Genomic DNA, 72,089 nt, shown 5'->3' on the forward strand with positions numbered 1-72,089 from the left:
TACAATCACGATGTGAGAGGATGCATCCTGAGGCATGTAGCACATCCCTATATAAAACTCCTGAACCATTGATGGGTATATCCTACTCCTCAATGTGTAGATACTGCTCTAGCCACTAGTAGTAAAGACGTCTTTGAGGCTCTTCTGCTCTCATCTGAGATTGTCGAACTCGTTGATCAAGACTTATTGTTTGGCCATAATAGTTCGAGCCCCAATTCAAGCAATGTCGTGGCTGGTTCCTTCCCTTCCATGTTTCCTAGTAATTAGAATATAAGTCATATCCTAAAAGAAAGGAGAAAAAAAACATTAGTACTATAGATGTATATTATGTATTGTAACTAGTTACAAAACAATGAAGTCCAATAGATTTTTAACTGCAAAGAAAAGATCTTGAAATGGAAAGCACCTCTTCAAAGTTATTATAGATTGGATTTTGATGGGATTCTTATTTAGGATTCACTTAAAAGTTGGATCTCATGCTATTTTACACGTTGAAAAATACTAACGTAGTTAAGAAAATTTATAAAAAATTTATTTTTTTACATGTCAGTTGTTGATATGCTAAAAATCATAAAATTTTTAAATTTAAAATCTAAATTTAAAAAAAAAAACTAATAAAATGAGTCTTGTAAGTAAAAAGTATAAGTGCATGTAAAAGTCATTGTTATTATGACTATGAGCAGAAGTGTTTTTTATTAGTTAGTATCCACTTAAAAAACTTACTTCTTCACGTGTAAGTTTTCGTATAAGTTTTTCTTAAGTATATTTAGTATTTTCTGTTTAGGCAATAAGATAGATGAAAAATTATAAAAAATCATTAAATAAAAATAATTTTTAAATTTCAAATTTTTAATAATTTTCTTCTCAAATATCATTTAAATAAAAAATATTTTTCAATTTCAAATCTTCAATTTTTCATCTAATCATTTACCAAATATAAAAAATAATACAACTTTTTAAAGCTTTCAAACAAAACACAAAAATTAATACAATTTTCTTTCAAATTTTAAAACAAAAATAATATTAGAAAATTAGAAAAATGCTAACTATACCTAAGAAAACCTTACAAAAAACGTAATTGCTCACATATCAGTTATTGATATGTTGAAAATCATAAAATTTAAAATCTAAAATTTAAATTTTAAAAGAACAATAACAATATAAACCTTGTAAAAAAAAGTGTAAGGAAAAGTATAAATGCATGTAACACTATTACCGAAAGGCAAAACATACCCAAAAAGAAATCATGCCCGTACCTACACTGGTTTTTTACTACAATAAGTTAGTATTATGGGTCAAATTTAATAGTTACTATAGCGTGACTAAAAGGAATAAAACATATTTTTTTCCTCACTTCCTACCATGATTTGGTTGCAGCAGCTTTTTTAGGATTATAATATTATTACTAATTAACATATAATCGGTAAAATGGTAAAATATAATCAAATTAAATAATTTTAAAATTTTAAAAAAATAAATTAATATTATTTTATTATTATATAAAGAATATATAGATAATCTAATATAATGATTGAATGTGAATGAAATTGGTAAAGACAAATTTATGTCATATTAGATAAAACTTGAATTTGAGTTTAACAATTCTAATGAGAGTGCTCTAAAGGTTACATTTGGGTAGTGAGAATACTTAATAAGTATTTGGTCAATAGGCACTCTTGTTGACATTGTATTTTGTTGTTTCAAATACGTAAACAAAAATCATTTTTTATTGAGTAAAGGATTTTCACCATACACCCTATGTCAGCATATTTATTAATTTTTATATCATTTAAATATTTTTTAAATAAATTTCTAACCATTATTTAAATTTATAATATTCTCATATCTTTTAATATTTCTTATATATTAATATAAACATAATATTTCCCTATTCTCAAAATGACATCAATAGTTCAATAAAAGATATATTATTATTGAAATGGAAAAAAAGTTGAAAATTAAATAAAAATATTATTAGAATATTATTTTTTTAATATTATTATTGTTTTGAGATTTAAAAAATTTTGAATTGTTTATTATATTTTATGTAAAAATTTTAAAAAATTATGATGATGAGATGAGACGAAATACTTATTGCATCCAAATAGATTTGAGATTGCTGAGTTCCATGATGAAACGCACGTAGTGGACAGTTAGGGGTGGCAAATCGTGTTTTTCGTATTGTATTCGTGTCGTGTTGTGTCAAGTCATGAACATTTGACTATATATGTTAACTCGAATTCAACCTGTTAAGTTAAACGTGTCAAATTTCTAAATCCTAACCCAACCTATTTAGATAATAGATCGTGTCGTGTCATCTGTTTTGATCAATTTAATAATTAATTAGAAATATATTAATACAACATGATTTATTTAAATCTATTTATTTTATGTAAATGAGTTGAACTAAAATGCATAACTCATTTGACTTGATTAACATAATTTTTTATAAAAGTTAAAATTTATATTTATTAATAATTATAATATCTTAAAAAATATATATTAATATTTTTTAAATTTGTTAACATATAATAAAATTAATATTACAAACTATACAAAAATAAAGATGAGTATAAGTCTAAAGTTATAATTCTAATAATAAAAACATAAATATTATAACTTAACAATTATAAAATTTAATTTTAAAATAAATTATAAACGGATATTGATTTCGTAACCAGTTATTTATCTATTTATAAATAGCATGTTAACCAATCAATCCGTTTTTATTTTTGCCGCCGCAACAGTGGTTATTATAGTAGTCACTGACTCAGTATAGCGGTTCCAATCTCGAAGGAACTTTCAGTCCAGCTGGAGCTTTGATTCCAACGACTCGAAAGCGAAACGGAGCCAACGGCTCTAAAGCATACTCGCGACTTCCTTCGGGACCGAGTGGAGTCTTTTGGAAGGGAAATCCAATGGCGTCTGCGAACAGAGAAAGGCTGTTGGAAAAGGTTGATCTGAAGAATTGCCCAGGATGTCGTATGGATCGTGCAAAGGAGGAGCAAACTGGGGTGCCTTACAAGAACTTGTCCTATATATGGATTGTCTCCCTTTGTACTGGTGTGTCATCCTCTGCTCTCTTCGCTTTGCTCCTTTTAACTGGGAAACTGAACCATAATTAACTGGGTTCTTTGCATATCGTTGTTGCAATTTTTTATTTATTTTTTGATAATATCGTTGTTGCAATTAAGTTGCAGTACATCGCTTATATTTTCATGTTATGTACGTACGTATTTATTTAGATGATCGTGATTTTTAGGCTGTGTTTAGTAAGTGAATTCACTATTATTTATTACTATTTACAAATTATTCATTATTCTGTTACTAGTATTATATTACCTCAGTATCCAAGCTAGCTTTAGTTTCTAAGAAAACTGGCGTGTTGGAAAAAAATAAATTAAAGAGAGGAAAAAGAAGATAGCGTACATTTGGATAGTAAGATGGAATAAGATGGCTTTAAATAAGTTAAATAAAATATTATTTTTTAATATTATTATTATTTTGAGATTTGAAAAAGTTGAATTGTTTATTATATTTCGTGTAGAAATTTAAAAAATTTAAAAAAATTATAATGATAAAATGAAATGAGATTAAACGGTTTTTGTATCGGAAGAGGAAAAAGAAAAGCTTTAAAACCGTCTCATTTTCCTTAAAAAAAACTCTTAGGGATGACTCAAGTAGTAAAGTCTTTGGTTTTGGTGATATGCTTCATCCAGATCTAAGTTTCAAATCCAAATGTTATTGGGTGCAAACAATTTTTATAGGCTGTCGGATTGGTGGAATTTTTCCTTGAATTAACCGAAATGTATTTGCGGAAAACTCTTTGCAGAATGCCTGTACACCTCAGGATTACTCGGGACTTTGTTCTTAGACACCTAGTACTAATAATTTTTTTTTTCCCTCTTCAAATTTTGCTTTTAAAATCGCATTGTTGTTCTATATCTGACCATAATACGTCTTCCCTTTCAAAAAATCAATTATTAAGGTTTGACCTTGAATTCTTTGTATGTACCTTACTCCTGCACAACCTAACTAAGGTTTACGAGCATAATAGAAAAACGGTGTTTAAATAGTAGATGAAACTAAAGCATGTCGTCTATTTCCCTTGATCTCTGAATTCTCTTAAAAGTACTTCTTTATTTCTTTCTTGGATGAAAACGCGCAGGGATTTTCTTTCAGTTTATGTGTGTGTCAGTTCATGATGCGGTCACATAACAAACCTTATTTCAGTTTTTGTTTTGTTTTTCTCAACTTGGCTTTCTTTTTTTATTGTTCTCTTAACACTTACTTTCTTATACATTTTCAGCTTTGCCAATATCATCTCTATTTCCATTTCTTTACTTCATGGTGAGTTTACAATCAAGTTACAAGCTCATTATCTCTTCCTATCAGTGAAGGTTTGAAAATATTACTTTGCTATATTGGGCATAGTCAGTAGTGCATGGAACTTCTTGAAGTAAAAGGACTAAGGGTGATCAAAGCATGTTCTTATGTAATACTTTGGTGTGGTCTCATGAATATTTGAATCTGAAGGCTCATTGCATTTTGATTTTGTTTTGCGTTCTATTGCTTTATGAATTAGAACTTTTTCACTGTTCTTTCTTTTTTTCTTTTTTTTCTGAATATCAGGGAAGTTGTTGAGTTTATCCAGTATATATATTGGAGCATTTCTTTCCCATATAGGACTTGGACTTGGGTTGTTTAGTTCACTGAAATTATATATATGTGTAACACGTCTCCTTTTTTGTTTCCTTCTATTCCATTTCCATGTCTTGTAACCTTCCTTGTCCTAGCATAACATACTTGATATTCAGCCTCCTCCTGATTTTATTCTCCTTAAGATTGTCCTATATTTTTCCTCTTGTTTTTAACTTTTGCCCTGATCAATGCTTCTGTGCGAACAAGCCATTGTTCTCCAGCAGCAAATGAGCAACAAAACACAACTTGAGATTATGTACTCTAGCTCCTTTTTAGTGTCTTTGTCTCAAACTGGAAACAAGGCCTTTACACGACTAAATAACTTTCCATGTTGTGAATATTTGCTTCAGAGATAATCTTTTTGTTGATTGCAATTTCTTCAAATTGAAATTGAGAGCATCAATATTTTTATCCTCTTATAGCCAATATTTGAAATTCTCTATCAGAAGGTGATGAATGATGTTCTGAGTGTACTTCTGCCCTACATAAGTATCATTAAATTTATTTGATGTTTTTGATAAAAAAAAATTGATTATAATCCCAGTGCTTTATTTTGAATTCCAATCCATTTAAACCAATATGCTATTTTATAGAAGCAGCAAAATAAGAGGACAGAATACTGACATTGTGGTACAGAAAGAAAAATTTAGTGGTTATGGAGAATATGCTAGCAATTTTGTTATTCATATTCACATTTGGAGTTTCTCAGAGTTAATAATCCGTACGTCTGCATATGCTTTGGTATGATTTTTAAAAATGTTATTATGGTAACAATGTTCAAAAGTGCAACTGTCAATCAGTACATTTGACTTCTTGTTTTGCTATTGTAATTATCTCTTATATTCAATATGCAGAAGGTAGTGTGCCTGGTCAGAAATTAAAATACCAGGTGGTCGTTGATAAATTATTCAAAAGTTGGCCAACAGTTTGTTTCTTTTTCCTTTTGGATTCTAGTTATGGCATTAGTGGTACAAACTGTCAAGCATCATGTGGACCCTCCTCTTTAAGTAGTTAATGCTAGCTTTTACAATTGCCCTGCTGTCATGACTTTCACATCCATCATATAGTGGAAATCTGCAGTTTTTATTTTATTTTATTTTTATAATTACCAAGTTCATTGCTTCAGGACTAAGGTTTTCGTATATGAATCCTTGGAATTGATACTTTTCTTGAATGCATGAAATGAAAGAAATTTGTCTTTTGGCGTATTGATTTTCAGATCAGGGACTTCCATATTGCAAAGAGAGAGGAAGATATTGGTTTCTATGCAGGATTTGTGGGTAACTTTATGGTTCTATTTCCGGCCCTAGTTGGTTTGTTTCACTCAGTTTTAACCTAATCGTTAGATTTCAAATAAAATCTAATAGATGCTATTTATATCATCTAGGATCTTCGTTTATGGTTGGAAGAGCTTTGACGTCTGTTTTGTGGGGAGTGGTAGCTGATCGATATGGTCGAAAACCTGTTATATTGATGGGAACATTTTCAGTGTTAGCAAAATTATATATTTTTGTTTTTTTGACTTCATGAAGAATGAAATTAGTTTGATTACATTATAGTTGCACTCTTTAATAATGGGGTGATTAATAATTTTGGTTTTAGGGTTATATTCAACACACTTTTTGGCTTCAGTACAAGCTTCTGGATGGCACTTTCCATGAGGTTTCTTCTAGGATGTTTCAATTCTCTACTTGGTACAATAAGGGTATGTCTCTGTTGTGTGCACAATGCAGACACACACTAGCAAGACTATTAATGTGTACGATGAGAGCTGCTCTTCAGTGATTGATCGATTTCCTGTAAAAGCTGTTATATAGCCATTGCTTTCCTGCTGATTCAAGAGTTTACTTTGTGGCTATACTGTAGGCATATGCTTCAGAGGTTTGTAGAGAAGAGCATCGGGCTCTAGGACTGTCAATTGTATGAAAATAACTTTGGCATTTTTTGGAAATTGTATCCTGTTATTGGCTGTGAAGAATATTCAACTCAAATTTCATTTCAGGTTAGTACATCACGAGGCATAGGACTGATTATTGGACCTGCCATTGGAGGTTTTTTTGCCCAGGTACATCTACATTTCTTTTGAAATGAGATATTTTTGCTACGACCCTTTTCTATTTACCTTTCTCACTTTTGTGTTTTGTGATAACGGATCTGGCTGTCATTGACTAGAACTAGAACGTCTTAGGCACGTGCCTTATGGTTTTATTGTTTCCTGCAGCATGATGCTAACAACTTGAAACTGTTGTTTACTAGATACAAATTACATTAAATATATTGAGAAGTATTAGCATTTAGGTACCTTTACTTATGTTCATCAACGTCATCTTCTATAACACCCCACCCCCTAGGGTTAAGAACAACATCATTTTTAGAAAATAGAGGGACTAGTGTGCTATTAACCTTGACTTTAAAATTTTATTCTAAATGAAGTACCAGTATAAAAGATTCCATAGAATCAAATGCTTATAAAAATACTTACAATATAAAAGAGTCTACAGAAGCACTTATTGAAAATTGTTAGAGGACATGGTTGTAATTAGTGTAACTTGTAAGGATATAATTGTCCTTTGTATGTAGTATATATTGTGATTGTACATCAATGAATGAAGTAAGAGAATTCTCTCCATGTCTGATTATATGGTATCAGAGAGTTGAGTAGTCTATTGGTGTTGGTCGTGGTATAGTCGTTCGGTTAGGGGAGGCCAAAATCAAGCCCACTGTTTTTTGAGCTCCTTGGAGTATTTTTTTTTTTTTTTGGTGTTCAATCTCTCATTCTTGGTTTCTTCTACTGGATCTAAGGCCATTTTCATTTTCTGAGCATTTCGGTGGCTTCTCTCTTTGTCGTTGACGGCCGGTAGGAGGTTCAAGATGTTTCTGTCGGGTTTTCGGCGTCGTCTTCGGTACTTGAAACTAGGGTCGAGCTCTCCGTCGTTGTTTGTGCATACCGGCGTGTTCCCCGTCGTCAGCGGCTGCCGAAAGGGCTATTTGTTGTCGGCAACGTCGAAGTGTCGGTGTGTTTGGTAGGGTTGTAACCGGTCTGGATAAATCTTTTTAAAAACTATCTACATATCAAAATGATATGCAACAAAAAATAAGAAGCATGGAATCACATGTGTGTTTTTTGCTCAATGATCAAGACCCAAAACCCATAAAATTAACAATAAAAATCCACCCAAAGCCAAAACATGGCAAAACAAGTAACAAATGTTATATTAATTTTATGTTATTAGTATTATACATGAATTTTAAGATTTTAAAATTTCATATTATATTAATTAGCAATTAGCATATAATATATAATTTTTTATATATAATATAAAATATATATATATACATGAATCGGTCTAGTGTTAGAAAAAGTGAAACTAGAATCGGATTGGTTTGGAACCGGTTTTGAAAAATCTAAACCGATACAGACCAAACACACCAGTCCAATCTGGTTTACCGGTTTACTTGTTTTTTTTTCAGCCCTAGACTGTTTGGTTGCAGGTATAAGCTATCCAATCCTTAGGTGAAGATAATCCCAACCTGGAGTAAGAACTTGTTTTAATTCAGAATAACATCTATTTGGTAACTAGGATAAGGTTATTCACAGACTAGGATAACCTAATCCTTGTTACCAAATAGACGTTATTCCGGATAAAAACAAGTTCTTATTCCAGGTTGGGGTTATTCTCACCTGAGGATTGGATAGCTTATACCGGCAACCAAACATGCTGACACTTCGACGTTGTCGGTAAGCTGATGACGGGGAACAAGCCGGTATGCACAGACAATGACAGAGAGCTCAACCCTGGTGTCAAGTACCAGAGATGATGCTGGAAACTCGCAGGCAACGTCAAAGTGTCAGCTTGTTTGGTTGCAGGTATAAGCTATCCAATCTTCAGGTGAGGATAACTCCAACCTAGAGTAAGAACTTGTTTTTATCTGGAATGACATCTGTTTGGTAATACTGATAAGGTTAATCCCAGACTCGTTTAATAACCTAATTCGTGTTTAAGGTTAGGTTGAAGTTTGTTTCGGCCGATACCTGATTTAGACTTGACACAACCCGGTTCAGGCCGATATAGGTCGATTCAGACCCTATATAGGCTGGTTACTAGCCGATATGTGCCTGTTTCTGCCAATACAGGGTGTTTTTGACCAATACAGGGCCAAAATTTGGTTACTCAGGTCGTTTTTCGGGTACTTAAGTTGAGTTTCTACATTTCCAGATTATGTTTCTTGTTTGTTTTCAAAGTTGAATTGTGGATTTTCTCATATTCTGTGTGGATTTGTTGATGAGTTGTTTATTTCCTTTTATACTTCTGTGGTTGTGCTGATTTGTCTCTCATTTATGTTGATTAATATCTTCCCTATTTGGGTTGTATCTTTCCTATAATGTATTTGGTCTCTCTATTATAAATAAGAATCTAGAGGAGAAGGAACCTAACAATCCGTGGGGTTTCTCTTCTCCATTCCCTTTGACTCCATTTTTCTCTTCCTACATTACATTTTCAACTGATTTTGTCTCCAAGTTGAATTGTGATATTTTTCTACATCCATGACAACTAAACTTGAGCCACTTATGTTTATGACTTTGGTGAAGTTGAATGGAAAGAATTATATGCTGTGGTCAATGTTTTTGGAAGGCAAGGGTCTTCATAGCCACTTGGTTGATTCAAGACTTGACTCAACTAGTTCTACATTTCCTCAATGGGAACAAGAAGATGCTCAAATCTTGTCCTTGATGTTGACCAGTATTGATTTGAGCCTAATATTGGCTCTAGTTTGATACATTTTGACACTGCTCAAGAGGGGTGGAGGCATCTCAAGTAGATGTATTCTTGTGCTGGGAACACAACTCGTATTTATGAGTTGTGTAAGTAGTTATTTGGGTTGAAATAAACAGGGCATTTTCTTTGTATCGTGTTACTTTGGTGATTTAATAAAGTCTTATTTTACTTATAAAAAAAAAAGTTATTTGGGTTGAAACAAGGTACTTTGGGCCTGGAAGAGAATTATTCTCAAGTGACGATCATATGTGAAGAACTCAAAATTTATCAACTTATCACTTCTGATATTTCATGTATGCAACAACAACGTGAAGAGTTTGATGTTGTTCGGTTCGTTGTTGGCTTAAAACCTGAATATGAGTGTGCGTTCTTAGATTTTGACAAGTCCACAGCTTCCCTCATTTTCTGATGTGTTATCTCGACTTTAACGTACCACGTTATCTGGATAATGATCTCAATTGTCTTCTGATCAAACTAGTGAGAGATCCGCTTTGGTTGCCTCCTATGTTGCTCCAAGTGGGTGTGGATGTTGGGGTGGTAAAAGTGCACGTGGGGGACGTGATGCCAAAGGTAATCGCACTCAAGGTCGAGAATCTCGTAAGTGCATCCATTGTGGTCGCACTAATCACTCGGTGGACTATTGTTGGGATCTACATGGTAAACCATCTGGGTCCACTAATCAGGCCGTTTGACAAGATGCCACAACACAGTCAACGAGATCCAATCGAACTCTAAATATGATTAGCATATCGAAGGATGAGTATGATCAGATTTTGGGTCTCACACGGGCTTCATCTTCCACAACTACTCTTGCCCACTTAGGTATAGCGTCCGCATGTCTTGTCTCATCCACTCAAGATCCATGGATCATTGATTCAGGAGCTTATGAATATCTTACTGGTTTGTCTTTTGCCTTATCTTAGTTAGATATTGTGACATCTCCAAAAAGTGTTACTCTTGCTAATGACTCCCTTGCTAAAGTTACAGGCATTGGATCCACTAAGCTCACTGACTCTATATCCTTGTCATTTGTTCTATATGCTCCTAGTTTTCCCTTTAGTTTGCCGTCAATTAGTACGATTACTAAAAATCGTTAATGTTCAGTGATCTTTTATCCCTCTTCATGTATCTTTTAGGATCTCAAGATGGGGGGAACAAGATTGGGACGGGGCATGAAGCTGGTGCTCTGTATTATCTTGATGTTTAACAGTCACTCACTTGAACCCTTACATCCTTCTCATCATCTGCTCATGAATGGCACTGTCACCTTGGTCACTCTTCCCTTTCCCTTTTGAAGCGTCAAGTTAGAAATCTGGAAAATGTCTCCCTTTCCTTGTGAAGCATGTCAACCTAGTAAACATCATCGTGTGTCTTTTGTATCTCAAGTTGATAAACGAGTATCGAGTCCTTTTGAATTGATAACCTGATAAATGGGGACCAATCATAATTGAATCAAACAAGTTTCAGTATTTTGTTACATTTGTTGATGATTACTCTCGTGTGACATTGTTGTTTCTGATGAAGGCAAGATCTGAACTTCTTTCCATATTCAAAGTGTTTTGAAAAGAAATTAAAACCCAATTCAACAAAAAGGTTCAAATTTTGCGTTCTGATAATGTTAGAGAATATCAATCTAGTGCCTTTGCTACTTAAGTAATAAAGAATTATTTATCAACATGTTCTTGTACACCCCAATAGAATGGGGTGGCTGAATGAAAATATTGTCATTTGTTAGGTATAACCTGAGCACTTTTCCTGCACATGCAATTAACCGCATTCTTTCTTCAGTTCTCGATGGTTCCTCTTCCTTCTCCATCTTGTTCCCTTCATTTCCGTCGTTTTCTCTCCCCCAAAAATCTTTGGAGTTATGGTGTCGAAGGACAAGAAAGCTGAGAGATGATCCCTTTGCTCTGAAGAAAATCTTGAAACTCATTAGACATGTATTCTCCTCCAGAATCAGATCGCAAGACCTTGATGCTGGTAGAGAATTGAGTCTCAAGAAGTGCAAGGAAGCGCTTAAATATTGAAAAAACGTCTGCCTTAGCCCAAAGGAAGTAAATCCAAGTAAAACAACTAAAATCATCTATGAAAGTAATAAAGTACTTATAATACGGATGAGCAACAATAGGAGCAATCCCCCAAACATTGCTATGGATAATATCGAAATAGTGTGAAGCACGAGATGCATGATGAGGAAAATGTAGAATTTTACTTTTGTGAAGTTTGCATGTTGTACAATCAAAAGGAAGATCAAGAGAATGCTTTATTTCCTAATAAACCAGAGTTAAACAAAGTACGAAGTACATGCGAGTTCGGGTGGCCTAGACGTCTATGCCACATCTGATTTCCATCTCTAATAACATTACATGCAAAGGAAAGTAAAGGAAAACTAGGGAGAATTGTAGAAGGAGAAATGTGTAGAGGAAAGAGCTGTCCCATTTTAGGCCCTTTCGCGAATATCTTCCCGGACACTTGATCCTACACAATACAACTAGAACGAGAGAAATAGACATTACAATTATGATCGACTAATTGACCAACAGAAATAAGATTTGTGGACAAGTCAGGAGACAAAAAATTAGGCAAGGAAGAAGAAAGATCACCCACAGTGCTGATAGGCAGAGAACTGCCATTAGAGGTGTGAATTTTCAGGTTTCCGTCATAATTTCTCACATTGGAAAGAGGGATAACAGTATTGGTGATATGGTTAGAGGCTCCGGAGTCAAAATACCAAGGATTAGAGAGCCCAAAAGCAGAAGAACCAGAGATTATCATCTGTTGTACCATTTCAGGGGTGAGGGTGGTCGGGTTTGCTATGGCTGGAGAAGCAAAAAGTAGGAACAACCTGTGAGGTAGCAGGCAACGCAGCTGAATTGGAGGCACTAACCGAGGCATGATAAGCGATTCCCTGCTTCCTTTCAAGTCGAATGGGACAAGCAAAGATGATATGACCTTGTTTCTTGCAATAGTTACAAAACTTCTGAGGACAATCCCGAGCAATATGACCAAAGGCTTTACAGCTACAACACTGGATAGCACGCATGTCTCTACCCTTATTCCTCCCTTGTCCTGCATAAGCCACAGTAACAGGTGTACTAACATTAGCCCAATGTTCCATGGAAGCTTGACTTACTATACGCTGCTCCTCTAGAAGAAGTTCACTCAAACAAGCATCCAGAGAAGGGACAGGATCAAGATTCATCAGATTAGAACGTGCGATTTCAAAATCAGATTGCAGTTTTATCAAAACTTGATCTCTCTTGCTGGTTTCATGCACTGCTTGGACAGCAGAGAGAGTTGCAGGTGGAACATTAGCATAAACAATATCTGAATAGTTGGCCCAAAGATCTTGAAAACCAGAAAAATATTCCTCAATTGAGAGACTTCCCTGTGTGAAATTAGCCATCTCATACTCCAATTGAAATCTCCTAGCCGTGTTGTCTTGATTGTAAACCTTATGGAGATAATGCCACATGTTAGCGGCAGTTTTATAAGGCCTTAGATTGAGAACAAGGTGAGGTTGAACGGAGCTAAGGATCCAGATCATAACCCAAGCATCCTTGATTTCCCATTTAGACAAAGCCTCTACATCGCTAGGTGTGGGATCACTCTCATCAATATAACCCCACAATTCTTTCCCTTTGACAAATAATTGAAACTGAAACTCCCAAGCCGAATAGCTTTTGCCATTAAAACGAGTATGGAATGAGTCTAACTTATTGGATGACATTATGAAACCAAAAATAAAATAGCCCACTAGAAGATCGCGCACCAGAAAATCATAACAGAAATTGCTGAGAAGTGAATCCCAAACCAGGAATCAAAACAGAAAGTACCGAAATATGAAGCTAAACCAGGAATCAAAAACAGAAACTGCCGAGAGTTAAAACCAAACCAGGAACAAAACAGAAACTGCCGAGAAGTCAGAACAGAGGCAAACCACTTGCACAGAGCGCTGAAAGCCACAAAGACACCTCTGAGAGAAAGAAAAAAAATTCGAAACAGGCAAGGATTAGAAACCTGCTCTTGATACCATGTCAATATACTGAGAAACCGAGAATACCAAGATAGCTTTTGGAAAAACTGGCAGCTATGTGCAGCATGATTCTCATTAAGTAATAGGCAATCAGCCCATGCTTTACAAGGAAAGAAACAGCCTATGCTTTACAAGGAAAGTCTAATGAATAAACGAATAAGTCCCTAAGAATTAGGATCTATACATGGTAAGCTTGTATAAATATATATGGTAAGAACAGACAGCTAGTATAAACAGAGAAGTATATAGGGTAACAATTATATGCGGTAACATACCACTGTGTACTTCCTGGCAATGCGATATATCCTTTAACCTTATGGTACTGTCTTCACTATCATAACACAGGCCATTATATATCTTAACAGCATACTTCATCATAATCATGCATGCATACTTTCTTTTCATATCTTGCTTTATCATATCATATATTTCAAATGAAATCGTAACCTTTCATAAAGTGTCATGATACATGTTACCTCACATAGTATCATGAGTTCTCATAAATATTTTGATGCATGACTCCTCACATGAAGTCATAACTTTTCATAAAATATCTTGATGCATGCGTCATATAACTAACATGAAACTTATGTAAAAAATCATGGCATCTAGAAATTTATCATGACTTGGGTACTTAAAAGGGGCTTCAATGAATAGGCTTTACATGTAATATTCCTTAAAAAACCATGACATGAGCAATGAGTTTTTCGTTTATAAAATACGTTCATAATTACTTTTCAAAAATATGTAATTTGAAAGACATGATGATAAATACTAACATAGCTTTATAAAATGTGTATCCAAATAGCATGATCTTATTGCTTACATAACTTAGAAAACACGCGTGACAACAAAGGGCATGATCATATTATTTACATCGCAACTCTGAACATCAATTAGCGCATCGATAATCACCTATCCAATAAATATGTAATCACGTCAATTTATAATCTCGTATATCATCACTTTAAAGACTAAATCTTCTCTAGTTGGTATCATAACTTTAAAGACTAAATCTTCTCTAGTTGGACTACGTGAATACCTATTGAGGTTCTAAACATTCAATTATCCCTTAACTTTTCGTAGATCACTTTAATCATTTTAGTCCATCATCCTTCATCATAATTCATACCTATGTACTCTAAGATCTTCAAGCCTAATCTTGCCTAGCGAACCTAATGACTGTTCTGTTACAGAGATACTTTTATGCTTTCTATATCTAGATAGTATATCAGATAAATAGATAACGTGTACAGTAAATAGACTTAACGTGTAAATAGCAGCTAACGTGTATAGTAAAACCAGCAGCAATTAAGCTCTGGTTTCAATGCTCAGTTGTAACCCTTTTCTATATAAATGAAGGAAAACAGTAGAAAGAGGTATTCAGACCAATCTTGACATGGTATCAGAGCCCCTAGTCTGATATTCATCTCTGTGATCTTAATTCTTGAGTGTTGGCTTGTTGCGACGGGAGGAATTTTTTTTTCTCACTGTTTCCGCAAGTTTCTCTTGCTTTTCTTTTTTTTTGGTATTCTCGGTTGGGAGTCGGAGCTGTCTGTGGTGTTTTCACTTGTGGGCTTGAGTATTTGGTGGCTGTCGGAGTTATTTTGGGTGTTACGAACACTGTTTTGCCTTGCGGGCTCCTTCTTTTGGTGCCTTCTCGTGGTGGTTGGGCAGCTGTGGGGCAGTAGGCCATTTCTGTGGCAAACGGCAGTTTCTGTGGTGGTTGACTCCTTCTGTGGGTGGCTGTGTGGTGGTCAGCTACGTCTGTGGTGGTTTGTTGGTGCTTCTCGGCACTTTCTGGGTAGTTTCTGGTGGTCGGCTACGTCTTGTGGCGGTCTGAAAGTTTCTGGGTGTGGTTGTGTTGCAGTCGGGTCTCTCTCTGCTGGTTTCCGTAATTTTCTAGGCAGGTGTCGAAGTATTTCTACTTCGTCCGTAAGGTATTTCTCTCCAACAACTGATTTTGGGCCCTTGTTTCGTGAAGTGCCTATTATTCTTGTGACTTTGGGCCCTTTATTTTTAGTCTGGGCATTTTATTTTGGGCCCCTCCTTGTTACCGTGACTTTGAGTTTGGCTTATTGTGATCCTAATCTTACCACTTATTTGATTGACTACTTAAGCATATTTCTCTAAGTGCTTTTCATCATGTCTATTGAAAATACTATTGTTCGCTTTACTGGAAAGAATTTTCCTACGTGGGAATTTCAGTTTAAGATGTTTTTAAAAGGAAAAGAATTATCAAATCATATTGATAATTCTACTGAAGTTCCCACTAATGAAAAAGAATTTGCTCAATGGGAGGTCAAGGATGCCAAGGTAATCTCTTGGTTATTGGGGACGATTGAGTCTTACCTTGTGACCAATTTTCGTTGTTTTACTACGGCTCAAGCTATGTGGGATTATCTTCACCGTATTTACCACCAAGATCATAGTGCTCGGAAGTTCCAATTAGAATTGGAAATTAGTACTTATAGTCAAGGCAATTTACCTATCGCACAATTTTATTCTGGTTTTATTAACCTCTGGTGCGAGTATTCTGCCATTGTTCATGCTAAGGTTCCCACTACGGCACTCGCGGCTCTTCAAGCAGTTCATGCTGAGAGTCAACGCGATCAATTTTTAATGAAGCTTCGACCTGAATTTGAGCCCGTTCGAGCTGGTTTGTTGAACCGTAATCTGGTTCCTTCTTTCGATATTTGTTTGGGAGATTTGTTGTGGAAAGAACAACGATTATCCACTCAGATGGGTATGACTTTTGAGAAGGTCTTTCTGAGACTATGAATGTAGCTTATACAGCACAAGGCAGAGGGAAGAACAAGTTGCAATGTTTCAGTTGTAAGGAATTTGGTCATATCGCTCGCAAATGTCCTAAGAAAGTTTGCAACTACTGCAAGAAAGAGGGTCATCTCATCAAAGATTGTCGAGTACGGCCTCAGAATCGCCAATCTCAAGCTTTTCAGGCTGCTGTACAGTCTTCTTCTTCATCTTCTGCGCCACCTACTGTAAGCTCTGATTCATCTGTTCTCACACCAGCAATGGTCCAACAGATGATTGTGTTTGCTTTTACGGCCTTAGGCCTGCAAGGTACGGGTACTAACTCAACTTCTTGGATTGTTGATTCGGGTGCTTCTAATCATATGACTGGTAATACGACGGGTCTCCATGGTGTTCGTAAGTATAGAGGCATGCAAAATATTCAGATCGCTGATGGCAGTACTCTTCCTATTACTGTTGTTGGTAATTTGGGCTCTTCATTTCGCGATGTTTTTGTCTCTCCTGGATTGTCTACCAATTTGATTTCTGTTGGACAATTGGTAGATAATAATTGTGATGTTCACTTTTCTCGTGGTGGTTGTCTTGTGCATGATCAGGTGTCGGGGACGGTGATCGCGAAGGGGCCTAAAATAGGACGTTTATTTTCCTTACAGTTTTCTATTCCTAATGTTATTTCTCTTGCTTGTACGACTACTGCCAATACTAATGAAGTTTGGCATAAGAAATTAGGTCATCCTAATTCTGTTGTCTTGACTCATCTTATGAAACATGGCTTTTTGGGCAATAAAGATTCATTTTCTTCTTCTCTTGTATATTTGGATTGTGCTATTTGTCGTCTTGGTAAAAATAAAACTTTACCTTTTCCTGCACATGGTAGTCGTGTGTCTAACTGTTTTGAGATTGTGCATACTGACGTTTGGGGTGTGAGTCCTATTATTTCTCATGGTCAGTATCGTTATTTTGTGACGTTTATAGATGATTATAGTCGATTCACCTGGATATATTTTCTCCGTTCTAAAGTTGATGTGTTTTCTGTCTTTCAAAAATTTGTTGCGCTTGTTGAGACACAGTTCAGTACTTGTATCAAAACTTTACGCTCCGACTCAGGGGGGGAGTACATGTCTCATTCTTTTCAAAATTTTCTTCAGCAAAAGGGGATCATTTCCTAGCGTTCTTGTCCATATACTCCTCAACAAAATAGTCGCTGAGAGTAAAAATCGTCATCTCTTAGATGTCGTCCGTACTTTATTGATTGATTCTTCTGTACCTTCTAAGTTTTGGGTAGAAGCTTTATCTACTGCTGTCTATTTGATCAATCGTTTGCCTACTGCTACTTTAGATTATGATTCTCCATATTTTCGATTATTTGGCATATCTCCTGAGTATCAATCCTTTCATACCTTTGGGTGTGTTTGTTTTGTTCATCTGCCACCTGTTGAGCGTCACAAGCTTGCTGTACAGTCTGTCATGTGTGCCTTTATGGGATATAGTCCTACTCAGAAAGGATTTATTTGTTATGATGCTCATGCAAATAAATCCCGAATCTCACGGAATGTGATTTTCTTCGAAAATCAATATTTCTTTCAGTCTCAGGTTATTTCTAATCCTCCTATTACTACTCTTTCTTCCCGCTTTTGATGATGTGTCTTCTTGTATTAAGCGATTTCAACTAGGTATGGTGTATCATCGACGTCTTACCCCTTCTTCAACGCCCCTTCCAGACATTGATCCGTCACCTGATTCTACGATTCCTATACCTCGGCAGTCCACTCGGGTTACACATCCACCAATAGGTATGGTTTTCCTCACACCTCGCTTACTGCCACTCTAGACACTATTTCTGTTCCTTACTCTTATACTCAGGCATCCACCCAAGCGTGTTGGTAGCAGGCCATGCAAGAGGAAATCCAAGCTCTTCAAGACAATCACACTTGGGACCTTATAATTTGTCCCTCTGATGTCAAACTTATTGGTTGTAAATGGGTATACTCAGTCAAGTTTCGAGCTGATGGCTCACTAGACAGATATAAGGCACGTCTCGTGGTTCTTGGGAACCGACAAGAGTATGGTATTGATTATGAAGAAACATTTGCACCTGTTGCAAAAATGACTACTGTGCTTACTATTTTGGCACTTGCTGCCTCGCAAGGGTGGTTTCTTCGTCAGATGGATGTAAAGAATGTTTTTCTACATGGAGATTTGAAGGAAGAAATCTATATGTCTCCACCTCCCGGCATGTTTGCCACACCTTCCTCAGAAGTTTGTTGGCTACGCCGATCCTTGTATGGACTGAAACAGGCTCCACGTACATGGTTTGACAAATTTCGCTCTAACCTGCTTGCTTTTCACTTTACTCAGAGTCAGTTTGATTCCTCTCTTTTTCTTCGCAAGACTTCTGCAGGAATCGTATTGCTTCTCTCGTATATGTTGATGACATTGTGATCACTGGCTCCGATACTGAGTTAATTAAGCAATTACAATAGCATCTCAAGGCCTATTTTCACATGAAAGATCTTGGTCCCCTACAATATTTTCTTGGCCTTGAGGTACAACTTACTCCAACTGGTATGTTGTTACACCAGCACAAATACACGCAGGATGTTATTTCATTGGGTGGTCTTCAATCCGGTAACTCTGTTTTTACTCTCTTGGAGGTAAATCTTAAGCTTCGTCAAGAAGAAGGGGAGCTTCTATCAGATCCATCCTTGTATCGGCAGCTTGTTGGGAGTTTGAACTACTTGACGATTACTCGTCCTGACATTTCTTTTGCTATACAGCAAGTTAGTCAATTTATGCAGGCTTCTCGACATCTTCATTTAGCCGCTGTTCGTCGCATTATCCGATATCTGAAGGGCACCTCTACACGCAGATTGTTCTTTCCTAAAGAATCTTCCTTACAGTTGGTGGGATATAGTGATGCTGATTGGGCTGGATGTGCAGATACTCGTCACTCTGTTACTGGCTGGTGCTGTTCTTAGGCAATGCACTCATTTCTTGGAAGAGTAAGAAGCAAGACAGAGTTTCCAAGTCCTCTACTGAGTCTGCGTATCGTGCTATGTCTTCCGCATGCTCTGAGATCACATGGCTTCATGGGTTATTGGGTGAACTTGGTTTTCCTCAGCTACATCCCACTCCTCTTCATGCTGATAATACCAGTGCTATTCAGATCGCCGCTAATCCTGTCTTCCATGAGCGTACGAAACATATCGAAGTCGATTGCCATTCTATACGTGAATCCTTTGACAAACATGTGATTACACTCCCTCACATTTCCACTGAACGTCAAACTGCAGACATATTCACTAAAGCTCTTTCTCGGCATCGGCATCAGTTCTTGGTTGACAAATTGATGCTTCTTGATCCACCAGCATCAATTTGAGGGGGGATGTTACAGAGATACTTTTATGCTTTCTATATCTAGATAGTATATCAGATAAATAGATAACGTGTACAGTAAATAGACTCTTCGTGTACAGTAAATAGACTTAACGTGTAAATAGCAGCTAACGTGTATAGTAAAACCAGCAGCAATTAAGCGCTGGTTTCAATGCTCGGTTGTAACCCTTTTCTATATAAATGAAGGAAAACAGTAGAAAGAGGTATTCAGACCAATCTTGACATGTTCATGCTATTAACACTTAGTCATGTTAGTTCATATCTTAACTTTAATGCATTTGTCCATGTTCAAGCCTATACTACATGTCACCTGAATTGATCTCTCTTTGTAAAATCTGTCCCTATGTTCAAACCATAAAAATTGTGGGTCTAAGTCCTCAAATATGCATGATTTCATTCAAATAATCATCCTATATGTATGCTTGTCCAATCCTGTGAATAAAGATACATTCTAATCCCATAAAACATAACTCTAGAATGTGTATTTTCTTAGCCCTTTATGAAATCCGAATTTCTCTAATTTCATAAGATCTCATGGCATTTGTTTAACATGCCTGTCATAAAAGAGAAAAGGAGGGAGGGAGGGGAGAGAGAGAGAGAGAGAGTTACCTAAAGGAAGAACTTGATCCAAATGTTGGGTTGGAGTACATGGCTGGGCTAAGTGGTTTGGATCTTGATCTTCTTGCTTAGGGTGTGGTGTGAGTATTGTAGCAAGGGTTATGGGGCTTAGGCTTTTTTGGTTTTAGCACAAAATATAAGAGAATTTCGTGGCCTTGGTGGGTGCCTTACTTGAACCTCATCTAATGGTAGGTAGGCTCTCTTGTGGGGTCTATAAATAGAATTTGCAGGGTGTAGAGTCCAAGGGGTGTGGTACTCCTAATGTTGTGGGTTTAGTGTTGTATTTGAATGTGATTTGGAGTCATAGTTGCCCTAGGAGTTGTATGCCTTAGGAGTTGTGTTTGCCTTAGGAGTTGTGTTTGCCTTGAGAGTTGTTATTGCCTTAGGAGTTGTGGTTGGAATAGGAATAGGTGACTTGTAGTTAGAGTAGAACTAGACTTGTGCTTGCGACTAGAAGTGTAGTGCAAATAGCTTTCGGGTATAACCTACATGGGCTCACTTTCAGGGCTTGGCAAGGATAATACTTGGGCTTTCTCATCCTTACATAGGCCTAGTGGGTTTGGGCCTAGTGGGCTTGGGCCCAATGGTCATAGTTCAAAATTTTCATAAATTTAATCCTCCATAATGAGGGTCTAATCCTAGGTGCCCAATAATTAACCTCAAGGAACAAACACGTGCTCGTGCCTAATTTTTTTATTAACCCTTTTTTGTCATTTTTGCTATGTAAGAAACATCCACTTTTTCTGTTTAATGTATCTTCTTTATCTGTCACTTTTTTGGGCATATTTCCTTCATTAGTTGAGGATCAGTTATGCTTGCCACCGGGTGAGCATTACTGGGTTCAATTGCTTGCCACTTGGCGAGCTACATAGGAAGGGATAGTGCTTGCCATTTTGGAAAGGAACATAAAGAGGGATAGAGCTCCGGTAGTAGGTGAGGAATTCTGCAAGCAAAGTGCTCGCCATCAGGCAAGCATCATGGATACAATTGTGGGGAGGAATAATGCTCGCTTTGGGTGAACATATCGGCGAGGAATGTGGAAAGCACCAAAGGAACCAAAATGCTCGTCATTCCAGGCGAGCACTACGGGAGACAAGTGATCGCCTCCAGCCGGGCGAGCACCTTGGTGACTAAATGAAACAAAAAAGAAAAATAATTGAATTTAGGATGGAAAAATGAAATAGGACAGAAAAATGAAGATAGGGCGGAAAATTGAAGATAGGGTAGATATAGTCGAACATAGATAGAATACTTGTTATTCAATGATGTTCAACAATAACATACAATTGACAATTAAACCCTCACAAGTTACACTAATTACAACCATGTCCTCTAACAAAAATAGAATAGGGCGGAAAAATGATGATAGGTCAGAAAACTAAAGATAGGTTGGAAAAATGCAATAGGATGGAAAATGAAGATAGGGCAGAAAACTGAAGATAGGAGGGAAAAATTCAGATTGGGTGGAAAAATGCCATAGGACAGAAAAATGAAAGAAGAAGGATAAGTGATATTATAAAGTTTGAGAAAATATCCCAAGACTATATTATCTATATGGAATATTTTAGGTTACAACTAATATTTGGAGATTTATTTATTTATTTTTTGGTAAGATTTTATGATAGAATATTTTGAGAGAAAGATTAAAATGAATATTCTGGTTTTGGATGGCCATTTATATATAAGAAAATATTTAAAGGTTGTAGAAAGAAGGGGAAAAAAAAAAAAACTGGGCGGTGACAAGCCTAGTGTATTAATAGTTTTTAAACTGCTTAGAATTGGGAATTGGTGAACGTTGGCCCCATGAGTTTTTTCAACAGCTCTAGAGGCGTACGTCAAGGGGAACCCCAATCCCCCTTACTATTTGTTATTGTCATGGAGTCTTTGAGTAGGATGATCTGGCAATGAAGCACATGAGTTTTTTGTCGGGTTTTTCAGTGGGCTCCATAAATGGTGCAGGACTTTGAATCTCTCATTTTCTATTTGCTGATGACACGCAATTATTTTGCAAGGCCATCCGTTAACATCTCTGCTACTTGCAGTGCTTATTCCTATGTTTTGAAGCATTATCAAGGTAAACTTGGCAAAATTGGAATTGCTACTGGTGGGTGAAATTGAGAATGTAACTAACTATCTTGGCAGAAATCTTTGGGTGTAGGATGTCATCCTTTCCCATCACGTATCTCTAGCTTTCCTTGGGAGCTCCCTTCAAAGCTATATGGAATGAGATAGTGAAAAAGCTAGCGAGTTGTCTAAGCTGGATGGAAGCGGATATATTATTGAATGGCAGAAGGAGTACATTGACTAAAGCTGCTTTCCAACTTGCCCACCTATATTATATCTCTTTTCCCACTGCTTGTGGGAGTTTCTAACTGTTTGGAGAAGTTATAATGTGATTTCTTAAGGGAGGGTGAGAAGTTCCATCTTGTGAAATAGGCCAGGTGTGTTCACCAGTCGAAGAAGCTGAGTTAGCTGTGAAAAATTGAATTCTCTTTAATCAGGCCCTTATGGGGAAATGGCTTTGGCGTTATGCCTATGAAAGGTAGAGCTATTGGAGGGCCTTAATAGACACAAATTATGGGAGTGTGGGAAGGAGGTTGGAGTTCACTATAGGTGAATGGTCTTTTAGGTAACGTTAGTCTTTGAAAGAAAATAGAAGAGGGTGGGGTGACTTTTACTGGGTTACTAGATTAACTGTGGGCGACGGGTATATGATTCACTTTTGGCATGACGTGTGGTGTGGTGATCAATCCATGAGAGGTACATTTCCAAATCTATTTAGAATTGCTTGCATGAAGGAAGCTTATGTGGCAGATCACTACTTCCTCAGCACGATTCTATTCAATGGGTTGTTATCTTTGTAAGGGAGGCAAATGATTGAGAGGTGGATCTCTTTTCATCCTTCTTTGATAGGTTGTACTCATGTAGGGTGGGACGAATGGTTTGGATCCCATCCAGGAGAGGTGTGTTTGAAGTGAAGTCATACTACAATTTGTTATGTAATCACGTCAATGCTTCTTTCCTGTGCAAGCTTATTTGCAAGTAAGGCTCCTCCTGGAATGGCTTTCTTGTCATGGACAGCGGTACCAGGGATAGTTCTTACCTTGGACACGTGGAGATGTGGCATTTTGGTGGTTAATCGTTGCTGCATGTGCAGGAAAAGTGAGGTTTTAAACTGGTGGATCACCTTCTTTTACATTGTGAGATTGCTAGCATCCTATGGAGCATCATCCTCAATCTCTTCAGGATTAATTGGGTGAATGTGTTCCTGGGTGGTGGAGCTTCTAACATGCTGGAAAGGGCAGTTTAGCCACCATTAGTGTGTACCTCTGTAAGATGGTCCCATGGTGCGTATTATGGTGTCTATGGAGGGGAAGACGCCAGCATATCTTTGAGAACTGTGAATGATCAATGTCAGAGTGAGTTTTTTGTTCTGAACACCTTGTATCATTGGACAAAGGCCCATTATGGTGCTCTTTTTCAGTTATTTATTTTCAGGGCTTTAGAGCACTTTTCCCCTTGTTTGTTGAGTGAATTCATGTATACTTCCTGTGTAACGGGATAACATCCCTTTCCATCCTTTCTGATGTATATATGTATATATATAAAACTACTCGTACTCAACTATTCATGTACATTGCATAAGTCTACAACTGGTGTATTATTAGTTTTGCAACTACTATTTTTAGTTAAGGACTTGAAAGAATTCTCTGTATCCTTTCCAAGGTTTTGAATGCAAGTACTGTTAGTTGATATCAATAGTTTTTTATTCAACATTTTATCTCCACTAAAGGTTTTGAATTTATGAAGATTACTAACTTTTTCATGCATCTGGGATTGGTAGCCTGCTGAAAAGTATCCAGAAATATTTGCTAAAAGCTCCATATTTGGGAGGTAGTTTTACTGCTATGGTTCTATCAATTTTTTGTTTCCATTATTTCTTCTATATTGATTATTTTTTAAATATGTAATCTGATGGGGTTAGATTTTTTTATTGTCATATTGCAGGTTCCCTTTCTTGCTACCCTGCCTGTTAATTTCGATTTATGCAGCAGGAGTATTCGTTTCTTGTTGGTGGCTTCCAGTATGTTTTAAAGACCCTTCTATCTCAATGCTAACTGGAGAGTAGAGTTGACTTTTTGCATATACTACATTAATATACTTTTCTTAACCATTAAAATTATATTCTTTCTGTAACATTCCCACTCCAGCTATAGCATATATATCAAATAAATCCAAGTTGGAATAATAACAACTATTTACAATCCAAAGACTTTGTTAACATATCTTGCAAGTTGATCTTCAAAATTCACAAATGTTGTAGACATATCTCTAATAAAGATCTTATCTCGAATGAAATTACACTAAACTTAATATGATTGGTTCTTTCATTAAACAAAAGACTAGAGGCAATATGTAAATTATCACGGTATAGTGGACTTGGAGTTGGAAGAAGTGAAACAATCTCTTGAAGAAATGTTGTAAGCATCTAAGCTCAGCAAAAGGATAAGTTATTTACCTCTATTCAACTTCAAGGCAGCCAAATTTTCATTATAGAAAAGTCTAGTATCCCGTAGTCTGTCTTTCTTTTTATTTTTTTATTGGTTTGTAAAAGCGCCTGCTCAATTACAATGCTTTATCATTATAATTTAAGGTGCCATTAAGGCTACACGATAATCCGAGATCAGGAGTCTGCTATCCCAACATGAGACTCTAGGAACTGCCAAAAACTGGTTCATTGTATTGACTGCATGCACAAGATAACTAGTCTACTAATAGTAAGGTAATTTAGCATCACAAATAGTCGATGATATCTGTTGGGTTATTCAAATAATTCTTTCTCCTCCTTTGAGAGTTTGTGATGCTGATCCATAGAATGTCAATGGGTCAAGCACATGACCAGCCTGTTTTCTCTTGCAAATCAAAGGGCATACTCAATGTGAGACGTTGTAATGCTCTTAAGTAGCCTAGCAACTTCAATTCAAAGAAAGATTTATAATTTGTCTAAGCCTTTAGTACGGAGTTGGTGCTGTTGAAATTGTTTTAACTTTGCAATACCTCCAGATTCATTCTCCCTTACAGTATCATCCATATAAAGTATAGAACAATGTATTGAGAACTTGAAAGTTTAAAAGTGCAAAAGATCTTGGCAATCATAGAAAGATACCTGATAATTATCATGCTCACTAAAACCTCTGTTCTCTACTGGAAGTTTGAACTACTGCTTTTTGTTGGATTTTGGACATGTTATTTTTTATTAGCAGACATACTGGTGAGCCATCATGTGGCAAGTATACGAAGTAATACTAAAATTTGAGTTTTTTTTTGGCATTTTTTTTTATGATTTCTATAGGTTTGTTGCTATTCTATTACACAATTTTATATTACTGCTGAGATCATTTGTGACATTTTTCTTTTATGTGGCATTTTACAGTTTGTTTACATTAATGCAGGAAACGTTGCACATGCATAATGAGAGGGTAAGTGAAAGATTCGATCCATGTGATGTTTTGGAAGTTTCATCAAATGAAATTAGTGAGGTGGAAAACATCACAGACGTTGACAGAAGAGTAGCACCTTCTAAAGCCAATCTCCTAAAGAACTGGCCTTTAATGTCTACTATCATTGTATATTGTGTTTTCTCACTTCAAGAGATGGCTTACACTGAAGTAAGTATTTTTCTTACTTGTGATTATCTTGACCTGATATTATTGATTTTTTTTTACTGCATAGGATGTAAGTCCTATTATAGTAACTACACCTATTTTCTTATGTTCCACCTGTGTCTTTAGGTTTTGGGACTTGCATTGTGTTTGAGATGGATTGGAAGTCCATGTTTTCCTTGTTGTAACCCCGAGTTTTGAAGTAGGAAAATTGTTTTGTTCTTTGATGAGGCAAGGTTTACTTCAGGTGCACCATGGCAGTGCCAAAGGCAGAAAATTTTTTTGGGGGAGCAGATGGTTATGTAAAAAATATGCAATTCATAAATTAGTGAAAACGATATTACTCTAACCCTTGTGGTAAGTAATAATTACTACCAATATTCAAGCAATGTTAAGAAAATAATTTATCATACACTTATTAGCAGCAGAGAAAAGGGGGACTGAAGATGTTTAGAAAATTGGGGCCCAAAGTGATATTACATAGTATCAGGGAGGTTGGGGCACCTGTACGGTTTTCAGGCGTAACAACTGTAACGCCCTGTGGAAATCCCGATAAATATGGAGATGGAGTAATTAGTGGTAGATATTGAGATATTGTATTAGTAGAGTAATTAGTGGAGTAATTTATGGTAGATATTGTTTAGGAAGTTTCTATTTAGGAAGTTTCTGTTTTCCTGTCAATTAGTTAGGCAGATTTTCCTGCTCCTATTCTAGGAAATTCTTTCCTTCTTTAATATTTCTCTTGTATCTTAAATAGAGATCACTAGCATGTACAGAAATATATGGAAATATCATTCTGATTTCATGGTATCAGAGCTAGTGTTTTTTTCCTAAACCTGTCTATCAATGATGGAAACTGCCGTCAACAGCAAGGGGTCGATGACCTCTGAAACTCACGATAGTGAATCAGAAGCTATTTCCACCATGGGTTCAACTGGACTTGATAATTCATCCTTTCAACTCATGGTGGAGAAGCTAAATGGGAAGAATTTTCGTGAATGGGCTCAATCGATTAAACTCGTAATCGACGGCAAAGGCAAACTGGGATACCTTACCGGCGAGACAAAAAAGCCAGCCTCAACCTACGCTTCCTCCCTCAAAAAATGGAAGTCAGAAAATTCAATGGTGACTGCTTGGCTTGTAAATTCCATGAAGCCCACCATCGGCAAGACCTATCTATTCTTGCTATCAGCAAAAGATGTGTGGGAAGCTGTCCGTGAAACATATTCTGATGTTGAAAACTCCTTTCACATATTTGAGATTAAGACTCGGCTATGGCAAATGAAGCAAGGGGAGAGGGAGGTCACGGATTATTACATGGAGATGACAACCCTTTGTCAAGAACTCGATCTGAGTTTCGAAGAAGAATGGGAGTGCACTGGTGATAGCGTGCGATACAAGAGGTGACTCGAAAATGAAAGAGTTTTTGAATTTCTTGCAGGTCTTAACCGAGACCTGGATGATGTTCGCGGGAGGATCCTTGGCCGACGTCCCCTACCTTCAACACGCGAAGTGTTCTTGGAGGTGAGGCGAGAAGAAAATAGGCGTAAGGTAATGCTGAAGGAGATTGTCTCTGCTGGACATACTGGACCTGGAATGTTTGCCTTGGTGTCTCGGGGCACTCTTGTTGGATCAGGTTCAAGACAACACACGGGAAACCATCTGATTGGAAACCAAGGCAGAACAACCGAAACCGTGGTTTCCAAGTTGCTGTTGATCATCAAATCGAGCAACCTCAAGGAGAAAAGAGCCAAAATCCCACTCCAAGCAGTGCATTTAACGCTGAACAGTTGGAGCAACTTTATAAAATGATTTCTACCCTTCATGCTTCGGGTCAGTCCTCCACAAGTGTCTCTTCTGGTTCTTTAGCACATAGAGGTAATTTTTTGAAAGCCTTAAGTACCACCTCTCGGCACAAAACTCCTTGGATTATTGATTCTGGTGCCTCTGATCATATGACTGATTCTTATCATCTTTTCTCCTCATACTCACCTTGTGTTGGAAATCTGAAAGTTAAAATTGCAGATGGCTCACTCTCATCTGTTGCAGGCAAAGGGAGTATCCAAATTTCTGACTCTATAACACTAGAATCTGTTCTTCATGTCCCTAAGTTATCATGCAATTTGTTATCCATTAGCCAGTTGACAAAAAAATTCCAATTGCTCAGCTAAATTTCTTCCCTCTCATTGTCTTTCAGGACCTATCACCGGGGAAGACGATTGGTAGTGCTAAGGAGTGTGAGGGGCTCTACTACTTTGAGGAGGCTAATGTGAGTGAGCAAAGTCAAATTGCTATTTGTGATTCTGCATCTATTCCTAAGCATAGTGAACTTTTGTTATGGCATTCTAGAATGGGTCATCCCAATTTTCAGTATTTGAGACTTTTATTTCCTTCCATTTGTTCGAATAAAACGTCTCTTAATTTTCAATGTGAAATTTGTGAACTTGCTAAACATCAGCGTACTTCTTTCCCAAAATCCAAATACAAACCATCCAAACCTTTCACTATGATTCACAGCGATTTATGGGGACCTTCTCGTACTCTTAATCGTTCCCACACAAGATGGTTTGTTACTTTTATTGATGATCATACTCGTATTTGTTGGGTTTACCTATTGAAAGACAAAACTGAAGTTCGTTCTGTGTTTATCAATTTTCATTCCATGATTCAAACACAGTTCCAAACAAAAATTCAAATTCTTCGTACTGATAATGGCACAGAATATTTCAATAGTATCTTGTGGAATTATCTTCAACAGCATGGGATAATTCATCAAAGTTCATGTGTCGACGCCCCCCAACAAAATGGGGTTGCCGAACAAAAAAATAGACATATTCTTAAAGTTGCTCGTACATTGATGTTCACTACAAACATGCCAAAAATATTCTGGGGAGATGCCATCTTAACAGCTACATATCTCATTAATAGAATGCCTAGCCGTGTCCTTTCTTTTACAACACCTCTAAAAAAATTCCAGGAATTTTTTCCTAACTCTCGGCTTAGCTCAAGTCTATCTCTCAAAGTGTTTGGTTGTACAGCCTTTGTCCATGTTCATGATCACCATCGGAATAAACTGGACCCTAGAGCTCTTAAGTGTGTTTTTATTGGCTATTCTCCTACCCAAAAAGGCTACAAATGCTATTGATCCAGCCACACAAAAAATGTTTGTTAGCCTTGATGTTACTTTCTTTGAGACCATTCCTTACTTCCAAAAGCCCTCTCTTCAAGGGGAGAATTTGAGTGAAGCTTGGCCTTGGGATTTTCTGGACTTCGATGTCTCTATTGCTGAATCTATCCCAACCATTTTTGCTGAATCTGTCCCTATTGTTGAATCTGTCCTAACCATTTCTAAGCTGCCTGTTACAGAAGAAAACTTAAACTCAGGGGGAGATACAGAAAAACAAAATGACAAGGAGATACTTGTTTATTCAAGAAAGCCAAAATTAAGGTACAAGGAGAATCTCACACCTAAGGCACCTAAGAGAGTTGGAACCGATGATAGATCCAAACAACCATGAGTCTCTTTCCAATCCCAACCAGGTAATAGCTCAAAATTGTCATGAGTCCTCCTCTAATAAATCTGAGCCTACTGATATTGAGTTACCTATTGCTCTCAGGAAACAAACTCGGTCATGTACTCTCTATCCTATTTCAAAATTCATGTCTTACAATACTTTGTCTACAAGATGTCGGGCCTTTACTTCTAACCTTGATAGTATAAAAATTCCAAAGAATATTCAGGAAGCCTTGGAGATTCCAAAATGGAGAGAGGCAGTTATGGAAGAAATGCAGGCCTTGGAAAAAAATGAAACTTGGGAGGTGATGAATTTGCCAAGAGGGAAGAAACCAGTGGGCTGCAAATGGGTTTTCACTGTGAAATATAAAGCTGATGGGACAGTAGAACGATACAAAGCCCGTCTTGTTGCAAAGGGCTTTACACAAACCTATGGCATTGACTACACCGAGACATTTGCACCTATGGCAAAGTTAAATACAATTCGGGTACTCTTGTCTTTGGCAGTCAACTTGGATTGGCTACTTCAACAACTTGACATTAAGAATGCATTTTTGAATGGCGAATTAGAAGAAGAAGTTTTCATGACAGTACCACTAGGTTTTTGTAAGAAGGATGAAGAAAATAGAGTATGTAAACTCAAGAAATCCTTGTATGGACTCAAACAATCTCCAAGAGCATGGTTTGATAGATTTGCAAAGGTGATAAAGGGTCAAGGATATCGGCAAGGACAATCAAACCATACTATGTTTTTCCAGCAGTCCAAAGATGGAAAGAAAACAATTCTAATTATATATGTTGATGATATAATCCTAACTGGAGATAATCTAGTGGAGATGGAGAGGTTGAAGTAAGTCTTATCCACTGAGTTTGAAGTAAAGGACCTGGGACAAATGAGGTACTTCTTGGGAATGGAAGTTACTAGATCAAAGAAGGGAATTAGTGTTTCGTAGCGCAAGTATGTTCTTGATCTCCTAACTGAAACTAGCATGCTTGATTGTAAACCAAGTGACACAGCCATCGAAGCAGGAAAAGAACAGGAGACTTTGGAAGACCTATTGAAAAAGAGAGATATCAAAGATTAGTTGGCAAACTAATCTATCTATCACATACCAGACCTGACATTACATTCGCAGTAAGTGTGGTGAGTCAACACATGCATTCACCAAAGGAAACACACTCGGAAGTTGTGCACAAGATCCTCAGATATCTCAAGGGTTCTCTGGGCAAAGGACTATTCTTCAAAAAATGTGAAAGCAAGGAAGTAGAAGTCTTCACAGATTCTGATTGGGCAGGTTCAGCAGAGGATAGAAGGTCCACCACAGGGTACTGCACCTTTGTATGGGGAAATTTGGTAACTTGGAGAAGCAAAAAACAGAATGTAGTGGCCAGAAGTAGTGCTGAAGCTGAGTTTAGAGCAATTGCACAAGGGATGTGTGAAGGACTGTGGTTACGGAAACTCTTGGAAGAACTACATATCACAGTGAAATTCCCTATCAAGCTCTACTGTGATAACAAAGCAGCCATAAACATCTCTCTCAATCCAGTTCAGCATGACAGGACCAAGCATGTAGAAGTGGATAGACATTTTATCAAGGAAAAGGTTGAAGAAGGAACCATATGTATGACTTATGTTCCTACAAAAGAGCAAACAACAGACATCTTCACCAAAGGGCTATCTAGACAAAGTTTTGATGATTTTCTCTACAAGTTGGATATGATCAACATTTATGATCCAACTTGAGGGGGAGTGTGGAAATCCCGATAAATATGGAGATGGAGTAATTAGTGGTAGATATTGAGATATTGTATTAGTAGAGTAATTAGTGGAGTAATTTATTGATATGAACCCGTGGGAATGAATTCCCTTGAACCCACAATCAATTTGAAAACTCCCCAAGAAAGCCAAAAATCAAGTCAAGGATGGAGAATCTAGACCCGATGAGAACCCGTTTCAAGAACCTAGATTATATTAAAATCTAGACCCGTTGAAGAACCCGTCTCAAGAACCCAGATTACAAGGGAGGAACGCCACAAAGGTTGTGATTTACCTTTGATAAGTTCAAGAGTTCAATCAAGAACAAGAGGAGAAAACTCAACTCACAAATAAAATTCAATATTGTCTAAATCTCAAATGAGGCTACAAAGAGGTTTTTAAAGCCAAACCTAATCAAAACCCTAGCCAAAATAATGCCCCTTTTACCCAAAATTACCCTTGATGAACAGTAGCAGCTACAGTACGCGCGGCTACAGTAACCCAACAGTAAATTGATGAAACCCTAGTTCCTAAAATGTAATTTTCCAAATAAGCCCTTGGCCAAAATACAAGGCCTTCCCAAAAACATAGTTCAAAAGAAATAAGACATGTGAGTCAAGCATCTTCAAGCCCACTTATTCTAAACTAATAAAATAAATCATTTAACCAAATTGGAAGCCTCCAATAACAATAGGCCGTATCTTTAAGTCATGTCTTCCACAGCTTGAATAAAGTGGATCAAAACTGGTTCTTCTTCTTTCAGACCCATCTTCAATGTTGGGCTCTTGCTGGCTTCATCCCAGGTGGATTGCACCAATCCTTGCATTGCTTCCTTGATCTTCTTGGCCCTTGATCTTGTAATTGGCCCATCTGGAACTTGCAAAGGATTTTTAAGAGTAGGCCCACCTTGGTTCCTATCATTTATGGTAGATATTGTTTAGGAAGTTTCTATTTGGGAAGTTTCTGTTTTCCTGTCAATTAGTTAGGCAGATTTTCTTGCTCCTATTCTAGGAAATTCTTTCCTTCTTTAATATTTCTCTTGTATCTTAAATAGAGATCACTAGCATGTACAGAAATATATGGAAATATCATTCTGATTTCACGCCCCAATGGAAGGCCCAAACTACATGGCCTATATTCCAAAAGGACTAGTCAATGATACAATTGGAGCCCCATTGGAACCTTATAAAGAGCAAGAACTTCTCATTCCCAAGAAATGTGGGATCCCATACACCACATACTCTTATCCATATCATATGGGTTATCACAATCTATCCGCCTTAAATTCTCGACGTCCTCGTCGGGTCTATCCATTGTAGGTGGTATAGCTCAAGTCTCACATTTCTGGTTGGGATCGTCTCTGATACCATTTGTAATGCCCCGATGGAAGGCCCAAACCACATGGCCTATACTCCAAAAGGACTAGTCAATGATACAATTAGAGCCCCATTGGAACCTTATAAAGAGCAAGAACTTCTCCTTCCCAAGTAATGTGGGATCCCATACATCACCTACCCTTATTCATATCATATGGGTATCACAATAACTCATATGAAACAGGGGGAACAAGGGAATCCTGTGGCTTCATGCCATGTCTACTTTATTTCTTTCACATTTTCTGAATGTGTTTATATGATTATGAACCTATATATCATTCGGTATTCTAAAGAACTAAGGAGATTATGTACAAATTACATCATAATGTCAGTTACTCGACTATGAACCAATGTTGACATTTCGTACTTGCTGTCAGCAAGTTCAAGATATTTCTGTCTATCAGATATGTAAGCCTTCAATATTATTACCAAAAGTTCACTCATCTTTAGAAATTAGGTGATGCTAGACTACTGATATGTTTTCCTAATTTAGTGTGTTGGACAACAGAAGTTGAAATCCCTGTCCTTGTTTTTCCTTCTTACTTGTGATCTGTTCTAATATATGCAACCACATTTAAAATTGTAATTTATTTGTCTTGCTGGAAACTCTAGTTTTTTGTGCTCATGAATGCTGGTATAACCAGGGACATATGACATTATTGTGCAGATATTCTCTTTATGGGCAGTTAGTAACAAAAAGTATGGAGGGTTAGGCTTTTCATCTCAAGATGTTGGCATAGTTCTAGCAATCTCAGGTATTCTCACACAGATTGCACTACCAAAATATTGTCTAAAGTGTAATATTGTCTAGCCAAGATGTCGAGATTTTTTTGACGCAATCCTTCTCTTAAGTGTAATAGTGAGGAAACCCGGTTGTGATGCTTATAAAAACTAGATTTATCGTTTTACTCATTTTTTCTGTTTAATTTCAAAAAACTCATGCAGGCTTCAAACCCTACGACCGGACCTTGATTTCATGCCCTGAACCCTGAAAGTCACTGCTAATAAAATGACCTAAGTCATCTACCTTTAGATAGGAACTGGGCTGTAAAATGGGGTACTGTTCATGGTGCTGCACGTATTGGGGTACTGTCATAAATTGGATTTGGTATTGCTGCCCTTTGCAGAGGTTAATAGCAAGGTGTTATTATGCATTGTTAAGTTCGGTGTCACTGTAAAATATTGATGATTCAGCAAAATAGTGAAAGAGAGGTCATACAATGTGGGATCATTAAACAATAGCTGCTGTAATCTCTTTGAATAGGCTTACATTCATTCACCTACTTCAGAAGTTAGTGATTTGTTTGTGTTATTAGGGTTGGGGCTTTTACTGTTTCAACTTTTGTTGTATCCACCAATGGAAAGAGTCCTTGGGCCAGTTATGGTTACGCGCCTCTCAGCGGTAAATTTGAGCACTTTCCTATCTTATTTATTTCTTATTTTGCTTCTTATCTTAGGTAACACTGTTAATATTCTCTATGTAATACTTCTGTTGTGCAGGTGATTTCAATGCCATTGCTGTCACTTTACCCTTATATAGCTATGCTCTCAGGGTTAGCCCTTCATTTGGTAATAAACTGTGCGTCAATGTTGAGGAATGCTCTATCTGTAAGTACATTGGACTTGAAATTTTCAATTGGATTGCTACATTTCCTTCTACGTAGTTAAGATTAGAAAGTAATAATAGCAGTATAAGTATCTTATCTTTCGTATTTTATCCTTGAACTAATAGCATTCACTTACCAGATATTGATGTTTTTGTACAAAACATTGTTCACCCTTTAATGGTTTAAAGAATCAAGCAGAGAAGCCATCCATTAAAATGACCAATACAGTACACGAAAGATTTATAGATAGAGTCGATGCTTTAATATTAACAGTGTGATGGTTGAGAATCATATTGACAGTCAATGCTCCATCTACAATTTTAAAACTCTTTCTCCCGCCCTTCCTCAAAATTTTTGACCATGATAGTTTTACCTCTGTGTTGGGCTTTGGCTTGTTGGATTGGATCTCAGGGTTTGCAAATTTGTAACACCCTGCCTAAAAAGCCCGTTAAGACTTCTTAATCCCAATTAGCATAAGATTGCATTTTTTTTTATTGCTTGAGAATCACACTTTGGGTTTAGTTAGAAGTAGTGGGAGAATTTTAGTATGTTATTTTTAGAATAATTGCCAAGAACCAAGAGGAGAGTGACACTTGGCATCCTTAGTGGGCTAAGCAAAAGGCTAAGTATGGATGGATTTAGAGGTAAGCCCAATAGTGTTTTATCTTGGGTCCTCAATCACTAAGGATGTGGTGGGCTAGGAATAAGGCAATAAGCCTAAAACTATTTGGATCTATAGGCCCCTCTTGAAAAGCCTTAGAGATTAAGCCCAAACATGTAAAAGCCATTAAGCCTTTGGGCCTAACTTGGTAATAGTAGAGGCCCCTGGCCCATTACTAGATAGACATACCATTTTGACACAATTTTAGGAATTCTTCTGCAAGCTACCTACAAAAGGAAGGATTTCTTCTGAAAACAAAATAAAAGTGACACTGCTGGTATGAACGAGGCTGTTATGAAATGAATGAGGCATCTACATTTTGAACTGCATTGTTAACCTTGTTTGTTGCAATAATTTGATCTAACAGGGTCGTTTTTTTTCTAGGTTTCCCTTGTCACTGGAATATTCATATTGCAAAATAATGCCGTGGTTAGTTTACTTGGTGGCAGAATGTTTCTTTTCATGGTTACGAGTAAAATTCTCAAAGTTAGTTATCTTCTGCATAATTTCTGGTATAAATGATAATTCTTCAACCCAATGCTTCTGTTATAGCCTCAAAACCAAAGAGGAGCTGCTAATGGCATTTCCATGACTGCAATGTCGGTTTTCAAAGCATTTGGCCCTGCAGGAGGAGGTGCTCTGTAAGTGGAGTTTTCATCAATTTAGTTACGCTAGCTTTCATCTCGTTCATTGCATTTGGGCATTATTGTACATGATTTATACATAATTGTTAAAAAAATATATTAACAAAAATGAGATGACTGATTAGTTTTTTATGTAATCGAGAATTATCTCTGTTCAAGTCTAGAAAAGACATCAGGAAGTGATGGGAGCTGAGAGACTCGAAACCCTTATGCATATGGGTCATATTCTTGCTTTAAGCCAATGAGAAAGTGAACAATATCAATATCTTGATGTTTTTTTTCCATGCATGAAACATCAGAGGATAGTGGCTGATACATGTTTTGTTCTTCCCACACACTAACTTGCAAACATTATTCCTCTGGAACTCTACTCAAAACCAAAATACTGCTTATACACCATAGATCCAAGTGATATCCCTCAAACCAGATTTCATATGCTGTGGATGTTCCCACATGGTCTTGGTAGTCTAAAGATTGAGTAACATTAGAGCAGGCATTGGGCCCAAGGCTAGTTACCATGAAAGGCATGACTTGAGCATCTTCCAGATCACATAAAATGTCACGTGCATCATTGTCTTAGGATAAAAATTGGGCTTGCAGAAAAGTAGGGGTTAAAAATATCTATTTTTCCTTGCTCTCAACAGTTTATCATGTAACGTGAGAATCGCCAATACAATTGACCTAGCATTTATTCAAGGGTCTTTTCGTTGATACTAATGTATTCCAAGGAAAATGCACCAACCTCCCTCAAACTGTCATTCAATTTGAAATCAACCCTCAAATTACCAAGAAATTGTAATTTACCCTTTTCCCTTGAAAAGATGAAATTATTGCTTCAATTTCTCAAAAAGACAAAGTATGCTATCAAATTCCAAAAAAATTACTTTTCTAAATTATAATTTAAAAAAAAAAAAGTATTTTATTTTTATTTTTCATGATTGTATTTTTTATTTTTTGTTCGAAAAAATTATTAATGTTTTTCTTTTTAGTTTTTTTTAATTTTAGCTAGATAGAGCCACCCGTGCTCCTAATGTAGAGCTAGAACTACTTCTACCGTGGAATCCACGATCACACATGAGGACCTCGCCTTCCAAAAAAAGTGGCTGCTAAGAACAATCATTGGTTTGCTTCATTCTTTGACTGCTTTGCTTCCCCACCCCACCCCCGGCCCCCCACCCCAAAAGGAGAGACTTGTTCTTGCTCTCCTCCTAATTCAGGAAGACGGAAAACACCGGTTAGGTTGGTCCAACCAAGAAAGGCATGGGAGTCTTTAGCCATTGTTTGGGCTGAGTTAAGTAATAACTTTAAATTTTACGTTTTCTAATCTTTTGGTATTTCTTTTTGGTTAAAATTATTATATTTTCATGTTTTCTATTTTTCATCAAGGGTGTTACGCCAATTTTTTATGGAGGGGTTAGATTACAATTTTTGGTACTTTGAGGGTGTGAACGGCCAAATTGATAGTTTGGGGAGTTGATTACAAATTGGGTGGTAGTTTGAGGGAGGTTTGTGTTTTTTCCTCATATATTTTCATCAAGTCAATTATACGTAAGTAGTCTAATAACAGATGTTTACATTATTTATAAAGTTCTCTTTACAAAACTAGCTGTTTCCTCAAATTTTTTTTTTTATTTCACTTTGGATGATAATGAACATTATGTGTTAATAAAACTTCATTCTGAGAACCTCTTCAGCATGATCAAATGGAGTCTCCTTGGTTTATTCTTGAAAAAAACTGTTTGTCGATTTATTTTAGGCATTTATTATGCCAAGCAGATCTGCTTCTTGCATGATTTTATCACGGATATGGAGTTTCTTGGTAATGGTCCCGGCAAGCTGAAGGAGTGAGAACTTGATCGGAGTTCTACCCTTTCAGCTGAAGGTTTGGGGCTTTCTTGGCTGATCTCTATCATCTTGAAGTTACACATGCTTTGTTTTCCTTCTTGCCCTATATAATTCCTACATGCACACTGCATCATTGGAATATAAGTTTCTAGAAGCAATCATTCAATTAATACATTTCTTATCTTTTAAGAGTTTGATTTCTAATCTTAAGTTTTTGAATGCTCTCTAGCTGAAAAATTCCTATTTCTAGGGTTACTTCAATAGAATATGCAGTATATGCAGACTCCTTGATGCTTCAATTTCCAATCTGTGTCCTGTGATAAATTGTTGGGTACAGATTGGTTGGTTTCATGCAGTGAGAGTGGCTTATAGAGGAAATAATAGAAACTGAAGTGGCTCTTAAAATACATGGTCTTGGTTGATACTTCTGGCAATGATTACAGTACTTGAAGCACCAAAACAGTGTTTATACTTGTTTCATGAGTAGCGGAGTAGTCAGGCACATAATGTAATCTTTAAGAACTGATGAGTGCAACCAATTTTTGGACGTTAATGCATCAAATGTATATCTTTATAATCCATATATTAGTCATATAGGTAATGGGGACGATATATGAAGCAACTAAGGGGGCTAGAAAGAGTACTATTATTCTAAGGCTTTTGCACCACACACTGCTTACGTGACATAATTTGATTTGGAAGATAAATTTTAAAATTTGAATCTTACAAGTCAAATCTTACCATTTAAGTAATATGATGGTGTGTTCTACATACTGGCTTGAGAATAGAATAACTCGGCCTAAAAATGCTTTTCAATGTGTTTATTTGTGGGTTGTGGATGAATGTGGTATGTAGGAGTGCAACTTTTCGTGTCATTACTTGATCGTATTTATCTTCACCTGCAGCTTTTCTTGGGCCCAAAAGCGGCAAGTAGCTGCCTTCCTCCCAGGTATATTCACTTGATCACAATGTCCTACTAGTTCATAAAAAGATAAAATAAAATAAAATAAAAAGAAAAGCTTTTCCCCTGTGCTTCTGAAGTGCCGTTGATAGAGTTCTTTCAAAATTTTATGTGTATGTGCGCATGTGCACATGTGCTCTGGGTTGGGTAGATGGGTCTTTTATTGAAGTTTTAAATGAACTTTGAAATACGACTCACGTGGGAAAGAGAGAAGGAAGAGTGTGCATTTATCAATGCTTGTGCTATTGCTTTAAAGCATGTGCTTAGGTGTGTGATTGGGTGTGGACAAGTTTAAGATGCTTCACATTTTACACACACAAACGAGCACACAGGTGCAGGTGCATGTGCCTGCTATGGGGTGTAGGGCTCTAGTGACGCCTTGATGGCACACTTGGCACTTAGCACAAAGTATCAAAGCTCGAAGTGATCTTGACTGTTAATTTAGGAAGACTGATATCCAATATCTAGTGACTAGAGTTGGACATTTGGATGATAATAAACCCAATCCAATGGTTAGATTCAGTTGGCCATTGATAATATGAATTTATGAATTAATTAATTACTATTAAATAGTCAAATTAAATAATTGCTACCAAGAAATTTGATACAATGGTAAGATTAAATGACCATTATTTGTAAGTGCAATCTAATGATCAAGATTAATTACACCACACACCATCCATATGGCATAATTTGATATGTAAGATTCAAATTTTGAAATTTATCATCCTAATTAAATTGTGCCACGTGGATGGTGTGTGGTGTAAAGACCTCCAAATAGAATTATTCTTTAAAGAAACTGGCAAAGTGACTGTTCAAAGAGTCATATTGTAAGGCTCTTTTATTATAAAGTGGATCTAACATATCATATGTAGCCACGTTAGTATGTGAACTTTACTTTTGAGAGATCTCTTTATGAACCTAACACTTCTCATATAATTTGACTGAAAAAGCAACTAATTGGCCATATATGAAATAGAATTAAGTGCAATTATATATCTCATTTCCTTCTAAATTTTAGCACATTTGTATTATCTTATTTTCTTCTAAATTTTGCCTACTTTCAAAGCTTTTTGTTTGATCAGTTCTTATTAAGGTTATAGCTATTGCAATAACAAAACAATTCTAATGTTTTTGCCAAAATTGTTAATCTTTAAGTATTATGGTTTGATTTCGTTTGGTACACTTCTCATATAATTTGACTGAAAAAGCAACTAATTGGCCATATATGAAATAGAATTAAGTGCAATTATATATCTCATTTCCTTCTAAATTTTAGCACATTTGTATTATCTTATTTTCTTCTAAATTTTGCCTACTTTCAAAGCTTTTTGTTTGATCAGTTCTTATTAAGGTTATAGCTATTGCAATAACAAAACAATTCTAATGTTTTTGCCAAAATTGTTAATCTTTAAGTATTATGGTTTGATTTCGTTTGGTGCATAACACAGTCAAAACAACCGAAAAGGTTTCTAGGCTTCATTGTATCTAGTAGACTATTTTGTAGACTACATTTTTGCCCTATGTAATCACACGCTTTGCAGCTTCTCTCAATTCCGTTTCCTTCTTTATCAACAGCAATTTTCCTTTTCCTTAAATCAAGTTATTTAGAGATTTCAAAACCTTTACTAGAAATGCAACTCTAGAAATTGGGGGGACTGTAGCAGCTGTGCGACTTCAATTGCCAAAAGCACGTTGTTTCCTTCTCTCATATTAGCATGTGGGGTTCATCTCTATGATAAGGGGATTATACCATCTTTCAAATTTCCTTCTTGCATTCTTTATATTGGCTTGCAAGGTTTATTCAAAATAGTGTTGGGAACTAATTGCCACAACTGTTTGATTTTCATGTTTCCACCGAGCATATTGAGAACTTCCTTTCTCTTTTCTATTCTTTATCATCTGTTAAGTCGTTGCTGGAGGCTGATCCAGAGTAAGTTAAACTGCATGCAGCAGTCTGGTATGCTCTCAGTATGCTCTCAGTCAAACCAGAGTACAAATCCATACTTTCCTATATTGATAATTAGCACCATACACTCTCTCATATACAGAGTACTCGAACTGATTTCTCATCTTAGCCATCCCCAAAATGTGACAAAAAGGCAAAGGAGCTGTTAGTTTTGATTCTAAAAATTGTATTTTTTCATTATTTCCATCAATTAGTGCTTTAAAGCTGAGTAGTTTGGCATGGACAGCTAACAGATTTTATAGAGAAGTTTCACAAGTTGGGGGATACCCAAAAAGCTTCATTTCAGAATGATTATTTAATAGTAGAGACAGAGCTTTCTGTATCTCTGTCTCAAGAGCTTTATGAAGTAGTTCACCTTTAATGTACTAGAACGATCCTTGAGCAATTTACTGGAATATGCTAGATGATAGGGCTCTAAAAGTTTTGGTTTATTTGACACTCTGACTGTGCTTGACTTATTGAATCACAGGTAATCAGATGGTTTTCTTCATTTTGAACGTGGTCCAGTTTATCGGCTTGCTACTTACTTTCAAGCCATTTCTTGCACTCCCTCCACACAGAAGCAAGGAAAATGTTGCGAGAAAAACATAAGTATTTGTAAGTGGAAGACTTTCTGACCCGTTATGTGGCGACTAAATACTTCCTGAACTTCCTGAAAGTATACGTGCCAATAATTCTGTCACTACATTAAGCATTGTATTTAACAAATTTCAACTTTTACTGTCGTTTCTCTCATTAGAGGTATTGTGGCTGTCACCTGTATTACTACAGATTCAAATTTGTGATTACAGTTTACTTCAGATTTCGAGTACAAAATTAGCTGAGTGGCAAAATTCAAGGATTAGCTAGGCCTTTTTCTTTTTTTTTTTGAGTCGGGGAGGGGGTCGAACCCAAGACCTCAATTTTGAAGGTTTGGGTGTTATGCCATCAAAACATATGCCTTTGGCAAGGATTAGCTAGGCCTTGGAAGAGAGAGATTCCTATTATTTTTTCCTTGTATTCAAGGATTGTAGACACTCGCTGGCTTGTAACAAATAGCCCAACTAACTTGTCCATAATATACATGTGAGAATTAACACATCAGTTCCTCGCTCCTACGCGTTCCAACAACTAAAAGATAGCTCATCACGTCCTAAACTAAATAAAAAATAAAAAATAAATAAATCTCTAAAATCCTCTTTCAACTCATCTCTAGGATCCTCTCCCGTTCAAAACAAATTGGGTGTTGTTTCAAAATTTGGATTGACATTCCTTCCAAGTCCATCATCGGCGGTCTGTCCTTACTAACAAACAAGCAGTTAAAAAATGACTTAGTTGTGACTTTTGCATAAAGCGATTCATGACTTGATGAATTGTAAGAATAACAAAAGGAATGGAAGAAGAAGAAGAAGCACATGAGAGAATCTTCTGAAAGTGTTGCCTCACTTCATTCATTTCATATATGCAAGGTGCAGCTGCCTTTTTGTGCAGAAAAGGAAAATAGCTCTAACTAACTAAAGAATAAAGGAATCTATACAGCTGTGTAACTAACTCTGAAAATACATAAAAGTACATTACATTTCAACTAAAGGAGGGACTTTCTAGTAATCTGATAGCAACATTAACAGCACAGGGTGCTTAAAATGCAATCATCATTCCATTTTGTTGAGTAGCCAGATTTTGATTTTGATAGGGATATGCTTGTGCTGCTGCTCTATCTCCGGCGCAAGATGGAGAATAGATATTCACTATTCATATCTTGGATAAATGAGAATAAAGGGTATAGGATGGGAGGGATTTTGTGAATATGTCAGCTAACTGTGAGTGAGTGGAGACATGAGCAGTTTTGATGCTGCCTCTTAGGATTTTATCTCTTATTAAGTGACAATCCAATTCAATGTGTTTTGTCCTTTCATGAAAAACTGGGTTGGCTGCTATGTGGAGAGTAGCTTGATTATCACAAAACATCTCAGTAGCTTGAGGATGAGGAATAAATAGATCAGAGAGCAGTTGTATGAGCCATGTGAATTCAGTAGAAAGGGTTGCCATGGCACGATATTCTGCTTCAGCAGATGATCGTGACACAACATTTTGTTTCTTTGAACACCAAGAAATGAGGGAATTTCCCAAGAATATGCAATAACCAGTTACTGATTTTCGTGTATCAGGGCAAGAAGCCCAATCTGAGTCATAGTAACCTTGTAAGTGTACTGATGAAGTAGATGACAGAAGGATACCTTGACAAGGAGCATTTTTAAGGTATCTCAGGACTTTATTAGCTGTAGTGAGGTGGGTGGTGGTGGGTTTGTCCATAAATCGGCCGAGGACTTGAATGTGGTAGCTTATATCTAGTCTAGTGAGGGTGAGGTATAAAAGTCGACCTATAAGCTGCTTATAAGAGGTGGGATCAGCTAAGGGAGTGCCAGTGGTCTTGCTTAGCTTGTGATTTTGGTCCATTGGAATTTTCAAGGGCTTAGAAGCTAAGTGACCAGAATCAGCAAGTATATCTAGAGTATATTTTCTTTGGCAAAGATGAATGCCAGTTGGAGATCTAGCAACCTCAATGGCAAGAAAATATCTTAAGGATCCAAGGTCTTTAATTCTGAATTGGTGGTTCAAAAAACTTTTGAGAACAAAAATGAAATCAAGGGAATGGCTTGCAACTATTATGTCATCTACATAAACAAGCAAGGCTGTGAAAGTGGCACCATTGAGGCAGGGTTGCCATGGCACAATATTCTGCTTCAACAGATGATCGTGACACAACATTTTGTTTATTTGAACGCCAAGAAATGAGGGAATTTTCTAAGAAGATGCAATAACCAGTTACTTATTTTCATGTATTAGGGCAAGAAGCCCGATTTGAGTCACAGTAACCTTGTAAGTGTATTGATGAAGTAGATGACAGAAGGATACCTTGACCAGGAGCATTTTTAAGGTATCTCAGGACTTTATTAGCTGCAGTGAGGTGGGTGGTGGTGGGTTTGTCCATAAATCAGCTGAGGACTTGAATGGGATAACTTATATCTGGTCTAGTGAGGGTGAGGTATAAAAGTCGACCTATAAGCTGCCTATAGGAGGTGGGATCAGCTAAGGGAGTGCCAGTGGTCTTGCTTAGCTTGTGATTTTGGTCCATTGAAATTTTCAAGGGCTTAGAAGCTAAGTGACCAGAATCAGCAAGTATATCCAGAGTATATTTTCTTTGGCAAAGATGAATACCAGTTGGAGATCTAGCAACCTCAATGGCAAGAAAATATCTTAAGGATCCAAGGTCTTTAATTCTGAATTGGTGGTTCAAAAAACTTTTGAGAACAAAAATGATATCAAGGGAATTACTTGCAACTATTATGTCATCTACATAAACAAGCAAGGCTGTGAAAGTGGCACCATTGATGCAAGTGAAAAGGCTATAGTCAGCCTTTGACTGTTTAAAACCAAACTGAATTAAGGATGTGGAGAATTTATCATACCATTGCCGTGAGGCTTGCTTAAGTCCATAGAGACTTTTAAGCAATTTGCATACTTGGCTAGGCTTGCCCTTTTGATATCTAGGTGGCCTTTTCATGTAAATTTCCTCCTTAAGTTCACCATAGAGGAATGTATTGTTGACATCGAATTGTTGAAGGTGCCAACCTTTGAGTGCAGCTAAGGCAAGAATGGTTCTGATAGTGACTATCTTGGCCACTGGTGAAAATGTCTCGTGGTAGTCCACCCCTTCTTGTTGGGTGAATCCTTTGGCAACCAATCTTGCCTTCTTTTTCTCGACAGTACCATTAGAATGAAACTTGGTTTTGTAGACATATTTGCAATCAATAGGGACTTTTCTAGGGGGAAGATCAGTGAGGATCCATGTGTTATTGAGCTCTAATGTCTCAAGTTCAGTTTCCATTGCTTTGCACCAGTCAGGGTCTTTGGCAGCTTGTTTATATGAATGTGGATCATGGTGGATGAGATGGTAATAGAAAATGAAGAGAAAATGGGTGATAAATGAGCATATGAGATAGAAGCTGATAAGGAAAATGGTATTCCTGATGAAGAGGATGTCATGTCCACTGATTGAGCATGTGAGATGGAAGTGGCCTGTTGGCAATGAAAGTCTTTAAGATATTCAGGTGCTTTCCTTGTTCTAGTTGACTTCCTAAAAGGTGGATGAGGTACGGAGGGTGAAGGTGATAGTAAGGGAGAGAAGGGTGTAGAAACTATTGGTTCAGGAGACAAAGATGATGGAGAGGAAGGTGCTGAAGATAATGAGATGGTGGGAATGTTTGAAGATGATGGATTTGAGAATGGAGTGGTATGTAAAATGGAAGGAGAAGAGGGAGGAACTAGTTGATGATGGTCAGCTGAGAAATGAGATGAATTATGAAAAGGAAAAATATGTTCATAAAAGGTAACATCTCTAGAAAGGAAAACTGTTTTGGTAGTAAGATCAAGTAATTTGTAACCTTTTACCCCAAAAGGGTAACCAAGAAAAACACACTGCCTGCCTCGAGGATCGAATTTTGTTCTGTTTTGATCAGCCATGGAAGGGAAAAAAATTCTCAACCTGAGGCTCTTGTTACCCTGTAAGAATAACAAAAGGAAGGGAAGAAGAAGAAGAAGAAGAAGAAGAAGAAGAAGAAGAAGAAGCAAATGAGAGAATCTTCTGAAAGTGTTGCCTCACTTCATTAATTCATTTCATATATGCAAGGTGCAGCTGCCTTTTTGTACAAAAAAGGAAAATAGCTCTAACTAACTAAAGAATAAAGGAATCTGTACAGCTATGTAACTAACTCTGAAAATACATAAAAGTACATTACATTTCAACTAAAGGAGGGACTTTCTAGTAATTTGACAGCAACATTTACACAAGTAGTAGATGCATTTGGTGCTAACTGAGGATGCAGATCAGGTCCATTGACATTGTCGAGAGCAACTGAGTCTTGATGATCTTGTGACTTTGTGATAGGGATGCCATCTTGTGCATGCTGCTCTAATATGAATGTGTAACACCCCCTTCCCGTAGGCTAGGTGTGTCACGTATTTTTCATGAAAATAAACCCGGCAAGCGATTCTCTAATTTCATAATTGAAAAATAAACTGAAGTAATTTATTATGAAATAAAAGGTCTAATAAAAATGTCTTCCCAAAAACATTAAAGGAATAAACTGAATAAATTCTTCATAAAAGACACATTTTATTTTAGAAAGTCTGAACAAAACTAAAATGCTCCTTCTACTCCTGGCCTGCCTGCTCGTAATCATCATCTTCACCTGGGTGGTTAAAAACATGAAAATAAACTAAAATGAGTCGATGACTCAGTAAGAAATCTATCATAACGAAAACGTAAAAAAAACATAAGATTTTCATAAGAACTTTCATGCTGAGCTTAAAATTCATGACTAATCATGCTGATGCTTATGCTATGTATGACTGGTTTATCTGAACTAACTGACTGATTTATCTGACTGGCCAACACACTTAACCCTGTGTGTAAGGTTGTGCACCGGCCCCACATCCCGCTGCAGCAAGGGGAACCGCTGATAGTATTCTAGCATACTATGGTGGACCACGACTGAGTTCGTGGCTTGCACACCACCCTGATCTGAACTGAACTGCATTGGTACCATGCATCTGAATGACCATCTTATTAACTGATCTGAATTTATCTTACACTTGAAATTAAGATGGCTTACGTGTCTTATACACATGAGATGCATGACATATTACATACATAAATCATAATTTCTGAATTTAAACATGATGCGGAATGGCATGATCGTATGCTATGCTGGATGATATGCTTGCACATGACATGAGCGGTTCATAAATAATGGCTATCGAAGAACTGGCTTGAATAATACATACATATAAACTAACTGTGATGATCCTAATTTATGATCAAATTTACTTACCTCGCTGTGTTTCTTCTTGAATAATACTTCGTAACTTGAGACCTATATTCAATAAATAATTATCACTAAATTGTTTGGAAATACAATAAATAAATACTAATATCTTACTTAGCTAAATTTGGAATTCTAAAAGATAGTCAAACAAATATTTGTTTAACACTAAAATCGATAATTCATAGTATTTAAATTACTTAAAATACTGATAACATATTAAAACTTAGTAGAATACTTGAACTATTTAAATACGTCATAAAACTTCAATTCTTAAAATAAGTTTCATTTCTTAACACAATGATTAAATCTTATAAGAAATCTAATAAATATTAATATCATTTAAATATTCTTATCATATTTCTCTATTTTCAACCTACAACTTTAATAGTATAATTATAACAACATCTATTAAAGTAGACAGTAGAATCTCATTTAATAAATCGTTCAAAATAAATTAACAACTCTTACTGCTGAAATATGATATCTAATCTTTCAAATATAATTTAACTGTATATATATATATATATATATCTAAAATAATTGGTGGAAACATTCGATTTAATAAATGTAGACTTAATCATAATATTATTCAAAACTCATAACATATTCCTTAATTCTTTTTAAAATATAACAGAATAATTAAAATCCGACTAAATAGATAAAAGAAAACTAACTAAAATAATAGGCTTCATAATGTACTTCAAAACACATTTTAAATTCCTTAAACAATTTCTTAATAAAAAGAGCATTTGACTAATATATTTACTTAAAAAATTAAACTCAACTTGAAATATTAAACTCAACTTTAATTAAAATGACATAACAATATTCATAATTAACATATACTTAAACGTAAGGTTATAAATATAATTATACTTAGAAACACTGCTTCAAGATACTAGATTAGAAAGGGCATACTTGTAATTTCATCTACTAACACTTAGTAAACTGAAACCTAAAGCAAATACGCACATATATTTTGCAGAAAAACAGAGAGCTCGGGAGAGAGAGACGCGCGAAGCAAAGGCTCACCGAGAGAGAGACTGACGTGCGGCGGTTCTGGGTTGCTGGCGGGGGTCGCGGCGTCGCGATTGGGGGCTCGTCTGTGGTGGTGCGACACCGAAGGAAGTGAACCATGCGGCAGTGCAACCGAGAGAGAGGGAGGCGCATGTACAGAGCTGGGTGGCTGAGGGCAGTAGGCTTCCCGGAAGGGAGTAGGTGCGACGGGACTAGGATGGCCGGCAGTTTCTGTGGTGGCTGGTCGGTGGTTCGACGTCCCTCAAGGTGGCTACCGTTGAAGCGAAACAGAGGCTTCGGCCTTCACGTCCGTGGCTGTTGCGGCATGTCCTCGCGGCTGGGGATGGTCCGGTGTCTTCTAAGGTGGCTGGTGGTGGCATCGGCGTGTTCTGAGCAGCATGGAGTCGCCGCGGAGGAACGTGGGAGATGGTGGTGTTGCTGCAAGGGGAGGAGCAGCGCTGATACTACGGCATTGCATGGCTGGGTAGTGCTTTCTCCTGGTCCGAACGTCACAGTGCAGTGGCGGTAAATTCTGGGCTGTTCGGCATAATGTTCCGACGTATTTTATGGTGGCTTCCGGCGAAACAAGTAGCTCGGGGTGGAAGAGAGGTGACTACTCTGGGTTTTGTGTATGCGACGGTGGTGGAAGTATCTTCACAGTGGTTGTTGTCGTCAGTGCTCTGTTGAGGGTGTAAAACAGAGCTGAAACGCGCATGCATGGGAAAGGTTTGTCCATGGTTTGTGGTGTATTTATTAAGAGGTTCCGTGAGCTTTTATAGAGGAAAAACTATGGTAGGGTTTTCTCATACGAGTTCGTCTCCTAATGGGATTTGAATTTATCGATTTAAGGGATAAGGATGAGTGTGAGGTTGTTGCTAACGGGTTGGGATAGGAAGAAATGATATTTAAATTCAAATCCAAAACTCTAATAATAATAAAATATCGGAGAAATTGTCTCTAATGATATAGGATCGGGATGTTACAGAATGCCACCAAAATCAACAAAGAAATCATAGCTATGGAAGTCGTAGACAAATTAAAAAATAAAAAATAAAGATGGTGAGGCACATGAAGCTCTAAGTGTTGCACTTAGGCTTCATTTACTTTCATAAAACTTTTCATCTCATTTTATTTAATCATTACAATTTTTCCTTATTCTCACACAATAAAATAAATAATTCAACTTTTTCAAATCTCAAAACAAAAATAATATTAAAAAAAAATATTCTAACAATATTTTCTTCAACTTTCAACTTTTATCTCATTTCATCTCATCTCATCTGCGAAAACAAACGAGACCTTAGTATTCAAATATATCTTTTCTTGCAACGAAAAATCTGAAATGTCTTTAGTTTATTATTGCAATGACTGACATAAGGAACCGGCTAATCCTATGGTTTCTTTAATCAAATGCAAGATAAATTGAAAAACAAAAAACAAAAAGCAAATTCAAATGAGATTTCATGGGCAAATTTTTAATTTCTCACATGTAGAGAGGTAACTTCATTGAAAAAAAAAAAAAAAAAAGCAAATTCAAATGAGATTTTCAAGGGCAAAATTGAATGTATAGGGGTAACTTTGCAATTTAGCCTAAGTTAGTGAGTCTATATGAATGTATGAGCCTTAGTGAGATTTTCTAACTTTAGAAAAATATCTCATTTCAGTTCACACATTTTTACGTACGTTACGCTACAATCACTATAAGTTAGTCTCTAACTTACTCTCGAGATATTTATGTATGTATGGTGGCAAGGTTCATATAAGTTATGTTCATGTTTCCTTTAAGTTTATTAAATTGAATTATGTTATGCCATGCCATATTGTTATGTATATTAAGCATGAATATCTATCACATGTCATGATCATTATTTCATGAAGCATATAATTATTCGTTAGTAAGCCTCTAACCTACTTTCCAGTGTATTTTTATATATATGGTGGTAAGCCATAAATGTCATATTCTTGTCACTTACGATTATTGTAAATGTTCTATTATGTCATGTCATGTTAATTATTTCAAGTACATGCTTATTTGTCACATGCAATGTTATGGCATACCATATGTTACACATTCATTGTTACTACATGTCACATCATGTCCCATGCATAGTATGTCACAAAAAAATATTTCAAGTTAGTGAAATCTTTTATTTTTTTCACGACCCAAAGTTCTAGAATAAGGTATTATCCTAGTGGAACTTCATTGCCCATGCTGGAGTGCTTAAATTGGTGTGAAATTCTCTGGGTTGACAAAGTACCATTAATAGGCTTCGAATGAGAGTTAAGTAACTAGTTGCTGGAGCAAAGTCAAGTACCTAGCATCAGTGGTGCCAACAACATGTTTATCAGTTTTAATTTAGTTACCATGACGTACTCACAATTGGCACATATATCTGTGATGTGATGCGGTACCGACAGGAGCACATGGCTCAAGGGGACTTGTGTAGCATCCACATGTTCATGTTAAATTAACCACGTATATGTTGAACAATTCCAAGTTCATGTTCAGTTCTTGTCAAGTTCACTTCATATAAGTTTTCAGTTCATGTCATGTTATTTGCCAAGTCATGTCATGCATATTCATGTTCACATCATGACGCATTTATGCTATTTTACTGCCATGCATGCATTTGTATATTACTAGTAAGTTGGTAGTTGACTTGCTAAATTTGTAATCAAATTTCACTTGATAGTCCCTACTACCATTCTCTCCTAAATAGTAGACTATGTGTCAGGATCAGGAGAGCCAGCTGAGGGCAAACTGGACGAGGTTGATTAGGCCCCAACGCGACGATGAGGAGATTATTGCCTCTATTCTCCAATTTATCGATAGGATTTTGGCTATCTTAGTCGAGTTGTGAGAGCAGTTCAGTGAGTTAGTGCAGTAGTTATATTATTTAGTACTGTACTTATGGAGTGCCACCTTCAGTACTTATTTATGTTATATTCATGATTGACATGTTTTGTATTACAATTATTAGTCTATTATGAAGTTATGAAGCATGTTATGTTTTGGGATATAGTTTTTTGTATAGTATTATTTATTGAAGAAAAAAATTATACGCTACATACTTTTATATGCATGCTAGGTACATTGCATCTTTAACTATTATGAATGAGAGAGTAGGTAATCTTATATTACATGTCCCAACGCTTCACAGTCTATTTGATCCCAAGTGGAATCTGAGGGAGTCACACCCTTGGTCGAGCTTCTTGAGCACGGTAGAACTCATCATTTCAATCGCTATCACCTCCTGCACCTGGACAATTAGGAACTCACCTAGCAATGAACCAATCCTTCGACTTCTAACAGAGGACCTGTGACGTTTTCTTTTCCCTTTTTATTCTCCACGTTGACATCTCTTTCTCTCACCTTTTCTTAGAAATCTTAGAGCACTCTTCTCTCTCTACTCTTTCTTGTTCATCCTAGCATCCTTTCTGAAAGAGGACCATACTTCTCTGGAGCTTAAGTTCCCACACACATGTACACTTGAGGTCATCCTTGAACCAATTGGGAAAGCCAACCTGCCATCGACCATGCTCAAGAAGAAGCATTCACGGTTTAAGTAGGTAAATGTATGCTTTGACGATGCCTACAATCCGTACTGATGGTTGTAAAGTATGCATGTTTAGTTCATGTACTTGTTTTACCAGAAGAAGGGTCTACACCATTCATACAAGGTTACTTAAGCAATTTCATGGTTTTACCCTACATTATGTTTCGATATGTTTTCTCGTATATTGTAAGAAAAATCTTGAAATCTGTAAAGCGTCGTACTTTGATTTTGAAGCGAAATTTTTAAAGAGAATGTTGGCCATTTTAATGATAGGTGAGTGTGTGTGTCTTACGATCCCAAGTCGAGATGAAGTATGATCTCAGTGAAGCTTTCCTGGTCACTTAGGAGTGAGTAATCATAGAGTGACATCCCCTGGGTTGACGTTGAGCGATCAACGGACTTGGACAGGACCATAACGTGTAAAAAACACGAAAATACATGCTAGAAAGTAGAATCTGAATGAAACAATACAAAATACGAAAATGATGAAGATGTACCTGCTGTAGCCATGTTTGGAGAATGCAGACAAACAGATCTTCCCTTCCTTTCTCCTCACAAATTATCAGCTATCAATGGGGCAAGCCAATAGACATGTGGAGAGGAGGAGGGACCTAGCATCTTATAAAAGAAAACTTATGGAGTCCTCCCATTAAGGACTCAAAATCCAATGAGTCTATAAAAATTCCAGAATAAAGACTCTTGAGTTTCCAAGTTTATATACGTAATTTTATCACAATATAAATAGGATATGATCCTATATTACTAAGGTGCAATTAATCCAAAATGATCACTCAACTTAATGGGTTAAAAAACAAAGTACCATTGTGAGCTATATATATATATATATATATATATATATATATCTAACCCGTTTTATAAAACATGTAATCAAATGAAGTCCATATTAGAAATTATTCTAACATAACGCTCTTTGATCAAAGTCATTGCCTCTCTACTAGTGGAGGTTAGAGGACTATGTGGTGAAGGATGAGTAAGTGAAGCCAAGTATCACTTGTTACGAAGTCATATGCGCAGTGTGACGAAGAGAACCAAGGTGTATGCACGGTCAGTTTAGGGGAGGCCGCGGTGCATACATAAACTGAAAAGACTGTTTTTAAGATGATTAATGAAAGGGGCCCTCGATAGACTTTGATTTACTAATGACCTTGTGATAATTGGAGAACACGGGGTTCTCAAGTTTTGAGCCTTGTATTTTAATATTTGAGCATTGGATGCCTGGAAACTTCTATCGTGATACTTATGATTACTTAATTTTGACTCATAAAAGATTTTAAAATTATGGAAAGTATTTGCTTGCCCTTCTTGAATTAAATGCATGCATGTGATTATTTATTCTTGTTGCCCAGGGTGGAATATTGTTTGCTCGTTGTCCTCCGCCTCAATAAGCATGTATCATTGCCGTAATTCTTGAGTTTTCTCCTTCGCATTTTCGCTACCATCTCATACATTATAAGCCTTGTCATGGTTCTTACTTGTTGATATTTATTGATATCTCACCATGATAGTCCCATTACAATTTCACTCATTGAAACCGTAGACTTTGTTGTAGATGTAGGCGATGAGGGTGAGTATGAGCAGGGAGACCCAACTCAGCCTGAGGAATGAGATGGGGCCTGTCCTCATGTGGGTTATTATTCTGTTAATGTCTAGTTGTATCCATTTGAGTGATTTTGATGAATAGAGGAATGGATTGTAATAAGTACTTTAGTTACTTCGGAGTTTTGAGATACAGTGACTTATGGATATTTATGATATTGAGTTCGGTATTTTTAATTTCTCTGGTGCTCTTATTTGTAGTTTATGGCATACCCTATATCTCTTCCGCCACGAAATTTTTATAAACCCATGTGCCGATCGAGCATACGAGCTAAAACAGTAGGCAACACGTTATGAACTATGAAATTCTCCCATAAACACTTTGGAAGTTGTAGTATTATATTTATAAGCAAACTATTTTAGTAGTACAAGAATTGTAGACTTATAATAATTGATATTGGAGTCATGATTACAATTGATTACGTAATATTGGAGAGCTTCCTAACTTTAGCTTGAACACTTGAGAATCCAACTTTATCTTGATCACCATAGTGATTGGGTTTATCCTTATTACACCCCTGCTAGTGCAGCAGTGCTGAAACCATGTTGAGCTTGGACCGTATATGCTCAAAGCGAACTGAAACTAATGGTTTAGTCAAAAGATAAAAAATTTGATCTTTGCTTAAAAGGAGCCGAACCTCCATATTGTTGTGGGAGACTTGTTCATAGACGAGATGGTAGTCAAGTTCCACATGTTTTGTCCTTGCATGAAACACGGGATTGGCCGTTAGATAGGTTGCACCTATATTATCACTCCACAAAACCATTTATGTTGAGTGACTATATCGAGTCTCACAGTAGAGCTTGAAGCCATATAACGTATGTAGTTACATTCACAATGGTGCGATAGTCCGTCTTAGTACTGGAATGGTAGATGATGTGTCAAGACCTAGAGAATCCATGCCCAATCAATTGGATGAGTTTGAATAGGCAACGAAGAGATGACAAGGAGCTAATTGCATTGATGCTCCATTTCTTGGATGTGATTGTAGATATTATAGTTGAGCTGCATGAGCAGTTTAGTGGTTTAATTCATTAGTTTTAGCTTGTCTGTATTTATGGAGCGTTGTATCTAGTACTTATTTTGTTACATACATGTTGGACAAGTGTAATAACATTTTGCATATCTGTTTATTATGGATATTTGAATCATGTTTATATTTTTGGAATATAGTACTTCTAGTATATTGTGTATTGTTCAAAGAAAAAAATTATCTGTTGCAAATATTGTATACTGTTTGATACATGCTAGGTGCATTGCATCTTTAACTATCTTGAACGAGGGTATGTGATCTTGTGTTGCATGTCTTGACACTTCAACCTCTATCAAATCCCAAGCGGAGCTTGCGGGGCGTCACACAATGTGTTTATGGATGTTTTCCAAAATAAATCATGAGTTAAAACCTTTTAATATATTATGTACTTTTTATTGAGTATTGAGACTCAATTGTTTTTGTATGTTATAAATATCCCGAGGAAGATGAGTATTGGTAAACAGGTTAGAACTAGAGCATGCCTTAATATAGTCCTAGTAAGGTTGATCACATCGTTTTAGCTTTTAAGTTATAATGATATAAAGAAATGAAGTATGGTCTGAAGGTTTGATTTTCTTACAACTGATGGATATGTCATTACTTGGTGCTATGTTAATGTGGCATTCTTAACCTCTCGGATAGGGGGTGTTACGATTTATCAATTTCTTTCGTCTCCAAAGCGATCTAGTAGTAGTGTAGAGGTAAAAGTATCTAAAATCGGCTACTCTAGTAGATATTATCTTCTTTCTTCTATGAATTCAAGCAATTCAATTAGCACCATTCTGGAGAAAAAAAAAACACAAAAATCCTTCCAAGTCTTCTAGGTTGCCAATTCAATTCTAAATCTATTCATAAGACAGACCTTAGTTATCTCGAAATCATTATCAAATAGCAAGTACCAATTGCAGTATTGAAGATTCATTTGAAATTTAATTTAAAAGAGAAAAAAAAAAAAAAAGCTGCTTAAGCTGGCATGTAGATGTGAAGCCAACTTGTTACTCTGATGCTTTGGTTTTCTTAGCCTTCTCTTTCTCAAGCAAGTAAATTTTCTCTGCTTCAGGTATAGCCAACATGATTGTCTGCAGCTTCAAATTCATCTCCTCAACCCTTTCCATGAGCTTGTCATTTGTAAACATGGCTAGAAAGATGCTTCGGATGGTTTCCCAGCTTTCTATCAGTGGTAAACCAATAATTACAGCAGAACCAATAGTACCCCATGCTATAGCAATCACTGCCCAGAATGTAAAGTACCCCTTACTGAATACTCCTGCATTATAAAAAATTGAGACAATTATTAATCGAATATAGTTGGAACAATTGATTTCTTTTTCTTTGAGCAGTTAGGACAATGGTTCTCTTATTAAATATATTATTCTTTTCTTGAACCCGTAAGGTTATTGAACTCATTTATTGAAATGATTATTCAGTTTGGAAGGCAACAACATTTTTTGGTCATAAAATGACAACAAAATCATTTTGTATACAATGGCATAGATTTTGAAAATGTTGTTTTCTCGAAGTAGTTTCATGATCAAAGTTTTTAAAGAACTAGCCTTCGCTTTCACGTAGTATACGTAATATGGCATTCAACTGCCTACTAATGGAATTTACCTGCTGGAAGGGAGAGAAGAGGCCACAATATAACAATCAAGACAGTAAAACCAACGCCCCATTTTATTATCCATGCTTTAGCCACCATCAGCTTTTCCTCATTGAACTCTTCTTCTGGCTGCTCACTCTTTTCCTTCTCAACCAGTGTGATCTGCTTAGTTGTATGCCAATCATAGTTTTGAGGCCACAAAATGCTACAAATAGCGTGAACAGCTCCTCCAGTAAGTATAGAGACAAGATTTCCAGCCAGCATTGGTGCATTTCGACCAGTTGTGTCAAGATTCACACGGCCATACTCTATTCTTGCAACTGAGAGCCAAGTGATTACTCCAAGAACACAACCACTAGTAGCACCGAGGATGGCACCGCATGCATTGGCTTTCTTCCATAGAAGCATAAAAGCAATGGGAAGAACTGCTGAACCAATAAGCACTCCCATGGCAAGATACATCCAACCCAAAGAAACTCCAGCTTTGTTCAGTATTACTGCTAACATTCCCATAAAGCAGCCAAAGGCGAGGACAACACCCCTTGACACTCTAAGGATTTCCTTTCCACTTGCCTCTGGATTTATGTAAGTGCGGTAGATATCATATGTGCATAATGAGGAAACTGCTATTAGCTCAGATGAACCAGCAGATGTCACTGCCCTGGTAAATTATAGAAGTAAGCAACGGTTAGATAGGATGTTGAAACATGCTTTTATTTGTGAATATTGATATAAATATAGAAAGGAAATATTAAGATTAAAAGAAAATGCAAAGACTCCAGTATTCCTATTGTTACATTGAAACAAAAATATAGACTTTGGTATTAAAGGATGTTGGGAGATCTAGTAGGAAATATAAGGCATTAAATACGTTGCATGTTACACAAACACTAGACTGTATAACTTTGAAAAATCAGAATATAGACCATCCAAGAACTGGGCTCAAAGAGCAGTTAACAAATAAATAAACGAAAGAACAACCACATTTCTAAAATTATTTAATCTGCAGAAAGTATAAAATTTTGAAACGAATTCATTCAAAATGTTAAGTTCTGATTGAAAACATGCAATCATCATTGACAGATCGATGAGCTGGCCTTCCAGGTTTTCCAATGTAATTTTGAATCAAAAGATCAAGTTAGTGCAGATTGCTACTTACATGAAAAGCATAGTAAGAAGAAGAACAGATCCTCCTTTTCCCATTAAAGCTATAGCAGTAGCAGGAGGAACAAGTCCATGGCTTGCCTCACTTTCTGTAATTGGTAGATCAAGGGCCAGTGCTCCCAAACCCAGTGATGTCGCCAAAGAGAACGGCACTGCAAACCAGACCAGCCCACCCAACAAGTAGCCCTTATGAGTTGATGAAGGTCTTGCAGCAATGGCACTTACCCAATATCCCTAGGATTTTCTCTTTTGAAGTATTAGAACAAAGGAATAATAGCTAAATGCTAATATGGAAACATAAAGAAAATGGATTCTCATCCAATTAGTAGTAAAGCTTACATTGTCAACAAACACAGTGCCAAAGTTGCCAACAATATTGATAATCCCAAAAATGAGACCACCTGAACTCAACATTGTCAAGTAAGACCCTTTGTAATTCCCACTAACAGGGCCACAAGATTGCCCATCATGGGAAACTGGCTCCTCACATGTTCTTGATTTGCTTGCTACCTCAACTAGACGGTTGTATAATACACTGGGGCTACCAAGCTCACTGCTTGCCGTGTAAACCAAGTAGACAAAGATGACTAAAACAATATGCACTGAAGCCAAATAAATAAACAAAATAGAAATAAGGCTAAAGCAACATATAAATAAACATTAACCAAACTTAGTGCAGGAAAAGTTACGAATATTCATGTAAAGTACCTATAACAGAATGTATATAGCTTGCCAAGAAGGTTGCTTTTAGTCCTCCAGCTAATGTGTACAAAATAACCCCAAGTGGTATGAGAAAACTAGCAGCATAAATGTTCACTCCAGTGAGTGCATTTACAACGGCAGATCCACCAAGGAGCAACATTGCTGTTACAATAATATTAGTCAAAAAGCAGAAGGCAAGGAAGACAATGTGCGCGGCAGTCCCCCAACTGGCATTAGATGAAGATTATGATTACATTAAGTGTAAAACAAGCTAGTAGAAAATTATTTAGCAAAGCATGAATTAATTAACCAAAATATAAAGAAATTAATAGTACACCATATAGATAGGTTTGCCACAAGTATACAACATACCGAGCTTTCACAATTTCACAAACAGTATGAGCATGAGGAGCCTTTCTTTTTATCTCTATAGCCATTACACCAAAAAGGAGTACCTGCACACAAAAAATATCAAGATATATTGAGGAAAGTAAGCCAAATACTGTCTACTTACGACAAAAGTTAAGAGGATTCAAATATTTTCAACAGTTTACGAGACGGAAATTTCGTTGAACATGCCTGGATGGTAGCTCCACTTGCATACCAGAAAGGTCCGCTAACACCATACTCCCAAGCGACATTGGAACTTTGCAAAATCGTAGCAGCCCAAGTCCACTTCATAAAGTCTCCATTAAAATTTTATAAGCAGAATATGAGGTGAGAGGTCCATCTAAATATGGAATAAGCAGCAATACGGGAATTACCTGAGATACAACCACACTAGCAATAAGTCCCGTTTTAATGTTTCTCCCTGCAGTGTTGAACCATTCAGACGTATGGCGGGACCCAACATAACGCTTTTCCAGCCATACCTGTCCCCACAAGTAAGTTTATAGTCAAGCAACAGACTAATATAAAGGGGGAGTGATAATACTGGCTGTAGGTTTCCAGAATAAATAATGAACTTTCCAAAAGATGGCAGGGAAAAATAATAGGGGTTCTATATCATAGACAGAATGGAACAGAAAATGCAAAGACTATGTTCCCCACACACTGGCACACATGTACCACTTGAGGGCAGAGCTTCAATACCTAACTAATTGAAACAACCTGGGTCTTCTATACTGTAAAAAAAAAAGCACCACCACCTTGTTCCTTGGATAGTTTCATTAGAGGCACGAAGAAAAATGAGTTTTGAAAACATGTTTTATTAGGATTAATTATCCTTGGAATTCTGAAGGGAAAACCCTTTAGTAACCTTAGATTTTAAACAAAAGTATCATTAGGAGCACAAAATAGGATTTAGCGACTGATTAGAAAACCAAGTTCTGAAGTTCAACTGGAGAGGGAGAAGAAAAAGGGAACTGGTGGATTTTGGAGAAAAAGTCTTCAGAAGTAGAGACTTGTACCAGGCCTTACCTAAACCTCAGATAGATAATTAGACTGAGAATTTTTTATGGCATGTCTTACAATGAAAACACAAGAATTCATTGTACTGCTTATAAAAAGATGTAGGTGCTATATGGGTTATAATCAGGAAGAGAGGAAAACATACTCAATCTTTTGAAATACTATTGGTTAATATTTGCATACTAACATATATAATTTACCAACCTAACCCAAACTAGAAAATAGCTTCATTTCATAATTATCATCCAGACACACCTCGCCCCCAAGAAAAAGAGGTAGGAAGGCAACCGGAAGAATAAACTTAGAAAGGAAGATGATAGTTTGAATTAAAGTATCACTGGAAATGGAAAGTACAGATCATAACTAAGACTACCAGTTTGTTATCAACAATACACGTAGGCCAGAAATGGACAAGGCTACCGGACAATCCGCTCGAGATCGGCTTAATCACACTTGAGTTCAACTCGACTTGTTTATTAAATGAGCTATTCGTGAACAAAATTCTAATTGATTATTAAACATATAAATCCATAAGAAACTAACATAGTAAGTATCCTCAAAGTAAGAAAGTGTAAATTTGTATAGGTGAGAAAAGGGTAGAATTTGGGACGTCTTTTTTTTTTTTTCAAGTTATTGTACGGGAAGGAAAATTGGAATGTTGGATAATGTAAGCTTTATTCATTTCTAGTTGACAAATAAACTAACGCGTAAATATCCAGGACGAAGAAGCAAAGATTGCCTTCACAATAATTAATTCTAATGAATTAAAGGTTTGTGTGATGTAGGACTACAAAGTCTTGAGAGCAGTAGAAGAAGAGAAGAAGACGAGGAGGTTGGAGAAGAGAGGAGTATAAGAAGCAGTAAAAGCACAGGAGAGGGAGAAGAAAAGAAAATCACTTTCTCAGAATTCTATTCCACCATAATATGTAAATTGCCTCTATGGGAGGTATACGCTTCAAAAAAAAATTAAGACTCACTCTAAACTAGGATTTAAATTCGACTTACAAACTAAACACTACGAAATTCAGTCACAACTGAAAACAAATCCGAACTTGACTCTATTTATGCAAATTACTCTAAAAAATATCAATGATCTAAAACTATTTATCTATATTCAGCATCATTGTGTCAGAGTCTTGAATGCGGTTCTTTTTGAACTCCCAAAGAGTACTGGTGATCAGGCCAATACATAAACTAGTGTAAGAAATTAATAATCGATTAAAATTGAACTCCCATCGCATGCCCACAGTAGACTTCAGTATATTTAAGCAAGATAAGAAGATAATAATTAAGATCCAAAGAAAAGAGTAGAGAAAGGAGTCCATTTAATGGCATGCCCACCAGGAAGGATGTGAAAACAGCGAAGAAGGCACCAAAACCAAGAATAACTGAGTATCCGACACCTTGACTAAGTACTGGTTTCCCTTGAAAGAAACTGCTTTGTCTCACACAGCCAGCGTCAGAGATATGGTAGTAGACGCCCGAGAATCCCAAGGGTGGGCACTGTGATTGAGTCGTATCCATGGGGCAAGGCGAGTAATTGCTGGTGGTGGGTGGTGGTGTTGCCTCCTATATCTGTCTCTCCTCCATGTTTTTCTTTTGTATATGTTTGAATCTTCTTGGATTGGAGCGCCCAAAAGTCAAACAAAGAAGAAGGTATCTCCTAAATTATTATTGGATCCCGTTATTCCAACTATAAAACTTTTTTCTTCTTTTAAAAATAAAAAGCTATTTGTAAGCCTAAAATACAAAAAATGCAGAGGATGCAGACACTTGCCACGCCACGCCACGCCGACTAATATATATTATTTTGAATATTTTATAATTATAATAAATTTCCAAATAAGCGGTGTGTTAAATACTAGACTTATAAGATTTATTATGTATCAATCACTATTTATTTTCACATCCCACACATATAACTTTTTCCTAAGAACCCAACTTTGAAAACAGATGAAACATAAGTTTGTTTTCACTCACAGGCTCTTTGGATACGAACCCAACTCTCAGTCAAACAGAGTTGAATTGAGACCATCTCAACTCTATATCCAAACCCAGCCTAAATATATCTACAAACTTATGTTTCATCTATTTTCAAATAAGGGCAAAGCAATGGTCATGTTGCTTTTACTTTTCAGAGCCCCAATCCAACCTTTTCAGAAACGAATAATATTCACAGCAGTCACTATTTGGCTGCATCCATTGCACACATGACGTGTAGACCGGGTTCACTAACACCACTGAACCGGTTTGCTCTCTCTTCTCTCCATTCTCATTCAACCACCACCCCCACCCCCCGCGGAGCCCTCCCAACTTTAGCCATTGAAGCCAAGCACAACCACCACGACCTCGCCCTCCCCACCACGACCTCTACCCTACCCACCACAATCTCAGCCCTCCCGAGGAGATTAGTCTCCAAGCCCTCGTTCTCTCAGTCCACCAACGAAGCCCTCAGTCCAATCTCAGTCTAAGCCCTAAAAGCCCTTCTGAACCTTAGCCATTGACCTTAGCCAAGCACGACCTCAGCCCTCCCGAGGAGATCAGTCCCCAAGTCCTTGGTCCCTCAGTCCAAAGCCCTCGGTCCCATCTCAGTCCACCAATGAAGCCCTTAGTCCATCGACACGAAGCCGCCCTCAGTCCATTGACGCAAAGCCGCCCTTAGTCCACCGACGCCCTCAGAACTGCGAGAGCTTTATCATACATTTCTTTTTCTTTTTCCTCTGTTAACTCCATCTCTTTTTTCTCTCTGTATTTGCTAGAAACTAATGGTACCCTCTTGTAGATGTGGCCTCTCATGGCTTTGTGTAAACCTCTCTCTCATCATCTCTAAGCCAACCCCACCGGTTTCTTGCCTGTACATGCTTAAATACTAAGTCCTCCCTGTCGGGAAGTATAAGGTATCGAGAGCTTAACATTTGCATTTTTTTTTTCAAATCAAAGTGGTTTTTTCAATTGACGAAAGTTGGTTGCCTGAAAGTGGAGTGAGACTCTGAAGTTTTGTTCTCGCATATGAATATAGTATGGTTTGCTAGCATTTGCTTTTCCATTTTTTTTGGAAATAAGAAGAATAACCGAGTTGATTTTTTCATAACATGTTTATTCAATTTACTGTCTTTGAGTATACTGGTTGCTTATGATTTTTTCCCACCTTCCCTTCACACTAATACTCTCATTCTCTTTATTTGTTTGGAATAAAAGAATGACTATGAACCTTAAATTGGAGGATTGTTTACTTCATAGGTTAATTTACTCCATAGTTTAATTTAGTTTGTTGTATCCTATAGTTGAAGGATATATTGTGTTTCTAATTACTTAGGGTTTCCTGCTTATAAAAAAAATGTTAAATTAACATTTCCTTCCTAGTAGTCTATTTTCTCAATCTTAATAGTGTGAAATCCAAAAAATGATTGTAATGAACCACACTGTTGCCCAGAACTCCTTTCATTTGGAAGAGACTCTTCTTCTTAAATTCTTGCCCAATCATGAGTTAAATGCATTGGGATCCTTCTACAGCTATCCATATCATGTTAATGAGGATACTGTAATGTTAAAAATTATCTCAGAGATTGAAGGCAATTGATTTTCTAGTTTGCCTCACAGCTAGTGGTTTTTACTATCATTCTCATAAACATTTTTAAGTCTATAAAAATTCCTGTTGTTGAAAGTAAATGAGAGTAATATAATAATAGAGAATAGAGAACTGAGAAGGGAGAATTCTCACGGGGAAATGAGTTTGTTATTCAAAGGAAAATCAGGTTCAAAAAGCTTTTTTTTTGTCGTACCTTTACAGCATTAAAAAAGCAACTTCTCATCCTTTTTATTGAAACACTTCTTCTTTACCAACATTGGAAATTTTAAAATATAATGCCCACAAAGTAGAGAGATATTTTGAATGACCAATGGGCATTTGGCATTGAGTGTAGAATTCTCCTTACCTTTTTTGATACAGTAAAAATACTCTATAAACTTAAACTAAGTCCAATCATGATTGGAGTCGAGGAATGGAGCAGATTTGCTGAATGAGTGCTTCTCATGCCTCAAATTTGCATAAACGCATCGCCAACTTGGATAAAACATAGTGGATCAATATTGAGAATATGTTCATTTTGCATATGATCACTCACTCAATTATATTCTAAACTAATGCTAAGACAGCTATTTAACATATACTTCACAACACATTCATATTGCAACTCGATCAAGTTCCTCAATATGTTGACACTATATAACATGATTCAAACCACTAAACATTTGGTTGGAGATAAAATTAGAATAATGAACTTTGGGAATTGTTTAAGGGCTGACAATTTCTCTTTGAATTTGTCTTTGGTCTTTCAGAATCATGCATGGCATCATCCCAATCATCATCTTTAATTAATGATTTTGTGATAGAGTCGCCAAGTTGTTGGTGTGGTTTGAAAACATCACTAAAGGCGTCCCACACTAAGAAAAATCCTAGAAGGAGATGTTTTGCCTGGCCAAACTATAATACGGTATAACAACTTTATATTTGTCATATTTGCATATCAATTTGCCGCTTGCAGGGTGTATTTTAGCATGTTAATTGGGAGTTTGCACTATGTGCAGGGAGATGCGATGTGTGAATTCTTCGTATGGGTGGATATAGAGGAGAATTTTCGTGTAAGAGAGAATAAGGCTTCGAAGACGTGAGATGATGTACTACAACACGAGTATGACATTCGGAAAATGGAAGATAAAGTGAGAGAGATAGCAAAGAATTTGAAAAAGGAAAAGCAAAAATTTTTATGTTTGTACTGGGTTGTCACATTTGTAATAGTGTTTGCTTGGTTCGGATAAATTTCATGCAAAAAACACGTTGTATGGATTAGATGGGTTTTGAATAGAAACAACTTGTTAACACCATGTTTTGATGAAAACCATGTAAATTGTATGTTGCTAAATCAACCTGTGTAATGAAAACAGGTTGTGCACTTTAATTGACTTTGTAAACTTTAGCCAAGTCTTATGTAGTTGATCGACTATTCCCGCCCCTAATAATATTGACTACCCATGATGGTTAACACCAACGAATGGAGCAAAAGGCATCTCGTACCTATTTGTTAGGTACGTTGTATCGAAGGTTACAATGTCTCCGAAATACTCATAGGCCACTTGACTACAAGCATTAACCCAAAACACATTCTGTAACCTTCCCTTATCATCCACGTCCATGTTAGAAATGAAGCCATCATTCTGATCTCTCATTCTTTAGAAATACTGATTAAGTGTTTCGCCACTTTCTTTACCCAACCTTAAATGTCTAGCCTTGTCAATGAAATTCCGACAATCTTCTCTTGAAACTGAAGATTCTCAAAACCTCATGCATCAACGACAAGAGAATAAAAATTCTTGTTCATTCGTATTCCATCTCGATCATTCAGGTTGAGGATCCTTTAACTGTATTCATCTAGACACTTATGAGATCGCAAGAGTCTTGTCTTCTTGGGGCTCATAGTTATGTGGTTGTGCACATTTTCAACAGTAGTGAAAACCCACTTATTATTCTTGCTCAAGGTCGCATTTTCTCTCACCTTACAATCCGTTCTAGTTGTTGGCTGTGGCTTCAATATATTATTACTCTTAGGTTGGTACTTTCCACCATGAGCACAACCAATGGTCACATACACAAGCCTCCCATCCATAATCTCTCCTAGTCCTCTGTGTCCGTACACCAAAATCCTCTTGCTTGGGATGTTGCTTATAGTAGGTTGTAAGCTCTTTCACACTATCAAATTTCATACCAAATCTTGGTGCTTCAACTTGTACCTCATCATCTTGGACAACAGTGGTATCCTCTAAATCTTCATTTATGTCGAAAACTATTTCTAAAAATGGATTAGCATTAAAACAATATTACAATCATTATAATCAAGGCAAATAAAACTATAATACCATCGGCATCATGAAAACTTTCATCAGTCATTCGTGATGTACTTCCAAGATTTTGTTCAAATTCTACAGCAGTTGGCATAGTTGAAGCCGGGGGCGCTTCTTGCCTCAAGTCCTCCGGATTACTCGGCGGAGGGTAGGGCATATAAGATGGCATCTGCTCAAACAGGCATGTTGTTAGGAAAAGTGGAATGACTCTAAACAAATTAACATGTTAATTTCTGGAATTTAAAAATTCAAATAAATATACCTGAAATGAATCATCAAATGGGCTAAAAGTCTACCAGAGTACTCGGCGGACTGTATGGCATATTTACATCAAAATGATGCTGCAATTATGCTTATAATCTCGTTTGTTTTCAGAGATGAAATAAAATGAGATTAGATGAGTTGATATTAAAGTTAAAAATTTGAACAAAATATTGTTAGAATATATTTTTTAATATTATTTTTTTTTTGAGATTTGAAAAAAAATTGAATTGTATATTTTATTTTGTGTAGGAATTTGGGTAAGTTGTAATGATGAGATGAGAGATGTTTTCAAAATTTTCAAAATTTTGGGTTTTAGTCTTGAAAGTAAACCAGGCGAATATGAGCATGTCAAATAAACTTTATTAAAAAATAAAAGATATCAACCTGCCTACTCACATGGTAGACGTTTGGATTTCCACCTCTATTTTGAAGAGTCATTAATGACTGCAAAGTCGACGTCGAAGGCCTATGTGGCATTCCATCTTCCACTTCCCCCATAACACTGAGACTAAGAATGTCTTCCGAAACTTTATAGGTGAAGAACATGATGGCAAAAGAAGAAAAAAGAAGATTAAACTCTCATACGTAATGCAGAATCTGGAAATATAAGCACTTTCTACATAAATGAAATACAAATGTACAATGATTGTCTGAAGCTGATGAGAAGGCTTAGTCTGAAACTGATTGGTACACAATATGCCTAATGCAATAGGTAGCTCATGACAATCCCAGCCAGGTACAGATTTCACTTTGGAGTTTTCAAAGAGCTGCTCAAAGACAGAATAAAATGATAAGAATAAACTAAATTTATTTTTTTTAACATATATAGTTTCACAGATTCATAAAAAAAAAACTAAATCCACAAGCTTATTGTGTCAAATAAAGTTAATTTTGTCATTATTACTTAGGAGCTTGAAATGCTGTGATACTTGTATGAACAGAAAAAATAAAAACAAATAACTCTCAGTGAGCGGAAACAGATCTTTCCAAATCATGGAATCCATTGAATCATGTAGCAAGTATTTAGTCAGTCTATTTTCTCGATGTCTTTTTACTTATCAATGTGAATATTTGAGCAAAGTCACCACCTCAATCGAGGTGAGTATATCTTCTATATATTGACAATTACAATATGTATAAAAGGAAAGAATTTATAATGGAAAGAATTAATTTTGTACAAATGAATCTCCTAAGATCAAGATCAATATGTCAAGCCGAGTATTAAGGAAACGTCTAAGGTAATGTATCCTTGACACCCCCCGCAAGTTGAGCGTCAGATTTGAACGGACATGACGCTTGGTAAGAAAGAATTCAAAGAGAGAGTGAGAAACACTTTTGGTGAAAAGATCGGCAACCTGTAGATGAGAGGGCACATATTGAGTGCAAAGTTTGCTAGTAACAACAAGTTCCCGAAGAAAGTAATAATCCAATTCAACATGCTTGGCCCGTTTGTGAGAAACGGGATTGGAGCTTAAGAATATTGCACTTTTGTTGTCACATAAGAGAATAGGCTTTTGGGTAACGGGAACCTTGAGATCATGAAGTAGATGGGTGAGCCAAAGGAGTTCAGCGACAATAGTTGCAAGAGCTCAATACTCAGACTCACAGCTAGAACAGGAAACAGTGGGTTGCTTCTTAGCACTCTAAGAAACCAAATTATCGCCAAGGTAAATGGAATAGCTAGAGGTGGAACTGCGAGTATCGGGACAACCAGCCCAGTCAGCATCAGAGTAAGCAACAAGGGCACCAGAAGCAGCAGAAGGGCGAAAAGTAAGGCCAAAGTGAAGTGTGCCCTCGACATAACGTAAGATGCGCTTGACAGCAAGAAAGTGATCTGTAGTAGGGGCATGTAGAAACTGACTGACAGAGTTAATAGCATGAGCAATATCAGGGCGAGTGATGGTTAGGTATTGAAGGGCACCAACTAGAGATCTCTAGAGAGTGGGGTCCAAGAAAGCAGGACCATCGCCAGTCAAATGCTGAGATACGACCATAGGAGTGTGAATAGGCTTGCTATCGAGTAACTGTGCTCTAGTCCGAATATCCCGAGCATACTTCAGCTGACTGATAAAGAGACCATTAGGAGTGGGAGTAGCTTCCAGACCAAGAAAGTAGCTAAGAGTGCCCAAATCCTTGGTGGCAAACTCAGAATTGAGCTTACGAGCAAAGCTGTTAAGAAGAGAAGAGTTGTTGCTAGTAATGATAATATCATCAACATACAAGAGCAAATAAATAGTGTCAGACTGTTGATGAAAGACAAAGAGAGAGGTGTCTGCACGGCTGCAAGAAAACCCAAGGGTGAGAAGAAAGGAATTGAAGCGCTAAAACTAGGCATGGGGAGTCTGTTTGAGTCCATAGAGAGCTTTCTTCAACTGACAAACATGATTCGGGTACGGAGGGTCAATGTACCCTGGAGGTTGTTCCATATAGACATTTTCAGTGAGAGTGCCATTGAGGAATGCATTCTTCACATGAAGTTGGTGGAGAGGCAATCTATTGGTGACAGCAAGAGAGACCACAACACGAACAGTAGTAGCCTTAATAACAGGACTGAAAGTATCAGTATAATCAAGACCAGGTACCTGAGTATAACCTTTGGCCACAAGATGAGCCTTGAGGCGCTCAATGGATCCATCAGGCAAATATTTGGTCCAGAACACCCATTTGGAACCGACAATATTGGTGTTGGTAGGTCGAGGTACCAAAACCCAGGTGAGATTATTTTGCAGAGCTTGAACTTCTTCATCCATGGCAGCAAGCCATGCAGGATTCTTAGTAGCAGACTTGAAAATTGCCTGAGGATCATAGAACGCTGAGATTTGCTGGATGACGGGTCTTGAAAATACCAGCTTTAGCTAGGGTGAGCATGGGATGAGAACTCCAAGGAGGAACTGGAGCAGGAGTAACATCAGAAGCAATAGGAGGTGGTCGGGGCTCCTGAGGCGGGGAAGAAGGACCTGCAAGAGAGTCAGTAACCTGCAAAGACTCGTCCACTGGGTCAGTACAAATAACACACGGGTTAGATCCGGATTGAGTAATAGGCGGAGAATGGTGCATAATAGACAATGGAGGTGGGTCGGTATGAGGCATGCTTGGTTCAAGGAAATTTCAAAAATGGAGAGAGGAAGGGGTCTGAGCCTGGGAGCTATCTCTGGAGGGAAAAAGGTTCTCATCAAATTGGGCATGCCGGGTGATATAAAGCCTGGAGGTGGTGGGATAAAGACAACGAAAGCCTTTATGTGAAGGGTTGTACTTTAGAAAAATGCAAGGGATGCTGCGAGGGGAAAATTTGTGAGACATATAGTCACACAGACATGGGTAGACATGACAACCAAATGGATGGAAATTCTCATAATTTGAGGATGAACCATAGAGAAGCTCAAAGGGAGACATACCTCCAAGAAGCGGTGTGGGCAAACAGTTGATGATGTATGCTGCAGTGCTGAAGGTGTCAACCCAAAAACGAGGAGAAATGTGGGAATGGAAAAGAAGTGCCAGGCCTGTTTCTGTCACATTTCGATGTTTTCTTTCAGCGAGGCCATTTTGTGTGGGTGTATGTGGGCAAGAGAGTTGGTGAATACCTGAGGTGCTAAGGTGCACTTTGAAGCGATTGCTTGTAAACTCAGCACCACCTTCACTTTGAAAAATTTTGATACGGGTGGAATGTTGGTTTTCCACAAGTTTTTGAAAATGAAGGAAGATGTCATAAAATTCAGATTTTAATTTCAAAGGATAAAGCTAAGTGAAACGAGAATAATCATCAATAAATAATACATAACAAATAAATCCAAAATTTGACTTGACTAGGGAAGGACCCCAAATATCACAATGAATAAGATCCAACACATGAGACGAGTGACGTTCATTACAAGAATAAGGAAATCGATGATTCTTTGCAATTTGACATGTGTCACATAACGAAGGAGAAGACAATAATGAGGTAAGATGGAGATAACCATTTTTATTTAAAAAAGAAATAACAGAATGACTCACATGTCCAAGACGAGCATGCCATAAATCATATGAGGCATGAAGAGCTTTATTTTTAAGAACAGAAATAAAAGCGGAATTTCCGCACTCCAGCACATATAAGCCGCCATCTCTTTTACCGGTTGCCACCACCCTTCCTGTTTGACGATTCTGGATAGAGAAAAGGTTATTAGTAAAGGTAACAGAGAGAGGAAAATCAGATGTTAATTTACTAATTGAGAGAAGATTTTTCATGAGACGAGGAACAACTAATACATCCAATAAATTAAGTGTTGGGGTAGGAGAGATGGTACCAGTGGGGGTAATTGGTAGGGAAGCACCCTTCCCGACAATTACAGGATCCTTACCCGTATAATTATTTGCTTGATCCAAGTGGGAGAGATCTGGTTTCATGTGGGCCGAAACCCCTGTGTCCAGGTACCAATCACTGGGCTCGGGCCCATTAAGAGAGCAGGAGGCGTTGAAAGCCTCAGCAAGATGAGCTGTGTTATCGACAGCTTCTCCTCCCTATGCATACCTTTGGTTGCACCGGTCAGCATAATGCCCTTCCTACCGACAGATCTGGCAGCGCGGTGGGCGGCGTCCCTGTCCATTGTGGGAGTGGCCATTGCCGCAATTGGAAGAGGGGTTTCGGCCTTGTTGAGGCCGATTGAAATTCTTGGAATTTGGGCATTGGTGGCCACGATTTGAAGCTGTGAAAGCGGCAGCCGGTGGGGATCCAGAAGAGTCAAGAGACTTTTGAAAAAGCTCAAAGCTTTCAGCCTTGGAGACCAAGTCAGTGAAGGAAGGCAGAGGCTTTTGCGCCATTTGAGCAGTGGAGAAACTGGTGAACTTCGAACCCAATCCTCGGAGGAACCAATGAGCTTTATCAGTGTCGTCGACGGGTCTACCGATGGCATGGAGTTGATCGCAAAGAGCCTTAAACGCCCGAGCATACTCTGTTACCAAACGTGTCCCACGTTTCATCAGTTGCAAATCGTCCTTGAGACGAATTTCTCTAGCCTTTGATCGGTGACTGAAGGTATTTTTGAGAGCCAACCAGACTTCACGTGAGGTAGAGAGGCCCACAACCTCAGCCATGGCTTCCTCCGTGAGAGAGGAGAGCAGAAGGCTCAAGAGGCACTGGTCAGTGTTCTTCCATGTAGGTGTTTGATACTTGGCGTCTGAGAGCCAACACGGTCAAAGCGTGGAGGCGGTGCAAGAGTGCCATCCACATGTCCGAGGAGTTCTTGGCTTTCAAGGAGAGGAAGAAGCTGGCTCTTCCATAGGAGGTAATTGGATGAGGATATTTTGATGGTCACCATGTGAATCATGGTGTTGAAAGGGAGAAGGGTGGGTGAGGTGTTTTCGGCAGCCATGGAAGCAAGAGGGATCAGGGAGGTTAATCTGAGAGGGCTGTTGATACCATGTGAATATTTGAGCAAAGTCACCACCTCAATCGAGGTGAGTATATCTTCTATATATTGACAATTACAATATGTATTAAAGGAAAGAATTAATAATGGAAAGAATTAATTTTGTACAAATGAATCTCCTAAGATCAAGATCAATATGTCAAGCCGAGTATTAAGGAAACGTCTAAGGTAATGTATCCTTGACAATCAAGAACAAAAAAAAATGAGTTAAGCTACATGCTATGCTCACATTCTACTCTCATGGTGCTACCAACACTTGGATCAGCTCTTGTTTAGAAAGATAATAATTCAATATCTAATGGTGCTACCAACACAATTAAATCATGAAAATGTAGTCCTCGCCATTCCTCCATATTCAAAACTAACAGAAGTCAAGCAAAAGTTGAGATTTTTAGGTCGCAATCCACAACCATAATCTTCTCTCAAGTACACTCCCTTGACCTTTCCCATGATTTTAGAGTAGGCCTATCCTTGGCTCAGCCACGTGCAAGCACATGACCACTGCCCTACAATCTTCTACTTTATGAGATTTTATCCCATGCAAGGACTGAAAAAAGAGTCCCATGTTGCCCCCAATGACTTCACCCCAAAAAGATTTTTTGTTTTTTCCACTTAGAATTAACTATCAGCAATTATCTATACCTTATTTCAACCAGGTTTTTACTATTCATGAAGCTTTTACAGTAATCATCAGTCATTCATGATCCTAGTAAATACCGCTAAATTAGATTGATCCCTCGGAAGTTTTCAAGAGAGGATGTAGAAAACCATGCACCGCACCCACCCTATATATATTTGTAATACAAGGTTGCTGCTAGTACTTTTATTGTTCATGTGTTTTACCAATGTAAGTGTGTGCATAAGAAAGTTAAAGTGAACCCCACTGCAATGACTTTCTTAATCTTCCCAAGGACCCAACCATGCCTTCCTTGTCCCCCAAGTTGAGAAGGACATCTTTCAACATCCTCCCCCTCCAAAAAGGACAAGTAACCTAATCATTCTAATCTCAGTGCTTGGAATAATTTGTGAGTTTTCATGAAATTATTGCAACACACTGAATTTTTTATGGCAGAGACTGTTTGAGATAGTAAGGCACCAAAAAAGGTGCTTTCTTTTAACAAGGCCCAACGTAAAGGGCTTAGCCCAACAAGATAACAAAAATGTGGGTTATGTTTGGAGGAGAGTTCGGCCAAAAGGAGTGCTTACGGGCTCACAGCCTTTGGGCCCTATTGAAGACATGGGCAGCAAAGGCCTTATGGACTGGCCTCATCTCAGGGCTCAGTTGGCGCGAGAAAGCCCTAGGGCTTCGCTCGTCGATGCATCTGGTGCACAGCTACCAGAGCCCACGCCGTGCCTATCGCCGTCGCAAGACGAGCTGTCGCAGGGTCAACAGAAACTGCCGATGATGACGGTGGCACTCTCTGACGATGGCCCATAGGTCTGGGGTGCTCGGAATGAAGGGATTATTGTCATGATGGACGCTGCAACCCATGTGGGAGGGTTGTCTTTGCCGCTCATGTGCCAGAAAGTGCCAATAAGGAAAGAGGAGGGGTGGGGGACACTGGCATTCCACTTTGGGGGTTTTCCCATGGACCTTGTGATGGACGTGAGGGAAGGGATGCTTTCAGACTCAGAGATGGGTTTGTCCCAATATGATTTTATTGAAAGGGTGACATTCGATGAAGAACATGCTTTGGCCTTGTGCGAGGAGACTCGAGATTTGACATCAGATGAAGAACATTTAGGTATGACTGAAATCTCGGTGGTGGAGGAGACTCAAGATTTACCAGGGGTTAGCAAGGAGGTGGATCCTACCCCCTTGGATGTTTTTTTCCCCTCTCAGTCAGGAGTCTCATATTGGGTCTTTGATAAAGTTAAAGAAATACAGAAAATCGTGGGAGTGGAATGTGAAGGGTACGAAGACCAGTTTTTAGCCCTACTCACGACCATCAAAGCGGGGCACAAACAACATCGAAAGAATGCTTCAAAAAAACAGCAAGAGCTTAATAGGTTGACATGGTCGCTGAACACCTAGGGTAGCTCTGGTAGGGGCAGGTCGAAAGGGAAAGGGCTGGCCTTTTCTCCATGAAGCTCAAAATTGTGTCGTGGAACGTCAGCAGGCTCAATGAGGCCAATAAATGTCTTCGAATAATAAACTTGCTTCGTGAGTGGAAGGCGGACATTATGTGTGTTTACAGGAGACTAAGTTGAAGCTGATCAATAGGGGAATTGTGAGAAGTTTGTGGAGTGGAGC

The 72,089-nt window shown here is 37.2% G+C and overlaps 3 protein-coding genes across 4 annotated transcripts; 1 reads left to right on the forward strand and 2 right to left on the reverse strand.

Annotated features, from left to right (window-relative positions):
• Positions 1-2,728: 2,728 nt before the first annotated feature.
• Positions 2,729-41,100, forward strand: LOC108989699 (probable peptide/nitrate transporter At3g43790). 2 transcript variants are annotated; one of them, XM_018963408.1, is made up of 18 exons: positions 2,745-3,063; positions 4,310-4,350; positions 5,921-5,981; positions 6,089-6,191; positions 6,304-6,406; positions 6,568-6,621; positions 6,704-6,766; positions 24,149-24,198; positions 24,313-24,388; positions 25,758-25,973; positions 28,165-28,236; positions 33,281-33,368; positions 33,930-34,015; positions 34,114-34,221; positions 35,266-35,310; positions 35,434-35,522; positions 38,276-38,319; positions 40,770-41,100. In XM_018963408.1, the coding sequence occupies exons 1-18, from the start codon at positions 2,919-2,921 to the stop codon at positions 40,889-40,891; spliced, it is 1,566 nt and encodes a 521-aa protein (XP_018818953.1). In that variant the 5' UTR covers positions 2,745-2,918; the 3' UTR covers positions 40,892-41,100. The 2 variants fall into 2 exon arrangements, with proteins under 2 accessions (XP_018818955.1, XP_018818953.1); XM_018963410.2 differs by lacking the exon at positions 28,165-28,236 and having other exon boundaries at positions 2,729-3,063.
• Positions 41,101-42,031: 931 nt separating this feature from the next.
• Positions 42,032-43,048, reverse strand: LOC108989675 (uncharacterized mitochondrial protein AtMg00810-like). Its single transcript, XM_018963371.1, has one exon. The coding sequence runs from the start codon at positions 43,046-43,048 to the stop codon at positions 42,032-42,034; it is 1,017 nt and encodes a 338-aa protein (XP_018818916.1).
• An 11,122-nt stretch (positions 43,049-54,170) lies between these two features.
• LOC108989708 (urea-proton symporter DUR3) lies at positions 54,171-59,921 on the reverse strand. The gene is made up of 9 exons (XM_018963424.2): positions 59,610-59,921; positions 57,623-57,730; positions 57,438-57,533; positions 57,231-57,313; positions 56,865-57,085; positions 56,496-56,758; positions 56,152-56,390; positions 55,004-55,653; positions 54,171-54,659 (listed from the first exon to the last, which is right to left on the reverse strand). The coding sequence occupies exons 1-9, from the start codon at positions 59,790-59,792 to the stop codon at positions 54,388-54,390; spliced, it is 2,115 nt and encodes a 704-aa protein (XP_018818969.1). The 5' UTR covers positions 59,793-59,921; the 3' UTR covers positions 54,171-54,387.
• Positions 59,922-72,089: the final 12,168 nt, after the last annotated feature.

Source organism: Juglans regia, chromosome 14, assembly GCF_001411555.2.
Source record: "Juglans regia cultivar Chandler chromosome 14, Walnut 2.0, whole genome shotgun sequence".
NCBI classification, from domain to species: Eukaryota; Viridiplantae; Streptophyta; class Magnoliopsida; order Fagales; family Juglandaceae; genus Juglans; species Juglans regia.

What these genes read in the sequence shown, in the direction of transcription:
- LOC108989699 (XM_018963408.1), top strand. Translation starts at nt 2,919, where the DNA reads ATGGCGTCTGCGAACAGAGAAAGGCTGTTGGAAAAGGTTGATCTGAAG. An exon ending in TTTCTATGCAGGATTTGTGG is followed by an intron (nt 5,982 to 6,088) that starts GTAACTTTATGG and finishes TATATCATCTAG; the next exon opens with GATCTTCGTTTATGGTTGGA. An exon ending in CCTGCAGGAGGAGGTGCTCT is followed by an intron (nt 35,523 to 38,275) that starts GTAAGTGGAGTT and finishes CTTCACCTGCAG; the next exon opens with CTTTTCTTGGGCCCAAAAGC.
- LOC108989708 (XM_018963424.2), bottom strand. Translation starts at nt 59,792, where the DNA reads ATGGATACGACTCAATCACAGTGCCCACCCTTGGGATTCTCGGGCGTC. An exon ending in CAAGTGGAGCTACCATCCAG is followed by an intron (nt 57,314 to 57,437) that starts GCATGTTCAACG and finishes TTTTGTGTGCAG; the next exon opens with GTACTCCTTTTTGGTGTAAT. An exon ending in CTATATACATTCTGTTATAG is followed by an intron (nt 56,759 to 56,864) that starts GTACTTTACATG and finishes ATTTGGCTTCAG; the next exon opens with TGCATATTGTTTTAGTCATC.
- LOC108989675 (XM_018963371.1), bottom strand. Translation starts at nt 43,048, where the DNA reads ATGTTGTGTCACGATCATCTGTTGAAGCAGAATATTGTGCCATGGCAA.